Genomic DNA, 72089 nt, shown 5'->3' with positions numbered 1-72089 from the left:
CCCAGAATGCATTTGGGATTTGTAGTCTTTCTAGTTGCGTATTATTCATAGTCTTATATTTCAGCATTTTTACGACAAACTGTGACTTTTTTTGCATGGAAATGATTGTTTAAGATTGACAAACATCATATGTGTCATTCGTGGCACAATTCAAACGGGATCAAAAGATAACTTTTCTCTCTCCATTGACTTCAATGTATAATTTTCCGCTTCCGGGGTCCCATGGAGGCTCCCGGAAGGGGAGGGACTTCGCCTCTCTATGGACTATGGCCCACACATAATATTTGCGTTTAACTGTATTGTACTTCTTAGTTTCAACACTAGATGGAGCTACTGTCTTTAACAAGGCAGCGTCCCTACAAAGCAAGCAATCAAAGAAAAAATTTGCTCAGGGTCACCAGAAATGGCGGAACCAAAAAGACGCAAGATCGCAAGTGAGTGCAGAAAATTTCAGACTCGGTGGAAAAATGAATATTTTTTCATAGAAACCAAGGGGAAGTGTGTGTGTTTGATTTGCAATGAAACGGTTGCCGTTATGAAAGAGTACAATGTACGACGACATTACGAGACGAAACATCAGACCTTCACGTCCTACACTGGCGCCGAGCGGGAAGAGAAGGTGAAGCAAATGACAGCTAGCCTGCTAACCCAGCAACAGTTTTTTTTCCGTGCAAACAAAGCTCAAGAAAATGCTACAATAGCCAGTTATGAAGTAGCTCAACTCATTGCCCTACATGGGAAATCTTTCTCAGACGGTGACTTCATCAAACAGTGCCTCACTAAAGTCGTGGGAATAATGTGCCCGGAGAAAATGCAGGATTTTAACAACGTTAGCATGTCTAGAAATACGGTTGTGCGGCGAATTGAAGACTTGTCGGCTAACTTAAAGCAGCAAGTGTCAGATAAAGCTTGTGCTTGTGATTTTTACTCGATTGCATGTGATGAGAGTACAGATGCCACGGACACTGCACAGCTGTTAATCTTTTTGCGGGGAGTTGATGATAATTTTTGCATTACGGAGGAACTGCTTGATCTTCGGAGTCTAAAGGGGACAACAACTGGTAAGGACATTTTTGAAGCTGTGTCAGATGCAATTGACTCGATTGGACTTAAATGGGACAAGCTGTGTGGACTAACAACGGATGGGGCTCCAGCAATGACAGGCGAGCGCAAAGGAATGGCATCTATGGTATGCGCCAAGGTGCGAGAGAGCGGAGGGGAGGCTGTCAAAATGCACTGCATCATCCACCAAGAAGCCCTCTGTGCCAAGTCAGTCCAGCTTGGCGATGTGATGAACACAGTTGTGAAAACTGTCAATATAATTCGGGCACGAGGGCTCTACCACAGAGAATTTCAAGCGTTCCTCTCTGATGTCGATGCTGAATACGGGGACCTACTCTACCATTCTGATGTGCGCTGGCTTAGCCGTGGCTCTGTGCTGCAGCGGTTTTATTCCCTGAGATCAAATATCGACACGTTTTTGAAAGAAAAGGGCAGACCTCTGCATGAGCTCAGTGACCCTTTATGGTTGGCAGACCTGGCTTTTTTAGTTGATCTCACTGATCATCTCAACACCCTGAACAAGAGACTACAAGGCAAAGAGCAGCTGGTATCACAGCTGTATGCGCACATGAAAGCATTCCGTGCGAAGCTCCGTCTCTTCGAGTCACAACTGCGCAACTTCAATGTAGCGCACTTCCCCACGCTGACCGAAATCAAATGCGCGTTTCCAGATGCCCTCTCTGCTAAAATGGGAGAATATGTGTCTGTGATCACATCTCTCATTACAGAGTTCAGTCGGCGCTTTCAAGATTTTTCTGTCATTGAGAAGAAAATCACACTGTTTGCGGCTCCGTTTTCAATGGATGCAGAAGAAGTGGAAGAGAGTCTGCAATTAGAACTGATTGAAATGCAGTGTGATGATTCTCTGAAGAATCAACATCAGCTTCTCTCCCTACCTGACTTCTACCGGAGCTTGGAAAAGGCCAAGTTTCCTCTGATGAGACGCCACGCAAAACGAATGATGAGTCTGTTTGGCTCAACATACATCTGTGAGCAGACATTTTCTCTGTTAACGCTGAACAAAAGCAGATTGAGAACCAGAATGACCGACAGCCATCTCTGTGACGTCCTTCGCATCTCAACCACCAAACTTACTCCTGACCTGCCAGCTATCCTTCAGACCAAAGCGCAGCATCACTGCTCCCACTGAGTGCAACATTCTTCCCATTACTGGTGAGTTAAAAATATACACACAGTTTTCATGTGTTAATAAGCCCAAATACTTAATAAATTCAGTCAATTAAAGTTGAATTTTTTAACAAACATTAGTTGATGTGTTAACAAGCCCAATTATTTATTTATTTGTAAAAAACAAAATTAAAATCTACTAATGGAGAGCTGTGATGGAGGCTTTTTTTCTTCAAACATGTTCAATTATCAAACGTAATTTATCTGCATTTGATTGATTTTACCAATATTAGTGCATTAGAAGTGAGGCAGTATACTTCACGTCTAGTGAGTGGCCCAGTCCTTCGTATATTTTTCTGTATGTGGCCCTCAGGAAAAAAAGTTTGGACACCCCTGCTTTAGATAGAATGTTTTTTCTTCCTCTTTGCATAATTTGCATTCACAATCCTTTGCCAGTAGGTGTTTCCACAGTCCTTGCGGTTTTCCAATTGTTCAACTAATTGGGATCTACTGTAAGCTATTTGTATTTGCATTTTAGCACATTACTTCCTGCAGTGATTCAGAAAGTATTGTGTTTGGGCTTTTTATTGTCAAAGGGAGACCACTACTCAGAACCAGACATAATTTCATAGAGAAAAGCAAGTCTTATAGGGAGCCAATTTAAATGCTAATGTCGTCTTTATTTTACATCCATTACAAATTTGTGCAATCAACTACTTCATTATGATAAGTTGTCTACAGCCACTGTAAATGCAATCAAATGTATATTTCTAAGTTCTTACAACTTAAAACATCTTTACGTACAAATGACTGTATATTGAATATATTTCTGTACCCAGTGTTGAACAGGACCCAAACCTTTGAGAGATGAAAAAGGACACATCTGCTTTAATCAACTGCCAAGTAGTCAAGTCTGCATTTGTGTCTGTTCATTTGTGAACAACAAGTCCTCCAACTAATACGACCAAATAGGTCGATTGTTTTCCTCGTTTTCCGACCCATTAATACGACCCAGAGCAGCGTTTTCAATCAACGGGTGCGTCAGCCTGTATACCTTTACGACCCACGGGCGCGTTTTAAATCAACGGGAGGCGGCGTAATGACGTACAACGTCCTCGACAACTTCTGTTAACAACCATCGTTTTTCAGACACGTACACTCTTCAAAAATCACGGCTGTCTGTCGTAGAACAAAACGTGATCCGTCTCTTAAATTTGTGTCGACCACAGACCTTATTTCGAGCTATTTTCCCAAATCCTATGGAGAAATCTCATTGGTTCTGACGCGAGGGAACCGGAAGTGGTCAAATGCTAACTTACCGGGGTTTTGGACTCGTCACTGCATCAGACAACATCCATTTATTTCCCAGACAAGCTAATAAACGTGAGTAGTCAGATATCAAAAGTATATTCATTTTGGGATATGTATTATGTTGTTTTATTTTGTCGTCTAGTACAGTGACTAAGATTACTATGTTTACCTAGGAATAATGATAGCAAAGCTAAATTAGCCAAAAGTAGAATCAGCTAACGTTAACGTGAGCATGGAAGTTATGTGATCCATCGGTTCATGCGGTTGATCCAAATGTTATCAAACGTCACATTCTTTATAACTATATTAAATACTATTTATCTATTAAGTGAAGAGTGACCAGGGGTGTAATACTGCCGGAACACCGCTCCGGCACCTAAAACGGGGATGGTTGTTAGCATCTGGTGCTAGCTAGCTATGATAATGGATAGGCTAAGAGGCTAATGTACCTAATGTAATGTTTACACAGTTAACTTTAGTCTAAGTTATCTCAGTGGGTCTGAAACAGTTTGGTCACCATATATGGAAACACATATTTCCAAGGCACACTTTTATATTATTGTAATGTTCCACAATAGGAGTCGGAAATTCAAGTTCTTAGGTTCAATAGCTCCTTTGGTAGTATACAAATACAGGTTCATAGGTCACAGGTTGCAGGTCGCAGGTTCAACGTCACACAGCACCCTAAAAAAAATCGAATGAATCTAAAACATCGATGAAATCATTACAATTCATACTATTGGACATACAACAAATGCATAAAAAAACAAAACAGTAAATAGTTAAATATGCACAAAGATACATTTTAAAAAAGTATTATTCTTATCATTTTTTTTATTATTGAAATGTATACAGTTAAGTTTCATATGGGTGTTGACAGATGTATCCATAGATTTAGTTAATTTTGCCCTCAAGTGCACAAGATTGATGCATTTAACTTCACGGGGGCCTCCGGACCCCCCTAGAGGACATGAGGTCCACCCCCACTTAAAACATATTCACATGGATAGGATACTAAATACATGTGCACACTTTTTATATAGTAACCTTTGTACCTCAGCAGGAGGGAGTTAGTTTATAAAGGTCCTTCACTGATCACTTAACTATCACGCAGCTGTGTGCAGCATTTACTGTAAGAATCACACATTTATTCAATAATGCAGACTTAATAAATGACCATTCTTTGTTGATTCTGGCTGGAGTGTTAATTGACAGTAGTTACATAAGCTTCAAAACAAGCCACAACTGCGCGTGCACACGTGCAGAACTTATAGAATTAGCAATACACCCCTGGTAATGATGATTTTAGTATTATTTTCTGTGATGATGGAGCATCAACTTTTGGATCAACCAGATATTGACAGATTAGGGTTGTTCATAACAGTCACTTTAAACATGTGACTGACTCTGTATAACATTGTTTTCCTTACTCTTGTGATTTTTGTTCATCCTATCTAAAACATAAAAAAACATGAGTTCATTGTTTTAACAAGATTTTTCACGATATAATAAAATACATGAATCCTGTAAACATTTGTAGTATAGTATTCTTATTTTTGGTATTCCCTGACATTATCTGTGTTTCTGTTACAGACGCCTACTCAAAAAGTGTGCCAGACATGCAGGCAAAGCATAGGAGTAGCAAGTAAAAAATGCAAACAATGTGGTGCCATCCAACCCGACAAAGAGAAACTCTCCAAGCAAAAAGAAAAGGTTGCACAGGAGTGGAAGGCCACGCAAAAGAAAAACCACAGTGTCAACAAAGTGTATGACTCGACACATTTACTGGTAAGCTTTTTTCTCTTGCAGATGTCAGTTATCATAAAAAAGTGTGTAAATAATCCCTGATCTTAATCTTTTTATACAAATTGTTAAATTACTGAATTGATTTATACTTTCCAACAGTCGCCCTCATTTACTTTTTAAAAATAATCCTAATTTCTGAAGTAAGTTTATGTGAGAAGTACAGACTAGTGCACGATTACTGCACTTCATGTAATGTGTTAAGCAAAATTGTTGTCACCGTTGTATTTAAAGCTGTAAAGGCATAACACATTTTTTCGAACTGATGTTAGATAGTGTTTGTACTTGCAAGCACCCAGTTTTAGTAAAAAATTATTTCTTAACCAGAAGTAACATAGTTCAGGCCAGTGGTAATTCCTAGAATCAGAGCTTCAATGTACAGGTTTTTCTAATTATATCTTACAAAAAAACCTGCATTTTGGTGTTTTATATTTTATTTTGGAACTTCATAGTATAGAAAACACATAATTATGTGACTATGGTTTCCAAAAGTAAAATAAATGAAATATCATATACATTTTTGAATAAATGGTAAAACCAAGAATGTCAGTGAATCAAAACCAGCCCATATTAATATAGTGCTTGAAAGACAATCAAGACCTGGAAAGAGTTAGTATTAATAAAGAGGCCCTTAAAAGCACTTTCATTAAGCTTACCAGAGTCTCTGACTTTGAGCCGTGTTCGAACAGTCCTTTAAAAATTCCCCTGTAACACCAGCTTTACATCTGAAGTGCTGTTACCTGCATGTGCCATCCGACCTCTGCAGCTCATCCAGAATGCAGCGGCTCGTCTGGTCTTCAACCTTCCCAAATTCTCCCACACCACACCGCTCCTCCGCTCCCTTCACTGGCTTCCAGTAACTGCTAGAATCCACTTCAAGACACTGGTACTTGCGTACCATGCTGTGAATGGATCTGGCCCTTCCTACATCCAGGACATGGTTAAACCGTACACCCCAGCACGTGCACTCCGCTCTGCATCAGCCAAACAGCTCGCTGCACCCCCACTGCGAGGGGGACCCAAGTTCCCGTCAGCAAAAACACGTGAGTTTGCTATCCTGGCTCCAAAATGGTGGAATGAGCTCCCCATTGAAATCAGGACAGCAGATAGCTTACACATCTTCCGACGCAAACTGAAAACTCATCTCTTTAGACTCCACTTCGAGCGATAGAATTACTAACAAAGCACTTATATACTAATAAAGGGCTGGCTTTCTAAATGCCAGTTGAGTAGCACTTGAAATGTTTGGCTCTATGAAACCTGATGTACTTATATGATTCTGTTTTCTTAAAGGTTGTATCTTCCTGGTCGAATGCACTTATTGTAAGTCGCTTTGGATAAAAGCGTCAGCTAAATGCAATGTAATGTAATGTAATGTTAATGCGGAACTTTGAACCTGAAATGATATAGGTTATAGCTTGCTGACATGTTTCAAAGCTAAATGTAGCTTATTCAGATATCTGAATGTGAGAGTTAAATGGACAAATATTAGGCATGCCAGAAACTGACCATGATCAAAATCGGACAGCCCTGGCGAATATTAATTGATTATTCGCCGCCGAATTGAAACTAAGCCAGGAAAAAAAAGAAATACATAAATAATAATAAAAATATATATAAATAAAATCGAATTTTAAAAATAATTTTCGATTATGGAGACTGTAACGAATATTCGAAAAATAGAATAATCGCTGGCATCCCTAACCCATATAAAAATAACTATGCCCATGTAAAAAAAACTCAAAGTGAACCCGAGCTCGATAAACTTCTTTTTTTTTTTACAGTTCTTTTTTAGGGGCTCCCCTAAAAGGGGTCTAAAATCACACCTGGTTAATTGTGGGGTGCCTTCCTCAATGTGCACACGTATAACATCAGTGCATTTTTCACTTAGGCAAAATAAATGGAGTTATAATGGCTTTAGGTGTGTGAAAATGTTTAGAACTGTTGTGTACATAATATTTCTTGTTTTTTTGTGTCCATTGTGTTCCAGCTCCACAAATGGAAAATGTTAGATCGGCGTCCCATCCTCCTTCTTGCCAAGAGAGGCACAAATGGTTTTTGCCGATTGCATCTGTCCATGGCAAATCGAGACAGAAGATGGTAACAATGCACTTGTTACCATAAAGAGGATTTACGAAAGCCTTATTAATGGTAAAGTATACAAATCTGCATGCTATATTTCAGCAATTTATCTGTTAACATTTTTTGTAAATTAGTTGCCCAGTTATCTGGTTTTAAATGTAAAAAAATGTGAATCACTGTTTACCAAGTAGTACAAATATGTCGTTATGTCTTGTTTTGTCAGTTAAAGGGCCCATGTCATGCTTTTCTGGTTATTACCCGTCCCCTTCTGTGTTATGAAGCTTTTCCTGCATGTAAACGGTCTGCAGAGTCACAAACCCTCAAAGTACACCCTGTAGCGAGTAAAACTCTAACACAGAAAATACCTGTCTATGCTGCTCTTTTTCAAAAAAAAATCTTCCTGAGTATAGTGACGTAACGGGCATAGTGACGTACCGGCTCACACACACTCACTCAGCCTTATCTTTTCTCAGCCGAGGCTCCGTGGATCTCCTCACGCACACACGCACTCACACTCACAGCCTGGATGTGAGTGTGTGTGTGTGTGTGTGCGCTCAGGCTGAGTTCCTCGCTGTCTCGCAGACCCCACACAGCAACCAGGAAACAACACCAGTAATCCAGCTCACACTGTCTGCTCCTCGAGCCTCAAAGGGCGGAGCAGCGAGCCCCCCAACGTCCCGCCAACACGGCACCCAGACCCCACGCAGCATTCTCATCTGTTTGTCCTTAGTGGTGTCATTTCCTGGTTGCTAACAAACGCCATTGTAACACAGAATCACTGATGTTCCGCTGTTTCATTTTTAGCTGTAATTACTCAGATTATAAATGTATATGGCGGATTATACTTGGTCATTTACTCACCATGCGTCTACTTTTTTTTCTTCTCAATAGTGACTTTGGCAGTTGAACCTGAGGGCCCTTGTACCACACAGGCAGAAATGGCCGCAGACCCAGGATCAGACTTGTCTGTACCTCTTACCACCGAGACTGACACTGAGTTCACTCTCTTCCTCACTCCTGTGTCCTCCGGCCTGACTCCTGCTCTCTCCTCCGGGCTGACTCCTGCTCTCTCCTCCGGCCTGACTCCTGCTCTCTCCTCCGGGCTGACTCCTGCTCTCTCCTCCGGGCTGACTCCTGCTCTCTCCTCCGGCCTGACTCCTGCTCTCTCCTCCGGCCTGACTCCTGCTCTCTCCTCCGGGCTGACTCCTGCTCTCTCCTCCGGCCTGACTCCTGCTCTATCCTCCGGGCTGACTCCTGCTCTCTCCTCCGGCCTGACTCCTGTTCTCTCCTCCGGCCTGACTCATGCTCTCTCCTCCGGGCTGACTCCTGCTCTCTCCTCCGGCCTGACTCCTGCTCTCTCCTCCGGCCTGACTCCTGCTCTCTCCTCCGGCCTGACTCTTGCTCTCTCCTCCGGGCTGACTCCTGCTCTCTCCTCCGGCCTGACTCCTGCTCTCTCCTCCGGGCTGACTCCTGCTCTCTCCTCCGGGCTGACTCCTGCTCTCTCCTCCGGCCTGACTCCTGCTCTCTCCTCCGGGCTGACTCCTGCTCTCTCCTCCGGGCTGACTCCTGCTCTCTCCTCCGGGCTGACTCGTGCTCTCTCCTCCGGCCTGACTCCTGCTCTCTCCTCCGGCCTGACTCCTGCTCTCTCCTCCGGGCTGACTCCTGCTCTCTCCTCCGGGCTGACTCCTGCTCTCTCCTCCGGCCTGACTCCTGCTCTCTCCTCAGTGTCTTCCTCACAGAAAAGAAGACCAACGAGGAATAAAGTGGCAATTAATGGTATGTGCGGGTTAATTAGTAATTATCTTATTTACATCGACTGAAACTGTGTTTGATTTTGCACATTGAATTAGTTAAAGAGAGAGAAAACAATCATCGGTACAATTAGAATACACCACCTTTTGTTTTGTTTAAGACTTTGCAGTATCAAAAGTCTCAGTGCCATTTTGAACAGTTTAATTGAGCACAATGTGATGTTAGGCAATGTTTAGGAGGTTATTGCTGAACTTCAACTTATTACCATCTTTTAATTCCTTGCAGAATGTCCCATTCATCAAGGGTCAGACACTTTCCCCTACAAAAAACTACTGAGGGAACGAATCAGGGAGGTTTGTTTAGAAAATATTTTTAAATAAATAAACAATGACAATAATGTTTCCGTGGAACCAAGTCTTATCTTATTGGATTTTCGTATACTTTGTTTAAAAGGAGTGTTTCAGTCTTAAGCATGACTGCTAATGTAAATATTGAAATTACAGTAACAATAATTTATTATTAATTTAAGGTTGAGGTACTTGTGTAATGCTTCATGTCGCATTAATGCATCATGTCCAGCCATTTATTTGTATATTACATTTTTTCTTGAAATCCTTTGTAGGTGAATTCCTATTCTTGGCAGTACAAATATTTTTTTAAATAATAATAGTATTCCAAAATATTAAACTGATGGGGAAAATGCTATTGACTATGTTACAGTCCTTCATATGTTTGAGTTAATCGTACCTACTATTATTTCAAATTATCATTTGATTTCACTGGACTTTTTGTATTTACATGTATGACATTTGAAAAAAATGAAGTTTACCTAAAATCTGTGTTTCTTTACTCAGGGCCATACCGAGGTGTTGGTGCAGTGGCAGTCTTGCTCTGGATGGTATGTATCTAATCTGAAGTTTCCTTCAGTGTAGCTGATGGGTCTGGCAGAACAGGGGCCACAAAGTAGTCTTACCAACCAACTTCATCAACCCTGAGATCACTAACTTAAACATTTTGGGTTCCTCAGCAGTAAATTGAATTTAGTTGATCACATGGGGGTGGGGAGCCATGTCATCAATGGCTCTATCAGACGTTTGCGCCATAAAGTAAGACATCCAAGTTCTCTGCCCTTCGTCATTCAGACATCGCGCCCTAGAAACGTTGTCTGATTGTAACACATAAGCAGGGAAGTAGCCTACATTGAAATAGAAATTAAAATATACAATAGAGTTTATCATTGATCAATATCACTAAAGGTTAAATGATTGATATGTGAGGCTGGATGGTATTTGATCTCTTTTGTAATTACTGACTTGTTACATTTGTTCTTAACAATTATACTATAAGTATAGTTAGTAGTAATAAGTAGTATTATTTCTGTGTGCAGTCTTGCAGGCAGTTGTCTAAGTTTAGTGCTGTATGTTTGGGCATTGATAAGACAGCAAATTCAAAGAATTGGTCAAATGAAACATTGACTTTGAAATAAAAAATGTACCTTGTATTATATATGATGTACGTGTTATATATAAATATATACATTATACTGCACTTTCATCATGATATTTTTGAGTGACTTAGTATATCTTCTCATTTGAAATAGCATTGTCAACATACTGTAGAACTACATATTCCAAAAAGTAATACTTTTTGCTGTGTCAGTATTGTCATACTGATATTCTGTACAAACTGTGAAGTCCATTGAGACAAATGTAACATTTGTGATATTGGGCTATATAAATAAACATTGATTGATTGATTGATTGACTGTTTCTGTTTTACAGTGGGGCGAAGTGGAAAAATTCCTGGGAGCCAAAGGAAAACTTTTCCAGTTAAATATGGCTGACTTTTTTTTCTTCTATTTTGGAGTAATAAAATACATATAAAAAAAACATCTATGTAAGTGTTGTGCCTATTTGTGTTCTTATGTTATCAGTGAGCTGAAGCCAAGACAAATACAAATATGTTTTAAGTGTATCCATACAAACTCATTCTCTAAAACTGTCATGATTGGTCTGTTGTGAATGACACCCATGAGGAAAAAGGTCCTATACATTATATCACATCGGCAGGGCTGTGATGTGATGAGGCCCTCGCGAGCGTCGACGGGGGGGTGGTGTGTAAACCCTGGACACACCAAGCCGATTACAGCTAGTGGAGCCTCGCAGCAGAAACTGTGGCGCGCTCAATTGCGCCGCATTTGCGCATCAGATGAGGCTCCCTCCACAAGATGAGGGCGAGAGGCAGACGCAGTCTGTGTGATCGGCGTGTATGGAGGGGCGGGCCTGCACATCGGCATATCACAGACTGGTGCATACATTGTACAGGCGGCAATTTGAAATGGAACGCAGCCCACACACGGCAGACAAACCCAAACACTTTTGGAACACGCCACCTCCAGACACATTAACATGCACTCCCCTAACTTTCCCCTAATCTGACATTGTATTTCATTCCATAACATATAAATATACTGTTCACCCATGTGAAACACACACACTGAAACCAAAATAATTTACAAACATGTGAAAATCTTTCATATGCGATGGAAACTTCTGAAGCAATGGAAACAGGAGTCAGAGAGACACGAGGAGAGCAGGAACTTTGATGGCAAACTGATGGTTTATTCACAAGACATGTTGTGTGCCACGAATTGACACAAAAGATGCCAAACCAATTCTGAAGATCTCTACCCCAGACCCATATTTAGCTAGTTCTGAGAGAAGAATCAACATTGTGCATAACAAGATAAAACCAACACCTCTATCAGCTGACGCCAATAGGCAGGAACAGGCAGACAAAACACTGAGAGCACAGTAGCCAAGGCTACAGGTGCCTGTGCTCAGTCAGGACAAGACCTGGGGGGTATACCACGAAACTGGTTCAACCTAACCTGGATATGTTTGAGTTAGCCGGTTGGCCTAATCCAAAACATACGCCCTCTCGCTAAACGGCACTACGACACGGGTTATCAAGTGGATCGCTCAAGCCAGCCGTGCCTATCTAGTTAGGTGCGCGTTCACATAAAAGGGGTAGTATTTGGAGCATTCGACCAATCACAAACATGGAGAAGCGTACTGACAGCGCAGCGCGTATACTTCCTGAATGAAAAGTCAACTATATAATTAGACAAATATGAAGACTTTAAACATCCATGACTCAAACACTTTATCCAGGATAAAAGCCACATAGCTGCACCTGCAAGGTGAACACAGCTGGTAAAAGAAAAAGTGTTTGAATGCGTACATTAACAGGTTTATGATATGCCCCGTCTAAGACACGATCTGACTTTAATTACATTTGACTCGAGTGTTTCGTAATGTGTTGCTTAAAATAATACTTCTGCATACAGTATGTGACACTGTAAGTGTTGCACGGCCAGATACGGCTCAGCTGACTCAGATAAGGAGATATATGATACATTATGATGTGATGCCGCGGACTGTACTGTGACTTTGATCCAGTTACTTATGTTGAGGCAGATATTTAATTAAGCTTTCTTAACGCTAATGTTATAATAGTCAGATTGCTCTGAAGATGGGAGGTGATATTCTATTAATGTTCACATTCACACGTGAACACGTTTGGTTCTATGCAAACTCAGTAATATCCATTGTGATACAGTTATAAGGCCTTCACAAGAGACTGTCAGTGGAGATTAAAGGGGATCAGGAGCTCACGTCTTCTCAGAGTCCTTGGTATCTGGCTTGATGATTGTCTCACATTTCTAAACTTCATGTCAATAACCTGCTTAAAAAGCTGAGGGTTAGGCTAGGTTTCTTCTACAGGAACAAGTCCTGTTTCTCTGCTTGAGGCCAGGAAAAGGCTAGTCACTGTGACCTTTTGACCTGTGCTGGACTATGGTGATTTGATCTATATGAATGCACCTGCCAATTGCCTGGTCAAGTTAGATGCTGCGTATCACAGTGCACTGAGATTTGTGACAAACTGTAAAGCATTAACCCATCACTGTACCCTGTATGCAAGGGCTGGTTTGCTTTCACTAACTGTACGGAGGCTCAGTCACTGGTACATTTTTATATACAAAGCCATGTTAGGGAAACTTCCATCTTATATCTGCTCCCTGATCTCACGGAAAATTGTAAGTGGCTACTGCCTGAGATCGAATGCTGTGGTTTTATTAAATGTGCCAACTGCTAGGACTGTCTTAGGGAAGACAGCTTTTATATGCGCAGCTCCTCTGTCTTGGAATAGTCTGCAAATTAAATGGAAACTGAGCAATCTGGTGCCACTAAATGTTTTTAAAGCTCGGTTGGATGCTACTCAATCGGAAGCTATTGGTACCTGTTTATGTGGATAGTTATGTAAATGGTGCTGTATGATGTCCTTTTGTTGTTCTGTTTATGTTTTTATGTTTCGTGTGGAACCTACTTGAGCAGGTCTCCCTTGAAAAAGAAATCAATGATCTCAATGGGATACACCTGTATAAATAAAGGTTTGAAATTAAATGAAATGAGAGTCATCATCATCATGTTCTCTCTGCTGCTGCTGCTGCTGCTGGCAGCTGGAAGTGAGTCAACACTTATTATACTGCTGTTTAACAGGATAATCTGTCATATAACTTTTTTTTGTATTTGTACAGGTGTGAAGTGTGAACAGTTGACACAGCCAGCTTCTGTGACTGTGCAGCCAGGTCAACGTCTGACCATCACCTGTCAGGTCTCTTATTCTGTTAGTTAATAATAATAATAAAATTCAATAACATGCTTTAACCACTAGGTGCCCGTTTATCAGCTGTGCGCCGTTATGGTGTAAATACTGCCTATCTACCAATTGGATCCAATATAAAAGTCAGCCGAATTACTGTTGATATTGCAAGGAGACATATTTTGTGAAAATAAATCTAAGATGTTGTTAAATGGCTGATATATTTGTGATCCACGTCACGTTTTCAGTTTTGGCGGCAGTTCTTCCTGTTTGTATAGAAGTCTTCTCATCAGGGCTCTATAGATAGATAACTACGGCAGATATGTAATATGTAATGCAGCCGAACCATGTATTACAATGCCGTTATGTGATTAGCTCCAAAGAGAAAAGCAAGCAAACTCGGAATAAAGTATTATTTTATTTTTTTTAAATGTTTTCGGATTTCACATCGCATAAACACCATTTCCCAACGTGCATTGCGGCTAAACCATGAATCACCGAGCTGAGGATCTTGGTTATGGCTAGAAAGGATCCGTCTTGTGTAAAACTCTCGCGAGAGTTCGGCTGAATGTCACGTGGCTGAATGTTTACGTTTGGCAGGCAGCCTTTCAGTTAGGATCGTTAACATCAGTTGGCCACAGCAAATGATGGTGAGAAGCTAAACTATCTATTAATTATGTCAATGACAGGGAGTGTGATCGTTGAAAAGCGGTCTTGCTGGTGTTCAAAGAAGAATGACAACACTGTAGATCACCAACACTATGGTTTATTTTTTATTCACAGGCAAGTCAACGTTGTCGCAGTAAAAGTCCCAAGATAGCTCCTGGTGCAATAAAATGTTCCCTTGCAGTGTTTTACTATTATGTCTGATGTTTCTCTATTAATATTGCTGCTGCATTAATGTGTATGTTGCATCATGTTACTGCTGTAGATGTGTTTCCGAGCCGCTCCGATTACAACGAGAGTTACAACGAGAACGTGACGTTATATTTACAATAGAAGGATCCTTTCTAGCCATAACCGAGGATCTTGCCTACGTCTGTTTCCGGTATTGTTTTTGACGGATGTATTTTGTTATACACACATTCCTTCACATTTAATTTAAAATGTACATTAAAATATTTCATGAGGCTTTCTAAAATGTTTTAAAATATAACTACGGTTCGAGTTGAAGAGTTTATAAATTAACATGAACCGAAGCTGTTGCCTGGTAACGCAATCGTGCAACGTCACGTCCGTTAATTCCACATCCACACACATCGATTTAATAAATGAATATAGCCTTTGTATCTGCTAAAAGAGGTGCCGACCAGCTGGGGCAACAGAAAATTAGCGAAATTGAGTGTGACTATTACAAATGAAATCATTATTATATTAATATTGATAATAATAACAACCGACCGTCGGGGTAGCATTTGCTTGGCATTTCCGGGTATATCTCCACTGGTTGGGCCACGTTAACAATACTGTGTAAATGTCACGTTTGAAGGGACGAAATCGTGACAGCTTCACGTCTCCCATCATGGTAAATCGTCACATGTTCACGTCTTGCCGTGATACCGGGTTGTGCTGACCATGTCCATGCCTTTATGACAACAGTGTACCAATCTTCTGATGGCTACTTCCAGCAGGATAACTCACCGTGTCACAAAGCTCAAATATTCTCCAACTGGTTTCTTGAACATGACAATGAATTTTACTCAAATGTCACAGTCCACAGTCATCAGATCCAAATCCTACAGTGCACCATTGGGATATGGTGAACGAGAGATTTGCGTCATGGATGTGCAGCCGACAAATCTGCAGAAACTGTGTGATGCGATCAGGTCAATATTGAGTGAAATCTCTGAGGAATGCTTCCAGTACCTTGTTTAATCTATGCCATGAAGACTTAACGCAGTTCTGAAAGCAGATGGGGGTCCAACCCATCCTAGCAAGGTGTACCTAATTAAGTGGCTCGTGAGTGTATTACTTAGCTCAATTTGTATTGTTAGTGTGTGTCTGTAGGAGTAAAGTCTAGACACATTCTTTGGATGTAAGCATTGGCTAATTAAACAGATCATGATTAAATGACATGATGATAATAAGGGTGATCACCAAAACCTTATACCAGGGGTGGGGAACCTCTGGTCCTCGAGGTAACTCGGATCTGAAGGTGACTGATAACTGCTAATGGCATTTACTTGGATACCAGACATAGTAAATGCAAAGCAGGATCATATAAAAAAAAAGGTAATAAACAAGCCATTCAATCGTAATACTCGTTTTAATACGTTGACATGCATACAACACAATAGACTTGTTAAGTCCTGTTCGTTGTCCTGTTTGTTGTCCTTATCACCGTCCTGTTAGTTTTCCTCATCACCGTCCTCATCACCGTCTTGTTCGTTGTCCTCATCACCGTCCTCATCACCGTCTTGTTCGTTGTCCTCATCACCGTCCTCATCACCGTCCTGTTCGTCGTCCTCATTACCGTCTTCAATGTCTTCCTCCATCATGAGAAAAGACGAGTCCGAGCCAATACAGCTGTAGGTGCTGGTGACTCTGCTCAGTTTCTGCTCCAGAAGATATTGATGGTGTAAAATACAGCAGTGCAGTCCCCTGTATCCCTCTTCTGTTATATCGCTTGGAGAAACTAAAATAAAAAGACAAAATGACAGTCTATGTAAGGCAACTTTTAATTAGCATTGATGTTGGTTCCATATAAGCAATTTGAATGTTTAACTCCGAGGCTGTATATTAGCTAAAAAGATTTGTGATTCAGAAAAAATGCAATCATTACAGATGCTATTCAGTGATAGACATTTGACACTGGGAGGGGGGCAGTGGCAAATATTATAAATCGGTATTTGTGGAACATACTTTGGTTCCTGATGTCGTCTTTTGTCTGATGAAGGAGGCGGTCCAGTTTGTCCAGTGCCTGCCTCAGATTTTGACAATGCTGGGTCATCTCCTTCACAATGATGACTTTCTCCTCTTCCATACGCCTGACCAGCATAACCTGGTCAAAAAGTCGCCTCTTTGTGCGCAGGTTCACCACTATAATGGAAAAAACACAAAATATAAAAACCACAATGGTAAGGCTAATAAAACAAATAATATCAGTTTGTATTCAATCTTTTTTAATTAAATTGACCAAAACCTTAAAATCTGGTAAAAAAAAAATTCAACCTCGCCGCTTGCTGAATTTTTTCAATTCTGTCTATGTTGGCAGAATTACATTCAGTATGTCTTGAGATTCAACATTAGTATGCAGTTCAGGGTGGTCAGGAAGGGTTTTACTGTTTCCATAGATATGCCTGTCCCAGTGAGACTAGACTATTAAGACTTGATAGGGCAACATCATACAGACCTTTCAATATAATTATTTTAAAATGATTTGTTGTGATCATGATGATTTGTGACACCTATGTTGATAGCTCTGTGTTACATTGGTGATTGTATTCTAGTACTTCAACTGAATTTATGGAATATCTAGGGCAAACAAAAACAAGTTGTTTCTTACCATCTCCTTGCGCCTCCCAGGGCAGAATGACATCCTCAGACAGACCGCATGCTGCTTCTGTGTCAATTTTCTCTGAACAGGCATCAATGGTGTTGTACTGCAGTATCCTCTCTCTGAGTTTCTTCTTGAGCTCTGTCAGTCTTCTCCGTTTGCGTTGCCTTGTTTGGTTGCTGTCTGTAAAGTAAAACAAAATACAAATAAACTAATATTAATAATACAAACAACAACAACAAGAAACAAATATTGTTTCTAGATAACGTAATAATAAATACCATTTTGTCGATAGAGGTCGTGTTTCTTTCTTCGGAGGGAATAAATAATTTCATCTATTTCTCTCTGGAGCTCCTCTTGGCTACTCTGGGCTCCATGTTTCTCTTGAAAACAGAAACAACAAGGTGTAATCATAAAACATGAAGCCAAATGTTTGGAAATATGGAACCAAATCTATACCACAGTGATCATATAACATACCAGTGGCTGCCCATTGCTTGACCTCCAACACCCACTGCTCCGTGTCCTCCAGGGAGATGTTCAGCTCTTGCTTGAGACTCTCAAGATTGTCCACTTCAGTTTGTGCTCTCTGTGTAGTCTGGTTAGAATGTTTCAAAGGAAAAAGTGAATATGCGTTCCAGTTGGTTGAGAAGGTTGTTTTTTACTGAATTCCTTTATGCACATTAACTGACCAGACAACAACATGAAATGCTAAACAACTTCTCTTCAAGGTTGGCAAGTATCACCTTAGTGTCCCTTTTTTTTCAAGATCAAGCAGGATTAACATTATTATTATTATTATTATTATCCAGAAATTCAGATGAATCAACCTATAGTGCTTTATTAAAAACAAACATAACAGAGACTCTCTTGGCAGAACAGTGTGCCATGGCAGCACCATCATAATGAAATGATTGCAGAATACATTCAATTCAACAACATGTAGCTAAGGATGGTGTTAAATTACTACAACAACAAACTCGGATAGTCTTAATATACATTTTGAAATGCAGCATGGACGTCTTACTTTGACAAATCTCTTTGAGAGTGTCTTGTGGAGATTCTCCACCTTCCTGTGGTTCCATTGCATAGCCAGCACGGTTATCATATCTGCTCTAGCTGTAAACACAAAAACATGAAAATTCATATGAGCTTTACAATGTGGCACTACTTAAAACTATTTGTTTTCCTCTACCAACCTGATTTGGTCATGTATTTTGTTGTCAGAGCTGCCCTTGAGAGGAAGCTGTTAACCTGTTCCACTTCCTCGCCGACAGTATTTCCAGCACCTTCCTGGCTTCTGCCACCCCACTTCACCTGCTCAGAATCATAAACAATGAGATCTAGCTATTTAGTTCAATATTATAATTTCTTGTACTGTACATCTTTAGTTATCATCAGTGTCAGGAGCAATTTCAGAAAGTTAAAATGTTCTGATATTGAATTATGCTTTGAACTACAATGTCACAACTGCAGTTATTTGAAGCTCTATTCATTCATTATTTCTACAGTGCGGATATATTTACTAAAATAAACATAATGGGTTTTGGAAGCCTATCCTTGTGACAGTCTGTTTTGTAACAATTTTGTCAACATTTGTAACTATTACAATTATTCCACAGGCTTGAATAGAATATACTACATGATATTCTTATGTGCACTACAATTTCTAAAACATTTGAATCTAGTGACACAAATGTTTAATTTGCATACTGTCCCTCGCATTTGCCTGTGTGGGCCTTGGCGTGCATTACAGAGAGAAAAGGTTTCATCTCTGTAAGTGGTTGGAGCTCAGGCAACTTTGCTGCCATCTTCTCCAAATAAGGCCAGTACCTGTAATGACAAAATCAATTAGCTCTTCCAGTTGCATGATGGCATAATAGTAAAAAGATAAACCAGGTCCTTAAAATTACCAGTACAATCCTTGTAACCAACATCAGCATTTATCCAAATGAATGTTTTTTTTGCTTTACATCTACTGGATGTGCAAGAATTAAATAGATAACACGTTTCCCACAAACACTTCCAATTTTGCAATAGTTATAACTACCTGCAGGCAACATCCATACAAAAGAATGTTGCATTCGCAACTTCAGCCAGCTCCTTCTGCAGGAACATTGGGTAGGCATATATTTCACCACGGTAGTGATTTAGGCCTTGTAGTAAGATGCCATGTCTGCACACAGCTATTTGCAGTCCTTCCTCATCCACCTTGGCCCTGGACTTGTGTGAGGTTTCTCTGCAAGCTGTGAATGTTGCCGGTCCACAAACATCACGACCACTTTTCTGAAATAGACACAATCTGTTACATTTAACCCTGTGCTAAGATAAATAAATAAAGGGTTAGGGGATTGAATAGATTCTTACAATCGTCATCTGGCTCCTGATTTTGTCGACAAAGGCAGACACTTTACTATCCTGGGCAATGAACAGTCCATCAAATAGAGACGGTTCATCTGTCCTGCGAAATTCGAGAAAGACATTGTAAGCAACATTATCATACATACATAAGTTTGATTGTGTCCTCTATTTAATGTGGCCAATTTGCTTTTGCCATAACATTTTCATAAATGTGGAAAAGGTCTTTGTGAATTTGATCTGTAATTCTGTGTAAAGTCTTTTGCCACCATTATTTAACATTAGTGAAAAGTTTACTGACTTCTTGTAAAAAGGTAAAAATAAAAGTACATCCTTTATATTGATGGGCATGGAATAGGGCAGAGGAAGGCATAGAAAAAGGTTCCTGGGCAATTTAATACATTTTTCATGAAGCGATTATATCCAAAACTGGTTCTTAGCTCCAACATATCCAACTAACGTCAACCATTTAACATTTTAAAGTTGAGTTAACTTTACAGGCGTCATATATAATAATGTTTATGAATTGGATTTATATAATTATGTGTAATTTCACACCAACCATTGTTTTCTGATGGTCTACAAACTTTGGAAAAAGAAATTGCAGAGTTGGGGAAAGTTAGACATTTCAGCAAAGACATTCAGCTTAGTCAATAAAACAACAACTAAAATGAGAATATGATTTCACTGACCCTCTGGACTTCTTGAAGCGATAATGCTTTCTATTGCCATCTACAGCAATAGCCAGCATGTCAGGTGTGCATGCTGGGCATTTAAAGGGCTCCACCAGGCATAGATCTTCTTGTCTGTAATTACAGAAGGCAAACTCCCGAAAGACTCTGTGGAAGATATCGCTACAGATTCTGCCTGTCTGGAAAAAAGAATGGTATTCATTTGGTTAATTAAAAGTTTGGTATTCAAAAATCTTGAAAACCACATTTTATTCTTACCCTTCCTGTGGAAAACGATCGATGTTCAAGCATTTTTATAAATACTTGCTGGGATAATGCTGGGCTGGCCAATTTCATTTGCTCGAATGATGTGAACACATCAAACTTAAAAATAATTTTGCAGCTGTCGGTTGCTGGCCAGTATTTGTATCCCAGGAAGTCACCTATGCTCGGGGACCATTTGGCGGAACAAATTGGACAGCACACAGAAGGCAGACGAACGTTGTATGGACCTGAGAAAAAATATAAATGTGCAATTTGACAGCTATCTATGCAATGTAGGACAAAAGTATAATAGTAATCCTGTATTTCTGCTTGATCGTCTTCTGGTGGCAACAAACCATTGATAGTCACCAACACGGTCTGCTTTCCTGGGATGATGGTGAAATCTTGGCTTGGACCACAGAAGCAGATTTGGGATGGCGGAGGAATTGGAAGCAGACACACTGCAGCAAAGACAATTTCAGAGATTCATATGCATGTTAGGACATGTTAGGAAATGTAGTCAATACAAATTGAGACATTTTAACTGTTAAAGCAAACTTCCGACATGGTGAAAATGATGCCGCTGTTTTAAGTGAGGATAAAAAGGGCAACAACAAACAAAGGATGAACTGACATACAGGGAGGGAGAAAAACAAAACAAAAGACAAGAAAACGAGAGGGGTGAAAGAGAGTAGGAAGAGGAATATGGCTCTGAAAAGAACCGTTGATTTTTTTATGATAATAGGCTACTTCATATAATTGAATTGATAGATGACCTGAAAAAAACCAAACAGATGAACTCAGATTAGCTGTGCTACCATGTATTTTAATTGTTGCTTCATAACTAAGCATTCGCCAAAATAAAACTACAGGCACCAAAATCAATCAAGTCCCAGGTAAATCAGTAATTACAGGGAAATATATTTCTCTTTTTAACTAGATGTGATGCTTTCACAAAACTTAAGTTGAATTAGCGAATGTTTAAAGTAGTAAAACAACTATGACCTGATGATATTCAAGTGTTGAACTTACCCTAACTATCATTAATGCAACATGTTAGGTGACATTTCGAAGAAAGAAAAAGTGTGTGCATTATAAAAAGCGCCATGTAAATGTCAACTATTATTATTATTATTATTATTAAAGTGCCATTTCCTTTCGCATTGTTTACGTTCATATCATGTCCTGGTCTAGTTAGCTGAATATACATACTTTTGCCATTGTTATGTGTTATGTCACGTGCTACCAAGGGTTTTGTTTTTAGGCAAGATTTTAGCTCCTTTTGTGCGAAGGAGAAAACTCTCCCTACAACTTGTTGTAGACGAACCTTCTTATATTGCAATACATATCCGTTAGCGCATATAAGCTAAGCGCTAAGCGCTAACCTTTACAGCCATGCTATTGCTAACAACATGCATTCGCCTATACTGCCTATGCCACGGGCCAGCCCTAAAACGTAAAACTGAAATATCGTGGTTAAACATGATTAGTAGAAAAACGACAGGATTAATTAAAAGCGTAAACAAATCAAATGAAATACAGAAATCAGATTTACCACTTGTAAAGCTCTGACGCTCTTTAACAATCCTTCTTCTTCTTCATCTTCTTGGCTCGTCGCACTTTTATTGATGCGCAAGGTTAAAGTTCACGGGATTACGATCGTGACAAAACGTGACAAAAGGTTGTAATAAACTGCTGCTAGAAATGAATAATGGGAAAGCTACGTGGCTATGGGTCGTAATATCGTGATCAACACTGCTTAAACAATCGACCTATTTGGTCGTTTTTTGTAGGAGGACAGGCTGTTTGTGAAACGTGGAATTCGGTTTCTTTTTAATGACCTAGGTGGATTTTGGCTTTTTTTCTCTTGCCAAGATACTTTTAGACACACTTTGAGGTATGCAAAACCTTAAAACTAGAACACTGATGGCTGGCTTACGCTGCAAACTTCATCACCTTTTAACAAGAGAGTAAGTATATAAAACGTTATTTTGTATATTTTACACATCAGCAGAAACAGAGAGAGAGATGGCAGGCACCTTTACAGACACTTTGTTTTAGAGAGAACCCATCCCCCCTCTGTCTAGTGATAAGATGGCAGGAAGGGGGGAGGAGGGGGCAGGGCCAGGCTCACACACACACACACACACACACACACACACACACACACACACACACACACACACACACACACACACACACACACACACACACACACACACACACACACACACACACACACACACACACACACCAAAAGGCCTGACAGCCATAGGACGAGGTAAGGGTGACAGTAAGGGAGTGTGTGACTAACTTTTGACGAGGAAGGTGTTTTCTTTGTTCTGATCAGCCCCAATCTGCATACTCTGTCTGAATACATTGAGAGTTACTTTTGACTCTAACAGTGTTCCACTGGAGTCATAGCTCTCTGAACTTATTTCTTAGCAGCAATTCGGTTTCTTTTTAATGGCCAAGGCGAATCTTGGCTTTTTTTCTCTTGCCAAGACACTTTTAGACACACTTTGAGGTATGCAAAGCCTTAAAATCTAGAACACTGATGGCTGGCTTACGCTGCAAACTTCATCGCCTTTTAACAAGAGAGTAAGTATATAAAACGTTATTTTGTATATTTTACACATTAGCAGAAACAGAGAGAGATGGCATTGAAAATATGTACATACACATTACAAACATGTAGATAGTAGACAAAAACTAAAAAGAATTTCCCAGCATTTCTGTGTTCTGATCAGCTCTGAATCCGCATATTTTGGTCTGGATATATTGACACCCCCGAGTCTCCTCTCAACCCCCTCCTACCTGCTTTTTCTATACTTTTACAGCCTCAGCCAACTGCAGGACCTTGGGTGTTAAGAGACAGGAGTCTTCATCTCCATGTGAAGACATCCGTGACTGATTCACACACACACACACACACACACACACACATCAATCTGGTGCACTTTGAGAGCAAAATGAAGAGATCTATGGATACATCTCTCAACACCCATATGAAACAGAACTGTAAGCAGATTTTTCTATGGATATTTTTCAAATCACTCCCCTTTTAAACGTTATTCTTGTTTTACTGTCATATAGGCTAGTATTTCATTTTTAGTGAGTGAGTTACTCCGATGAGTACCAGGAGACAGCGGTTGGTACTCTGGTACAGTTGTGGTGAAAGCATCTGACGTACTTGAACCGAAATGTCTACATGCATAGCAGAAGATGGCATCTTTTTTACATGAATATTCCAATCTCTGTTTTGAAACCATGAGCTGCATGGCGGTAAGTTGTTACAGGCGTCTCGCTGATTAAACCCATATCGAGGCGTCTCTTGGCCATTTTTTCTTTTTGGAAAGATGACTTGATGATTGGAAATGACTGGCTTTTTATATGCACAGGGTTCTTTTTTTTTTTTATCTCACTCCACCCCCTCGGTCTTCTGACAACACATAATTGGGGCGGAACCTTCTGTCACTTTTATGCATATTAATGTGATGGAAGCGGCATTTTGTTTTAAAAGACTTGGGGGCGGGCCCACCTGTCACTTTTTATGCATACTAATGTGATTGAAACATTTTTTATGATACACCATAAGGCGCAACAGTGGGGGCTTTTCACACCTGTGAATACACATCAACCCCCTCCTATCGTGGGATATCACACCTACTTGAGATCTCACACCTCGATCAAAGGGGAGGCGGGACTTAGCTCATTTGCATAATGGGGGGAGGTGTGACCTGTCACTTTTTTATGCATACTAATGTGATGGAAGCGGGATGAATAATACTACTTAGGCAGGGTTGGGAGGGTTACTTTGTAAATGTAATCAGTCACTGAATACTGAATACATGCTCCAAAGTAATCAGAATACAGTTACAGTTACGTGTCTTAAAAAAGTAACATATTCAGATTACTTTTGGAATACTTTATTTTTCCATAATAGATGGGTATGTTTTGGTGAACAAGAGACACGTATTTTACTGTTTTAATGGCTTATCAAGAACTCAAACACAACATCTTGGTGTCATTCTGGACAGCTCCCTCTCATCTGCACCCCACATAAAAAACATCACCCAGACTGCATTCTTTGTACTGTCTTAAAACCTTTCCTTGGAATATGTTATGAATTGTAAGGTGTCCTTGGGTGCTTTGAATTATCATTATTATTATTATTATTATCTGAAACGATGTAATAACTTTTAAAACTTTTTCCAGTCACTTGCCCCATGCATTCAGCAGCAGCAGGCCATTTATTTGATCCCGTTATGAAATGTCATCATTTCGACAATAAATAAATGCTACATAAACGTTATCTTGCACATTTTATCTAACCATCTCCGTTTCTAACTATCAATATATTTTAAAAGAGATCTCTCCCTTTCATCTACGTGCGGGGGCGGGGCCTCACAGACACGCTGCATCTCTCTCTCGCTCACAGACATGCTGCAGCGCTGTTCAGTGTGCACACAGTTCTGCCGGTAATGATTATTACATTTTGTGAGGGAACTTTTCCACCAATAATTCCAATAAGTATTCCAAAATGTATTCACTTCAGGTTTACGACAGTGACTGTAATCAGATTACTCGTTTTTCAAATGTAACGCCAGCTGTATTCTGATTACGTAACGCCGTTATGTATTCCGTTACAACCCAACCCTGCTTCTAAGCTACTGTCCCGCAGCTCCTGCCTCTCTGTTGGACTCTGTTGCAGCGGGGCTACTGCTGTGGTGCGGAGCTAATTAACCAGACTCTTCACAACAAAGGATCACTTCTTCTTCAAGGCAGGGAAGGTTTCGCAGTACGCAGTCTACTGTCCCGCAGCTGCTGCCTATCTGTTGGACTCCGGTACTGCACCTTACTCACGAGACGTTATAAAAAAATAATGGGCAGTAACCACTCCACCAACGCCACAGTCACACCCGTCTTGCGGGCCGGATGAGAATGTCTGGCGGGCCAGATGTGGCCCGCGGGCCGCCAGTTGGTGGTCACTGCAGTAGGCTATATGTGACAATGTAACTAAGTGTTGCACGGCCAGATATGGCTCGAGAAGCTGACTCAGATAAGGAAATATTATGATTATTATATGATCAGTGTGATATGAATGATAAGTGCGACACGTCGGCGTCTTCTCTGCATACAGCAGTTTAAACTGTATTTCCTTTCTCCTGTAATATGACTTGATAGATTTAAATTCCGCACACTGAGCTCTGATCGGTCAGCAGGCGGTGCTTTCACTGAGTTGATCTCTTTTCTATAGACGCCGGAGGCGGGCAGCATCAAGTAAAAAAAAGTTATTTAGCCTTCCCAAACCTGAGCCTCACGCGCCGCCTCTGCCTACGCTCCCAAAAGGTGAGGGACCTGAAAGGACAGCTAAATGCACAGCAGTCCATTTTCACCAGGCCCAACAACAAGAGCAAGGCTGCTACCATAGCATCTTATCGTGTCAGTCACGTTCTTGCGAAACACATGAAGTCTTTCAAAGACGGCAAAGTTGTGAAAGAAGCATTCCTGGAGGCTGCCGACGCGCTTTTGGGGACAGTAAAAATAACAGTAGCATTTCAACAGGTTTTTGATATAATAAAAACTCAAGATAGATACCGTTATTAATCAGCTGTAAGTTTTAGTTTGTTTGAACTTATTCATTATAATTATTGGACAAAATGGTATAAGAATTCAAACTTAAATTGATTATAGACTATTATCAATTCAGGTTAAGAAACTAGTGTTGCTTGCATCCTATTTTAAAAAGGCATTTCTTTTTATTCTCTACTAAAGAGATGCAACAAATAAAAGGGTTTGATTCTAATAATTGTATCTTTTTTATTGCACTTTGGCAGCAGATTCCTGTGTAGCTTCAGATCAGAGTTGTCTTATTAGTAAGCCTCATTTATACTTTTGTAGCAACACTGTTTTTATATAATGGCAAAGAAAGGGTTCAGAGTCTTTTCTTTTTTTCCTGTGTCATATGTGGCAGCACTGTTCAATGTTTCTTGAAACAACCCTGTCTCCTAAAAATTACGTTCCCACAGAACTAAACTGCATTCTCAATTACGTTTAGCTAGAAACGTATTTTCTCCCACGTTACGTTCGTAACATAATAGTTTTAACATGCCAAAAAGCTGCTGTGTCGTTTATTGCACCTCAAACATTAAAACAAATCCAGAGTTACGTGTTTCTGTACTTCCTCTAAGAAGAAAGGACAGTAACAGTAGATCTCTGTGGCTTCAGGCTTGATCGCCGTTCAAATGATAGCGTTGGTTTCCCCAAAAGTGGGCGGGGCTCTAAAGTGACGTAGAATTTACTCTCATCTATTATTCAAAACCATTCTATGTATTCTAACGTAAATTACATGCCAGTGTTTTATCTTTTTATTTATTTGTTTTCGTTTTAAATCGTATAATGTCTGACTTTTTTTGTCTGTGAGGAAAAGAAATGGGTCTCAGAGCCTCAAAATACTGAAATCTGTATTTTTGAAAATCTTTTTTTCCATCTAATTTGTTATTATTTTCTAAATAACACACTGTTATTTACTCAACAATAACACACAATTATCCTTGTTTTTATTTATTCTATAATCTTGGGCTTTTTAGCCGTAAATAAAGTCACCGGAAACACCACAAACCCACTGAACAGATTACCCAAGATCCTCAGCTTGAAGCTCGTTGATTGGATGTTTTAGCCGCAATGCATGTTGGGATATGGTGTTAATGTGATATGTTAACCGAAAACATTTAAAAAAAATTATAATAATACTTTATTCCGAGTGTTCTTCCTTTTCTCTTTGGAAGTCATCACATTACGGCATTGTAATACGGTTCGGCTGCATTACATATTACACATCTGCCGTAGTTCTTTATTTAGAGCCCTGATGAGAAGACTTCTGGACAAACTTGAAGAACTACCGCCAAAACTGAATGTGACGTGGATCATAAATATATCAACAATTAAACAACATCTTGCATTTATTTTCACAAAATACGTCTCCTTGCAGTATCAATAGTAATTCGACTGACTTTTATATTTGATCCAATTGGTAGATAGGTTATATTTACACCATAACGGTGCACAGCTGATAAAAAAGGACTTGTAGTTTTTAAAAATATTACTGATTTTCTTTGAATATAAGAATGTAAATACTGAGTTGAGAGTATAGCCAGGGGATTTGGGTGATGGGAGACACATCTATGGAATCACAACTTCAATAGCTTACCATTAAATGACGGCCTTTCTGTCTGTGATGTTTTACAAATCAGATAGTAATGTGTAGAAGTAAAACATGAGGAATAGTATAACAATATCGTGTAAAATTATGTAAAAACAAGAATAAAACTACACATCTTCAGATGTTATACATACATAAGTGTCCTACACTAATAATACAAAGTTATTATTAGTATGCTGTGTGTACCTTGTGTGCACCACCTAGTGGTTAAAGCACGTTATTGAATTATTTTTGTTGAATAATGTTATTTTTGTTGAATAATGTTATTTTATGAAAAAAATATTAAGAGTACATACTTTCATAGGGGGAAAGTAGAAGGTTAATGATAGAAATATAGAATATAAAAAATCAAGAAGATACTGTAAGTGATCTCTACAATAAAACAGTTTAGTGCTGGATGTAGCCTACAAAGATATTAATAGGAGGATGTGCAAAACAGACAAACTAATTCACCTTTATTAACACATTAAAGAATACTTTAGGTTAAGGTCTTCTTTCAAATAAGAAAAAAGCTTTGGGGGTATCTATCTACAGATAAATATTAAGCCTGACAAAGTACTTAACGTCTAATATATTGCTTTCCTGCAATGTTAACTATGTTGAAGCACTTATTTTAACCGATATTATACACATACATTATACTCTTATGTATGTAGATAGTATAATAAATGTGCAGAATTTGACAGTTTAATGGTGGAGGTACACACATATTGATAGATGTCTTGTAATGCACTGTTGAGGAACCTGTGTCCCAAGTTTTTCATTCATTGCATAACTACACCGTAGTTGTGTATATGATATGTCAATAAACCTTAGATAATCTTGAAATCTTGAAATGTTTTGCAAAATAGCAATTATATACAGTTTTTAATTAACTATTAGTAGAGAATAACGACTAATTAATATACTTTATAGAGATCTGCAGATAAATGTTTAGTCTTCTCAAGCACCAACTATCAAATATCTCTCCTGATTGTTGGCACTTCACAATCACCTTTCCCTCAATTTTCCTTAGGTGTAACTAAAGTCTGATTTCAGGGTTGTTTATATTTCACATCATTAATCAGAATCTGCAAAGTAACTAAATTAAATAAGTTTAAATAAGTAAAAATACCAGGTTAACCTCTGAATTGTAGTCGAGTAGAATTACAAAGTAACAATTAGCTGTCATGTGGGTATATATTAATTCTGCCCAGGGACGTGCACAGACATTTCGAGGGGCTATTGCTCTAAACTGGAAAAAGGGCCTCCCCCTGAAAAAAACCATAAGACCTTTTGAAAATGTTAACTTGTTTTTAATGTAAAAGAAACCAAACGATTATTACATCAACTAAATTGAACAGTAATTCACATCTCATAACAAAATAAGCTAAGGCGACTACTTGCATTCGGTAACTTGATTTTAAAAAATGAAAACCAGGGTAATGTTTTGTGGTCCATATCTCATTAAAATATCTAATGTTAGTAACTATTACAGACAAAATGGGGACAATTCAGTTCTAATGTAGTTTGACCATTGTAGTTTCTTCTAACTAATTACCTTAAATAAACTCAATAATTAATGAAACCAATTCAATACGCGTTATTGTTATTCTTATCGTTCTTTATGAGCGCAGTAACGGTAAGGTATCTAATTACGTATTTATTTAGTATTCCATAACTTAGTAACAGAGATGGTCAAACTAAAGTAGAGACTTTGAATACAACACCGGCGTACTGGTTGGATGGCGGTATACCGCTCCTACAGGTGTGATGGGTTTTATATTGTCAATGACTCCTGGTGGTTGTCCCAGCGGAAGTAGGTCAGCGAATGCTGTCCTGCCCTGTGGCACAGCATCAATAGTATCAAGTTCTCTTCTGGAAATCTCTGCTCGGCCGACAGAAACTACAGCAGAGGGAACTGAATGAGTAGGAGTGGGATTACTAATACGAGGACCCACAACCGAGGACCCGACACTTGAGTGTCAGTACCAAGTGAAGGAGCATGGGTGTGAGAGGCACTAATAAGAGGTGTTTGACCTGGAGTGGTGCAACCATAAGACGTCTGAAAACTAGCACCAGCACTGACAAAGGGCCTATGGGCAGCAAGGAGGCTGGCGCGCTTCAGCCTTTGAATTTCTGCCTTCCATTTTTCATCACGCCGTTGTAAACAGTCCACCAGTTTCTCTTCAAAGTTGACATCACATGATGCTCCAGTGCTTCAACATTTTTATCCACTAAGCCTCTGATGCTATCTTCTCGGTTTAGCGCACTATTAACTGAATCTCTAAAATCAGCCTCAAGGGATTTAACTCTCTCTACAACTGTTCCTAAGTCTGTGGAGAACGATGCAAGAGCAGGATATGCATGGTAAGATGTACTATCCCAATCACCTATACTTTCCTCCTGCTCTGCATCAGATATATAAAGAGAACCGATCAAAGAGGTAATATCAGTAATAGATTTTTCTTCTTGTTATCCATGCATCTCCTCTGTTTTCATGGTGTTGCCCACTGGTCTAATGCCCTATATTACTTTCTTCAGGCTCATTCTCTTCTAAGTGTGCTCCCGTATTCTGTTGTACATTTTCTTCAGAAGCCATTGCCTGACTATGGTTATTTTTACAAAAGTATAGAACAAGTTTTTCTTATCCAATCAATACAATTCAACACATAGCTTGTAGTGTCTCAGTAAACAAAAACAATTACCGCAGCGCCTATCTAAATTGGTAGTTTTAAAATCTAAATAATAACAGATTTTTAAATCACATGTCATTAGCCGTAGGCCTACTGGCCACCATCTGTAAGAGTCAACCATCAAAAATAGATGTGTTAAATAAATGCACAAGGGGTTCTTGATAGGAAATAATATTATAAAGGCAAAATAGAACTGATAAATGGAAAATCTACTCTTTCCACAAAATAGTCCCCACGGAAGTGTATTTAGCTTACTACTTTCTACATCCACACATTCACAACCATAAACAAAGACAGGTTTTATACGTTATTCAATTATATTGACAGTTTTCCTGCCAAGCAAAACACAAACAAAACTCAACAAAAAGTCTGCTCGGCGATAAACCGAAATTGTCTTTACTGCCTAATGCAGGCCACTATAGGCCTAGTTCATTGAAAAAAAAAGCTGTTGCTCCTGCGCCCGTCGGCAGCAAAAAACGGAAATGTCTGTAGGCCTATTTAGGCTATAATCCACAAAAAAGGAAAACACGATGATCGGCGTGGCACAAAAGATCAATCAATCTCGGAGAGAATCTCTCTCTCTCGATCTGTGCGCGTCCTCTCCACGGAGACGTGCTTCCAGGTTGGTCGATGCAATATCCACATACGGTTACTTTCAGTTACTCCCCCCGTTGTATTTTAACATATATACATGCTGAGGAAACTTAAATGTCCCGCTGAATACCCGGGTTGCGGTCGGATAGTTTAAAAATCAGCTCCTAAATTCTAACCCTATCTCCTATTCCTTGACCTCTGAGTGAAACATCACGGGGTTAAGGGATAGTGGATAGGAGAATTCAAAAGGACTTAGGAGTAGAGACTGCAGTACTTTAGAGAATCCGAATGCACTTTCACTATCTAACGTGTTTATGATGCGCCAGCGGACGTCATTGTGTGCGTCTGCTGCTGTGGTGAAACTATGGAAACTACAGTGTTCTATACAACGGACTACATGGATGTTTTATAAGAACGAGGGACCACTGTAAACTCATCTAGAGACTCTGCACCGTGCTCTGATGCTGTTGTTTTATGCTTTATGAACGTGGACAACAGAGAAACATATTCTTCATGACCAAAGTTGGAATTGAAATAAAAAAGGAAAGTGAAATGTATGCTCGTCACCCTCTCCCTCCGGTCCACATTAATACAAATAATCCCAATACGTATGATTATATGAAAATATCTTAAAATAAATACAAATGTATTTATTATAAACGTTAGTCCTTAACATCTGTCACTGTGTATATCACCATTCAAACATCTTTTAAAAGTTGAACAAACCCCACACAGCTCAGTGAAATGTTGACTTTATTTGACAATTTCAGTAAAAACTAATGTTCATATTTCTCTTTTCGATTATAATACTGATGAACGTTCAAAACAAAGCACTTTGGCAAGTTACCACATACGTTTTAAAATGCTTAATAAGCACCGTAACTTTTATGATATAACTTCTCTGTCATAATCGTTTGTTTCCGTGAACGGCCGACTGTTGTGTGACGGCAAATGCTGCGGCTGCAAGGCATTGTGGGGCAGCATTTTTTCCTCTCCTTTCGTCAAGGGAGGTCCAGTGGTTTCTAAGCTAAAGGAGGTTATAAAGGAAGTTTTAAACCTCCTTTCCTGTCATTCTCTAGAATTTGAACGGCACTTATCATGGCTGCCACTGAGGGACTTCCGGGTCATTTCACTCCGTTAGGAAGGTTCCTAAGCCTCATCCCAATACCCCTCCTCGACTCCTCTCTTCCCCTCCTCCGGGACTTGACCCGGAAATCGATCAAGACACGCCATTTTGAAGGACATCCCAATAGCTGAAATGCACACGGAGGAGTCGAGGAGGGGTGAGGGAGGAGGGGTGAGGGAGGAGACGAAAGGGAGGATACATGCGAGCAGAGTACGCGGAAGTGTTTTCACTACCCGCGTATAAAAGCCCCACCCCCACCTTCACAGCTGGTCCATTTCAACAGAGGAAAACCAACAGCTGGAAGATGAGTGGAAAAGCGTCTCATAAATGTATAAGTGCTCACAGCTCCGTGGGAATTATTCAGTTAAGCCCGATGAGAGGGGATACAGCTGTGCACATGTCATCATTAACAGACGTCGTTTAAGAGTGACGTTTGAGTGAACGAGGACATCCCAATTAATACCTGAGGACTCCTCTGTCCTCGCGTCACCTCCTCGTGTCTCTTGCTCGCATCTTACGGAGGCGGAGCTAATATGCAAGGAAGGGACGCGAGTGAGGGAAAGGAGGAGTCGAGGAGGTGTATTGGGATGAGGCTCTAAGCTAAATGGACTATTCGACTTCAGCCCCGCATTCGCCACACGCACACTTCCTCCTCCCGTGAGAACCAACCCCTGGTGACAGGCCCACTAAAGAGGTTTCTCAATACTCAAATTTCCCCTCCTCGACTCCTATCCTCAACTCCTATCCTCGAGACTTGGTGCCGCCCACAGGAGATGCGAGCGGAGGACTGAGGAGGGGAACCGAGGAGAGAGGAGGAGAAGCAGCAGGCGGCTAGAGAAATGAGAACTCCTCTCCTCTGAGCGGTCATTTTAAAAAGACGTCCATTAATGATGACAGAAGGCACAGCAGCACTCAGCTGTCTGATGGACGGATGTGTTCATTATGACTTATATATTTACTTTTAATTAATTCACAGTGCGGTATATAATGAGACAATAACAGGCTACAGATGCGGACATATACACACATATATTTATATAAATATATGCAATTTCAGAATCAAACAAGTATGAGAGCACTCTCATAATAACGTAACACAATCAGAGACTGGATATATCCCCCCCTCTCTCTGGTCGCTGAAATGGGGAATTGAAATTACGGGCCAAAAGTTGTACAAGTATTAAAAGTAAGCATAGGACACCAAACCAACTGAGACCCGTCTGTCCGCCGCATCTACGAACAGTAGCCTACCACCAGTGCTTGAATTGGGCCGGTACTCACCGGTACGCAGTACCGGCACTTCTGATTTTTACCCATGTGGTACCGGCACTTCTGTACTCAGCCGCCGGCAATATACGTATATATTGTAAACGCAACGCAGCACAGGGTGACTGGCTGTCTACATGACGTGGCCTGCCGACATTGCCACTTTCATACAGATCATACTAATGCCCTCGATTGGTCTCTGTGTGTCATTCAAGCTCGGGAGGGTGTGTGTTGGTGTATGTGTGGCGCGAGCGAGCGAGAAAGCGCGCGCACCGGTTACGTGTATTGTTGTTAGCATCTGGTGCTAGCTAGCTGCGCTAACGGATATAAGGAGCTGTTTCAACAACAAGGTGGAGGGAGAGTCCTTTGCTGTCAGACTGAGAGGCTGATAACTACAGCTCTGGTGAGGTAAATGACTCTCTGAGTCTTTAGATAGTTAACTTAGTTTAAGTTATCTCAGTGGGTCTCAAATGGTTCGGTCACCATTTATGTAAACACATATTTCCATTTGAGGGGGTAGTGATTAGTAAAATATGCATGAATAATACAAACAAAATGTTAACTAGGTGAAAAAAGGTAAGATAAACTTGTTGAGAGCTAAAACTAGTCTTTGCTGTTGCCTCAAAGAGGAGCAGGGGGGAGAGGAGGGAGACAGGAGAGGCCGATTCAGGAGCCCAGACACACTCACAACTATAAATGAACCAAAAACAAATAAATAAACAAGTTTCAATGTTTTTTCATATTGGATATTGTATGTTATTGGTTATGGCCATGTACTTATGATTTTATGATTATTTAAATGTATACATTTTTGTTTCATATGGGTGTAGTCTCTTTATTTCCCCCTCAAAATGCACCAGATTGATGCATTTAAGTCCAACATTTAAAAAAAATCTTACCGGGGGAGCATGCCCCCGGACCCCCCTATAGGATTTGAGGACCGGCCCCACTGTTCCCAAATAGATTTGCAATTTCTTTTTAAATAGTAACCCATCTCCATATGTTTCTTTTTGGGTAGTAGATTTAAGCTAGAGGGCTATCACTTTGTGCAGCAGCGCTATTGACAAATAAATCCAGCAAAATGGCACAAAAAACTGGTAGTGGCCTCAGGGACAAGGAGTCATTTAACCAGCCAGTAGGAGTCAAGCTTTACTTTCTTTTATATCCATAAAGAAAAAGTAAATCTGTTTACAGTTGTTTCATTATGGATGTTGAGAGGTATCCATATATCTCTTCATTTTGCTCTCAAAGTGCACCAGATTGATGCATCTAACTTCAATATTAAAAAAAGAAAATTCCCGGGGGAGCATGCCCCCGGACCCCCCTAGACTAGAGGGTGTCAGGTCCACTCCCCGCTTATAAAAATAGCACTTTACCACTGCACCCCCTCTAATCTCAGATGCACTCTGAGTCATTTTGTTTAAGTACAGTGAGCCTTTCTAAAATATACAGTAAAGAGACAAACCCACCAGCATTATAGGATATACTATGACTTTGTGCCAAATACTTGTTGCTGATTTAGAGTACTGGCACCTTTTTTATTCCAATTCAAGCACTGCCTACCACACACACCTACACACTGTACCACACACACCTACAGCTCCTAAAGCATAATCTTTGTGTATTTTATTATGTGAAGCACTAAATGGTCTTAGAAAAATATCGACTCTTTAGATATCTACTAAACTACAGCATACAAATACAGAAAGTAATGTAGGCCTGTTATACCGAGTGATATATATATATTACACACTGCTCTGTTTTCTGCACGGACCTCACAGCTGTTCTCACTGTAAACATCGCGTCGCCGTTCAAGCAGTTACTAAAATAATATCCAGGGGATGCATGCAGAGTTGTCACTGGCTGAGATAAGTCCGGCCGTGCGTAACGCCCCCGTTCCCGGAAATGCATTTTTTGGAGCCAAGGCAGAACGTTTAAAAGTTAGTGCTGAGCTTCAGTCTGCAATGCTCAAAACAACAGATAAAGCCAGAAATCTAGGTGTAGTCATGGACTCTGACCTGAGTTTCAACAGTCAAAATAAAACAGTTACTAAATCAGCTTACTATCACCTAAAGAATATATCTAGGATTAAAAGACTGATGTCACAGCAGGATTTGGAAAAACTTGTCCATGCTTTTATCTTCAGTAGACTTGACTACTGTAATGGTGTCTTCACAGGTCTCACTAAAAAATCCATTAGAAAGCTGCAGCTGATTCAGAACGCTGCTGCTCGAGTCCTCACTAACACTAAGAAAGTGGATCACATCACTCCTGTTCTGAAGTCTTTACACTGGCTTCCTGTGTGTCAAAGAATAGATTTCAAAATACTGCTGCTGGTTTATAAAGCTTTGAATGGTTTAGGCCCAAAATACATTTCTGACCTCCTGCTAAATTATGAACCATCCAGATCTTTCAGGTCTTCAGGGAAAAGGCCAGCTTTCTGTCCCCAGAGTCAGAACTAAACATGGAGAAGCAGCGTTCAGTTGTTATGCTCCAAACATCTGGAACAAACTCCCAGAAACCTGCAGGTCCGCTGCAACTCTTACTACTTTTAAATCCAGGCTGAAGACTTTTCTTTTTGTCGCTGCTTTTAATTGAACTATTCACATCTTAAACTGCACTGTAACTTTTATCCATGTCTTTTTTCTTTTAATGTTTCTTTTATTATCTTTTCTTTTTAATGACTGATTTTAAATGCCATTTCTTAATGTCTTTCATTTTTTGTAAAGCACTTTGAATTGCCTTGTGTTGAAAGGTGCTATATAAATAAACTTGCCTTGCCTTGCCTTGTGTAAAACTTGCGAGAGTTTGCAAGTCACGTGGCTGAATGTTTACGTTTGGCAGGCAGCCTTTCAGTTACGATCAGATACGATCTAACATCAGTTGGCCACAGCAAATGATGGTGAGAAGCTAAACTATCTATTAATTATGTCAATTACAGGGAGTGTGATTGTTGAAATAGGGTGTTAGCCAGTGTGCGAAATACGGGGGGGTCCGGGGGAGCTCGACCCCCCCGTTTAACACCTGAGCCCCCCTGAAAGCCTCAACAGCAACATTTAGGGGGGGTCTGAAATTATAATATGTATTTGTCACTTGCAATGGTCACTAAAATGTTTTTAAGCCTACTATGTCCATTATTCATAATTCAAAACATTTATTCACAAATAACTTCTATTTTGGCTGTCAAAAACAGAGCCAGCCGCGGGACACGGGTACGCTGCGTGACGCGGACACAAATTATGCAAATTAGCCATGCGCGGCAAAGAGGAGAGAAAGACGTTACATTAGAGCAGAGGTTCTCAATTGTTTTTCAGCCAAGGACCCCTTACAAGATAGAGAATACACCAAGGACCCCCTCATTCCGATTTGTGATTTTGGGCTATATAAATAAAAATTGACTTGACTTGACATGTATGTCCCTTGGAATAATCTGACGTAGCCTATTTTTTACACTTCTATAGTCTTAGTTATGTGAAAGAACAACACAAGAGCAATGTATTAGAAATATATTAGATATGTATTAAAAATATTTGCACCATCTCAACACAGAATACCCATAAAACAATCAATCAATCAGCTGCAAGTAACACTGTACCTAAACAAAATATCAAAGGGAAATCAAGAGAAAAGTGATCATTTGAAGTGCATTTCAACACACACACACACACACACACACACACACACACACACACACACACACACACACACACACACACACACACACACACACACACACCAAGTGTTTCACTCTTAGTTAAAATTAAATGATTTATAAAAGTCTAATAACAAAATAAATGCAGGCTATAAACAATTGAACACATGCCTGCATTGCAACATATATCAAGTAAATTGCAAAACAACTGCAACTGCATTGCTACAATCCCAAACCACTACTTGTAATAGCAGCCAGCTCTGGACACTATTGGAGTGATGCAAAGCAGTCCATGAAGCTGATTGCTTTTCTCTGCAAGTGAAGACACACACACACACACACACACACACACACACACACACACACACACACACACACACACACACACACACACACACACACACACACACACACACACACACACACACACACACACACACACACACACACACACACACACACACGGGTTAAAGTGGGCGGGAACGATCCAGAACAGCGTTCCGGCACCTTCGATTAATAAGTAAATAAATCTGATTGCCAGTTTCATACATAATAATGTCAAGCGAGTTCACAGGGCTGCCAACTCTCACACAATTGAGATTTTTCACACGCTCTCAGCCACAAATCCATTTTCTCAAGCAGTGAAAAACAAATTCATAACTGATAATGTCATGGTGCGAAAAGAGGACACTACTGCACATTGCGCAACAGCAGCACCAGGCAGCAGACCATCTGAATAGCGAGAAATATACACAAATGTATTATATTGTAACTTATTCCCATGCATGTTGCTCAAAGTAATCTCAGTCAGTCTCACTTCTGCGGCTCTCCCTCTCCTCTCGCGCCAGTGCGATGAGCCGCGCAGAGCCGGACACATCAATGGACTCATCCAATTGAACCGCGAATTTAGACCCTCTCAGTCTTTCCAGCAGTTGTGATTTGATATCAGCAGACATGTCCTAAATTCGTCGTCTGCTCTTTAGCAGAAACAGACGTAGCATTAACCATCCGTTGTTGTTGCTGGCTGTAATCCTCGCCCTTCCTCTAAAAAAAAGCCCGGTCTTTTTTTACATAATCTGGATGCTTGGTCTCGAGGTGCCTCTTCAATTTGGCAGGCTTCATCGCCTCATTGGCAAGACACCGCAGGCATATCAGACATTTCGGTTTCCCTTCCACTTCAATAAATCCATATTGGAGATACTCCTCATCGTATTTCCTTACTTTTGTTTTTCATTTACTTCATTTGTAGCCGTAACCGGTCGTTTTAAAAATCAGTCCATCTTCGTAGTATGCTAGCCGTGTTATATCTCTATGATGCTAGCAGTGGCGCTCTCTGACTGACGTACCAGTTATTGTTGTTTCCATGGTAACGGGTGACGCGCTTGATTTTTAAATGTATAGATTCGTTAGATTAGAACGTAATCTATGAACTATTTTAGATTAAAAAAAATAAAATATTATTTGTTGAACTATGAAGCCCTTTGTAAAAAAAATTATAATGAAAAAAAAATGATATCATGATAATTTAAATGAATGAATCTGAAAACTTTTCACGGACCCCCTGGCAGAGTGCCACGGACCCCCGGGGGGTCGCGGACCCCACTTTGAGAACCACTGCATTAGAGGACTCAAATGTCTAAGAGAAAGCTAAACCAAAGTGTTTCACTCGCGCACTTTGGGTTCACATCCAAAAAAGTGACACCACGAGATGACCAAGAGCCACCCAGAGATGATGCTGATGACGCAGCAGCTAGCACAGCACTCGCTACCAGAACCGTTAGCGAGTCGGGGGCTCCTGTCCCGCCCAGTCACTCCCCAGAAGGAGGTGAAGTTGAGGCAGAGCGCTCAGAAGACGCAGCAGTTGCGGAGGTAGCTGCTACTGCTGCTAGTGACTTTCCGCCGGGTGGTTGGACAATGAAGCAGGTGGGCGAATGGAAAGACCGCAACCCTTGGCTTGACATTAAGGCTGGAAAGTTAGGATGCTTAGTGTGTAGGAAAGCAAAAACGTTGCTACTCTCAGAAAAGGGACCGGGTTTACACCTCTCGGAAGAATGGATCAATGGTGATGTTACTAGCCCTGATGCAAAACAGCTACGAAAGAAGATATACAAACACAGGGACAGCCAGGCCCACACAAGGTCAGTGGAAATAGTACAGATGAAAGACAAAGAAACCCTCCCAAACTGTTTCATTGATGTACAGTCCGATTTACTCAAGAAAACAACAGTCTCGTTTAGAACAGCTTACACCGTAGCAAAGGAAAGGCTATCTTATAAAAAGCTCAACCCCCTCATGACAATGCAGGAGCTGAATGGAGCCGAAGTTGGGAATATCCACAAATCTGACCATGCATGCGCAGAAATAATAAGTCACATTGCAAAGGAAATGCGCCGCAAGTTCGTCTCTAATGTGAAAGAAATGGATTCAAAGGTATCAATCACAATTGATGAAAGTACCGTTCACGGTCGTCCCTATCTAATCATTTATGTAAGATGTGATGTCAGTGGTAAGGGGGATGTAGATAATGTTTTCCTGGATATAGTGGAACTCACAGATGGGGTCGATGCTGAATCAATTTATAACTCGATGATGGCGAGTCTATATAAAGCTGGAATGGATGATGACTTTTTGAAGATGTACCTAATAAGCATAGCCACCGATGGGGCTGCAGTGCTCACAGGAAAAGCCAGTGGGCTTGTCGTCAGACTCAAAAACAATTTTCCGAACGTGCAGTCTGTACACTGCCTGGCGCACAGACTAGAACTGTCAGTCAAAGATGCTCTTACAGATGTGGGTGGCACTAATCACTTTGAGATATTTATTTCACATTTATAATCACTCTACAATCAGTCAACCAGGAATTCCAGATTGCTGAAAGAAGCAGCGGCCGAGCTCAACATGGAAATACTGAAAATAGGTCAAATGTTTACCATCAGATGGGTTGCCAGCAGCTTTAAAACAGTAAAAGCTGTATGGAAAGATTTCCCCGCACTAGCACTCCATTTTAAAACATCCAGTGAGAACGCATCACGTAATGATCTTGAGAGGCAAAAATACAAGGGACTTCTCAAGCACCTAACCAACTCAGGATTCGTGGAAGATTTGGCTGTCATGAAAGACATCCTGCGTGAACTCCAGAGCCTGTCTCTCAAGCTGCAGAGAAGAGAAATGACACTTGTGGACTCAAGTGTCCACATCAAACAAACCATCAATGTTTTGACCGCCATGAAGACGACCGGGGGGAGATCAACGAAGAAGGCTGAACAGGGCGTCTCATCGGGCTTTTTTAAGGACGTAGAGCTGACAGAAGGCAGGGGGGAAATAAACAAGCCTCGTTTTTATGAATCGGTGGTTGCTACTCTAACCAAGGGCTTACCGGAGTCAAGCTTGGTCCAGACGCTCAAAGCTCTTGATAAGCTCGGAGAACCAGCCGGGGACGCCGTGGGGGCAGTTTAGAGACTGGAAATTGCAGGGCACTCCACCGGGCAAAACACTGGAACGGCTATGCATAGCAAGTCGCACTTACCTCCCCACGTCTGCTGAGTGCGAGAGAGGCTTTTCCGCCGTGAATAACACCGACAACCAGAGCCGCAACAGGTTGCGCGAGGAGAGCCTGTCTTCGCTTCTGTTTGTGGACCTAAACGGACCCCCTTTGGACAAATTCGACCCAGTGCCGTTCGTGAAAAGCTGGATTAAAGCAGGACATCGTCTCTCTTCTTCTTGGAAACCAGGAAGGCAACGAGAAGAAGTCGAGCCAAGGCATCTTTGGTCTATTCTCACTTAAGGTAAAAGACTATTTTTTCGATCTTTGCTGTGCATGAGATGAGCGTGTGCGTATGTCCTGTGTGGATTCCGGGGTTAAGAAGAAAAGCATAATTAGCCTTGGCGTTCAAGTTGGTGTGTGTGTGTGTGTGTGTGTGTGTGTGTGTGTGTGTGTGTGTGTGTGTGTGTGTGTGTGTGTGTGGGTGGGTGTGTGCAGGCCTGCCCCTCCCTACACGCAGATCACGCAGACTGTGTGTGTGTGTGTGTGTGTGTGTGTGTGTGTGTGTGTGTGTGTGTGTGTGTGTGTGTGTGTGTGTGTGTGTGTGTGTGTGTGTGTGTGTGTGTGTGTGTGTGTGTGTGTGTGTGTGTGTGTGTGTGTGCGTCTGAGACCAGCTCTGCTCCCATTTCCTCGCATAGAATCGAAAACAGATGGTTCTTTAACGGTCGCGTATTCATTCATATGAACATTAGAATATATAATTATTTGACAGCGCCCCGGTTGAGAAACGCTGCTACTACTGATTGTCTTGGATTGCATCCATGAAATATTGTATAGGCCTACTGCATATTGAGAAATCTTCGACCGGTATATTGCGCAATAAACGGGAGATGGGGACCCCCCGATTATTGACGGGTATTTCGCACACTGGTGTTAGCGGTCTTGCTGTTCAAAGAAGAATGAAAACACTGTAGATCACCAACACTATGGTTTATTTTTTATTCACAGGCAAGTCAACGTTGTCACAGTAAAAGTCCCAAGATAGCTCCTGGTGCAATAAAATGTTCCCTTTCAGTGTTTCATTATTATGTCTGATGTTTCTCTATTAATATTGATGCTGCATTAATGTGTATGTTGCATGTTACTGCTATAGATGTGTTTCTGAGCCGCTCCGATTACAACGAGAGTTACAACGAGAACGTGACGTCATATTTACACAAGACGGATCCTTTCTAGCCATAACCGCGGAGGAGCCGTGGAGGACCCATCAGTGTCTCCTCGGTTATAGCTCCTCCAGAGCCTCCTCGATGCTCGATGCTCGGTCCTCGAAATGCATTTAGAGAAATGAGATGTCCTTCAAAATGGCGCGCTGAAATTCATTTCCGGGTCACTACCGGAGGACCGAGGAGTCGAGGAGTCGAGGAGTCGAGGAGGGGAAATTTGAGTATTGAGAAACCTCTTAAGAAGCCTCTGCGCGCCGCGACAGGTGAATATGCAGATGGGGCTGGTGCGTTCACACCTGCCTTGTATAGTCTGGTTGAATCGAACCCTGGTGCGTTTAGCCGCTTGGTGCGGTTCATTTGGGTTGTTGTGAACACAGTCCAAGACCTCTTAAGTGAACTAAACAACCGGACTCTGGTCCGCTAAAAATAGGTGGTCTCGGCATAGCCGTGGGAACATTTTTCAAATGGGGGGTGCTGTGGGGATGACACCAGGGCTGGTTCTGACCAATGTGCTGCCCTATAGGCAAGATTTTAGCTGGCAATGAAAAACCTCTACTAAAGACCAATACACTACAAAAAGAGAAACATATTGACATGGTGGAAAGCTTATATAACAAGGCTTCAAATGTATTTAGTATTATAACATGTTTTAATTGGGGGGGTGGACTTCACATCCTCTAGGGGGGTCCGGGATGCCCCCCCTTTTTAACATTTTAAAGTAAAATGCTTCAATCTGGTGCACTTTGAGCGCCCAATTAGAGACTGATCTAGCGGATACTACTCTAAAACACCCATATGAAAAAGATCGGTTTGCATTTTATTAATCAAATAAGTATGTGAACATTTCCAATAACCTACCATAGCCAATAACAAATAAATGTAACTTATTTTATTTGTGTTGTTCATTCATATCTTATTTTATCAGTTAACATTTATTTATTTATGCATATTTTTAAATCTCTCCAGTTTTAAACGATATTTTTGGTTTAATGTCCTATAGTATACATTGGAATGATGTCAAACCTGTTTTTATTTATCCTAATAATTATAAAGGTGTGCCTTGGAAATATTTGTTTACATAAACTGTGATCAAAACGTTTGAGACTCACTGAGATAACTTAGACTAAAGTGAACTATCTAAACACTCAGAGTCCTTTACCTCACTGAGCCTCTCCCTCCACATTATTGTAGAAACAGCTTCTTATATCCGTTAGCGCAGCAGAAGCTAACAACAATCCCCGCCGGTACCGCGGTATCCCCTCTCTCTATCTCTCTCACTTTGGCTGTGAGCTGCGGGCGCCTGCTAAGCCAACATCCTCCACTTTTATCACTACAGCGCCCATCGTACAGGGCAAATGGAAAATGTAACCGGGGTGAAAAGGGTGTTATCTTTACTTAATTAGGAATGTTGTTACATCAAGGCTGAAAATTCTTTTTTTTGGTATTATATCTTGTGGAAGTGCAGATCCCCTGTCCTCCACCAGGGGGTGCTGCAGCACCCTCAGCACCCCTACTTCCCACGGCCATGGGTCTCGGAGCGCTTGCTTGCAAACTCTGGAGCGGTTCATTGGTGGTATGAACGCAGTCCGCACCAAAACATAGGAAGCGCAGTATTTAAGTGTCACAAGAACGCAGATATCTTCAAAAATCTTTAGCGAAAGAGTCTTTCAAGACATCCGCGGTTGTTTAGTTAAAGAGTAAAGCAGAATTAAGTGTTGAACAGTGTCGTGTAAAGTAAAAATTCTCCGTCAGCTACATAAAAGTAAGAACACCTGTCGTCGGTGAAACGCCCCTCCTTACTGCAGAACGTCTCTCATGAACAAGAACATGCCGATCTAGATCCCTCCGCTTCGCGTTGAGCTCCTGATCAGCCTGTCGGTGTTATTTTCCCCATAATGACCGCGCCGCTGCACATTAGCCCGCTTATTACATGGCCACATTCTCAACAAAGTAACGACATGACTCCCAATATTAATTGAAATGCTTTTGTGGATTTAGAAAATGATTTTATTGATTTGAAAAATAGTTGTAAGTATTGATTTAAATTGACATGCATCCGCTAAGAAAAATAGTCCGTTGTTACTGTTTGAACTAACGTAGCAACGGCAGGAACTGCTTCGATAGCGTTTTTGAGGAGCTTTTTGATTACAGATTTGAAAACATCGTTGCTTGCTTTAAAAGTAGCACAATTCATTCTGTCAAACCTTGGGAAGTATCTAGATATATGAAGGTAGATATGGTGCAAAATGCGAGAGCGTGTAAAACCTGATGTGAGCACTTGCAGAAAAAAAATCTGAGCTTGTGTGCATACATTTACACTTGTATAAAATATCCACGTAACTGTGAACCAAATGTACACTCGTATAAAATATCCACGTAACTGAACCAAATTTGAAGTCACAGAAGAAAAAAAAGAGTTTTTTAGCTTGTAGAAAAAAAATGAATTTAGTGATGAAATGTTCACTTGCAGAAAAATACATATTTTTAAAATATATTTTCCATTACAACTGCAACTTGGTTATTACAACCTCTCAAATCAGTCATTACAACTTGACGAATCTGCTCTGTGGCAGTATAAATCGACGAATCTGCGGTCTTGACTTTTGCTACACTTCTTGCGATAAATGTGTCGCAAAAGTAATTTTCACCTATAGATCACCTGTAGATGTGGGGGGAGGGAGGGGGGTTGGAGCGAAGGGGCGGAGCTATCAGAACGACGAGGCTTGACTGCGGGGCTAACGGTTGTGTCGCTACCAGTCCGTTGACATGGCGCGTCAATCAACGGTACGTTTTGCCCATTACTTGCCCAGTATTACTTTGAATATTATTATTGTGATTGAGGATTAAATCTTTGAAGACCACCGTTTTATATCGTGCAGTTTAGCGGCAAAATAACGTCAGTTAGCCAGCTAACGCTAGCTTTGTTGAGTTTATGCTAGCTAAAAAAGTAGTGGTTGTAGTCTACAGCAGTAATTAATGTATTGTAGCCTAACGGTTGATAACCGTTAATGAAAAGAAAACCAATTGAACTGTACTAAAATAATGAGACGTTTTATAATTGTCTTGGGCTCCTGCTGTGTTTTTAAAGCCTTTGTAAATTATCCATGCTATTTTCTATTTAGAAAGAAGACTTCAGAATCTTAAAATCCCTTGACGTTTGTATGCAATTATTCTAAATTCAACTCTGGAATCAAGCAAATATTAATAAGTTTGCATGACATTAGTTATTTATATTTTGCCATCACTTAATTATACGTTTAATACATTTAAGTCAAGCTAAGGTACATGTGATGGTAGCTAGTTTATGCTCTTACCGGCGAGGCCTCCTCCAAACAGCATAATAACCAGACTGTACCATTAAAACTAAGTACCAGTTCTAGATCCTTGACTTTAGACAAACAATTCAAGAGACAACATGTATTTAAAGACCAATCTTTATTTGAAGGTGCCTCTTAACCTGATATATTAGTTATACAGTAATAGTATTGACAATCTAAAAAAACTGAGCAACTCAACTGTCAACTTTATATTTCTTATTGTCTAAAGCATTTATTATTTGCTTATTATTTTTTCCCCTCATATTCAGTGTGGACGGATTGAGACAGCGTGGTATCAATAGAGAGGCGAAGTCCCTCCCCTTCCGGGAGCCTCCATGGGACCCCGGAAGCGGAAAATTATACATTGAAGTCAATGGAGAGAGAAAAGTTATCTTTTGATCCCGTTTGAATTGTACCACGAATGACACATATGATGTTTGTCAATCTTAAACAATCATTTCCATGTAAAAAAAGTCACAGTTTGTCGTAAAACTGTTGAAATATAAGACTATGAAAAATACACAACTAGAAAGACTACAAATCCCAAATGCATTCTGGGTCGCGTAAGTGATGTCATAGGCGATAATGCTCCAAGACTGGTTGCGACTCGCAAAGCAAAGAAAAAGAAGAAGAAGACTGATTTATTCCTTCCAATAAATATAAGAGATTGCTCCAATAAATTCACTTTTACAAGATGCCTGTGTGCTTTGTACCAGGTTGTAATGAAAAAGTGATCATACCACTTGCTCGTTCTATCGCTTCCCGTCTTATGAAAGGACCAGGAGTCGTTGGAACAAACATATCAGGTAATATACATGTTTTGCATGGAACATAGTCAAGTTAGCTAACTAGCTAGTAGCGAGCATGTTAGTTAGCATTACATTACATTACTTAGCCTTGTCATTTGTATTAGCCTTAACATGAAGTAAACCAAAATGTTAAACAGTAAGAGTAGTCATGATGGTAGGTATTTTCTGAAACATTTGAAGAGTAGCCTATCGCCCCCTCCACCAGGTGCTAAGGGGGCGGGAGGTAGGCTAACGCCACATTACCATATTTTCTACTTAATGCTATCTGCACAAATGGTTAACATTGAACATTAAAAGATCAGGCAGTTCAGGGAGAGTCGAAGGAAGGAAGGCAGGCAGCTTTGCATGACATTCTTCTGGATATGTTTCATTGTGATGATAGTGAGAGTGAGTCAATCTGTTTGTTGGAAAGACAGTAGTTGAGTGATTACTGAGAGAAAATTATTAAAAGAGATAATTATTCAGTGTTGTTACTTTAAAGTGTTGTTACTGACCTTTTTCTCTTTTATTTTCTTTACCTCACCTGTAACTGCTGAGACCCTGAGGAACATGCACACTGGACTGACCTGCTCTTGCAACCTGATTTCCACTGTACGTAATAGTATTTGGTTATGGTATATTATTTATATACATCAAAGGCACAATGCACCCCCCAGAGACACACATGTATTGAGTGTGATATTTTGCATTGGTCATGTGAAATCATCTTTACATACTAGAAAACTGTAGGAGCGGCAACTTGTTTTGAAATTGAATTTTTAGTATCCGATAATAAAGTTGATCTGTTTTCTTTATTCTTCTCTCTTCCCAGCTCCATCCATCACCGTTCTCTGTTCCTGCAGGTCCTGCTTGCTAATCAATATTCATATTTTTTTACACAATTACAAATAAAGTCAATGTATTGTATGACACGAAGTTGTGCTTCATTCTGAGTCAATAATAAATTCATTCTGCCTTCAACTGCAAAATTATTGTGGATTGCACCGACATCCATGTAGCTGCCCCCCAGTAAGATGAACCAAGCAAAGCTGACATACTCAACATACAGCTGTGCTCTTAAGTTTACATGACGAATTTGTGAAATATTGGTAATAACAGGTTTAAATAATTATTAGTAATTAATTATATAATTGTCTCATTGTAAACGAGCAGACAGGGAGCCAGACGAGAAAAGCAGAATATGCAGCTGCCATTTTCCACATGGAAAAGAGAAAGGGCCAAGTGTATTTGAGTGGACAAAAGAGAAATCCCAAATACGAAAAATAAAATTATACAATTTACAGATATGTATACAAATATATATATATCTTATATACACCATGTATAATGATGGTGTATGACAGCGCTATTCAACTACACATTCAGTTGGGCCAGATTTTATAACTACAAAATTCAGCTGGGCCAGACATTCAGCGGCCTGTAAAAAGCGGGTAGTGACACATTTTAAACCAACACATATTACTGCGATGAAAAACATGCAATTTTTATTCATTGTTCATCTAACAAAGCTACGTCAAAAAGTGCATAAAAACACAACAAATTAGCATTAATTTAACAGAATCTGAAAAAAAAGTGCACAGTTGTAGCATTACAGTTGTTTGCTTTAGAAGTCAAATATTCAGGTTATTTTTGTTTAACCAGGCACATCACAAAGTGCATTTACTGAATACAATAATAGCAGTCTTAATAAATGTCCTCACATACAAAAAAAACAGCTAAAGAGCTCCAATGCAACACAAAGAGGTAGTATAGCAATACAATTTTTTAACTTTTCAAGTAACAACAAAAAAAACATACGTTTTGGTCACATTTGACCCAGACACATTACAAAGTGCATTTAAATGAATACAGAAAGAACTGTCAAACCCTTCAGTGCACAAACCCATAATAAGGGATACGGGTAACTATATGAATGAATACTACACTACACGTCTACTATAGTAAACTACTCTAGGTGCTTACTATCACCTCATTTGTGATTTGTCATCGCTGACTTTCTAAATGGGAGAAGGGACATTTTTTTGTTTTGAACAAGAGCAGTGATTTTTGGCTCATAGGATGTCAATGCAATCCTAAGACATTGGTGAAGAGTGGTGTCAGTCAGGGAGCAGCGAGTGCTACTTTTGATTGAGTTCATGTGTGAAAAGCTTGATTCACATGTGTATGTTGATTCAAACATACTGAGCACACAGATCGCTACTTTCTGAACGTTAGGGAACTGCTGTTTTTTGACATCACTCCAAAACTTCGCTGGCCCGTTAGTGCGCTGCATGTCAATAAGCTCCAGTGTATATTTCCCCTTGTCGATGCAGGGGACCACTTCCTTTGCTCCGGTTGATACGTCCCCCTCTATTGCAACAGTGAAGGGGTCTCTGGCAAAGCCCATCATCACGTCTGTGGGCAGAGCAAGTCCATCCAATCGACCGGTAAAGTTCTCTTTCAACCTCGCAATGAAATCTGTCATCACATCCGTGATTTGTGCTGGAGATGTGATGTGTTTGGGGAGCGTCGGAAAATGCAGCATCCGACCCTTGCTCAAGTCGGTAGCGAAAAGGTCCAGCTTGACTTGGATCTGCTCCACAAGATCAATTACCGTTTTGTCTCTGTTTATGCTTCAGAGTTGAGAGAGACATGTTTTAGAGTTGCTATCATAGGACCACCGTTACTAGCACCACTAGATGCACTTTCAAAAAACGTGCTGCGTTGTGGTTTGGTGGTTTCTATGCAACGCGGAGTGTTGCGTTCATGGTCTGTACTATTGTAGGAATTTGGCTACGGGAGGCTGGGCCACTCGGGAGTTGGTTCTGGGCCGCATCCGGCCCGCGGGCCGCCAGTTGAATAGGCCTGGTGTATGATGTAGAAGGAAGTGTGGTAGATAACAAGTAAATATAGAGTTACATACAGATCCATGTTACAGCAAAAGATGGAATAACTAAGAAGCATGCAGTATAATAATAATTACACGCAACAATTAAATAACTGCTCAGCATCTTCACCACAATCCCAATCTGCTGTGTCCTGTTTTCCTCCCCTCTGCATAACACCCCATCACACATATGAAACACAACGCAGAGTCCGAGGGTGTTAAGAGTATGTTTATTTAAATGTCCTCCTCTCTACTGGCCAACACAAGGAGCATATGCTGGGTGTAGAATTGTTCCAGGAGGAGGATATTTCCATGCCATGCAGGGTCTTTGGGGATGGGGATGATGATCGCCTCCTTCGTGGTCCACAGTAGCAGAGACTCCGGTCTGTGATGTGCAGCTGTTATATAATACAATACATTTTTGAAAAACAGTTGATCAACAAAAAAGGATTTGGTCAGGATCTAGAGTCAGTGTGTACTTTATTAATTAATCAATGCTCTCTACATTAGGAAAACACATACCAGTGTACCAGAGGGAGTCACACACAGCTGTGCCTAGATAACCAAACAAATTGACAACAGGGATGCAAACTCATCAGGTATGAAAAAGGTGACAAGGATCCGAGCCCCCCGACCCCACAGAATATCGGCTTTAAAATTAGGAATAACAGAGGATTTTAGCAGTCAGAACAACTAAAGCAGCAGTGTTAATAATAACAGAAATGCCATAGAGTCACATCTAATAGAAATATATAAAAAGCATTTATTTTAATTGTGTAGCAGTCAGTTTATAATTTTGGCAGCACTGTTTAGGATTTTGAAAATGTATTTTCATGCCTCTGTGCAAGGCTTAGTCTTTCTATCTTTATAGCCACATGGTGTAAAGTAACTAAGTTCATAAACTCAACAAGTACTATACTTGGGCACAATTTTGAGATACTTGTACTTTATTTAAGTATTTCAATGTTTTGCTACTTTGTTCTTCTACTCCACTACAGTTCAGAGGTACATGGTGTACTTATACTCCCCTACATGTATTTAATCCCCTTAGTTACTTTACAGATGTGGATGAATGATGTGAAATATAATCAAGTGTTAAATCAGACTTTAGTTCCACCTGGAGTAAATCGTCAAGCTACCCTGCAGTATACAAAGTCATTCAAACTAGCTGCACCTTTACCAGCTTTGATAAAACTTTAATGATCAATCATTATAAAACATATCATATTATTCTGAAATGGACCAATCTGCAAAATGACTACTTTTACTGTCGCTACTTTCACTATATTTTGATAATAATACTTTTCTACTTTTACTTGAGGAACATTTGGAATGCAGGACTTTTACTGTAACAGAGTATTCCTACTCTCATGTACTTCTACTTTTACTCAAGTACAAGATCTGAGTACTTCTACTTTTACTCAAGTAGCCTACACGATCTGAGTAGGCTACTTCTACTTTTACTCAAGTACAAGAACTGAGTACTTCTACTTTTAATCAAGTACAAGATATATACTTATACCACCTCTGTTTATAGCCTATGAAAAAAACGATTAGAAAACGAAGGCTAAAGCTAACGTTAGCAGATAGTGACAATGTATGCTAGTTAGCTAGCTCAACGATAATATTGCGACGGGGAAAAAAGACTTTTCAGTGCAAATCACGCTCTGCCGCTCCGACAGGGAGCTCTGCTCTGAACACCTGAACGGCCCGTTCTAACAGCTTTTCACCAGCGGTCCAGTCTGTGCCACAGTGACTCCGGACGCACAGTTAATATTAACGAACGCACCGTAGGTAATGTAGCTGCTGAAGCTAGACCATCATCGCCGAGCAGCAGAGGCTTATTATACATCATGAGCAGAGCCGACAGGCAGGAAGACTCGAGCACACAGCTCGCACTTCATTATAATATATAAAAAAAGCTCGCGGCCGCACATTAATCCGGGTCCCAGACCCCCTCCCATACCCAAAATATTTTTATTGCAGATCTACATGAATCACACAAACGACCTATTTTGGATTCAAAACGGAGAATTTCGCCGAAAGGTGACAAGTTTGCATCCCTGGACAAGATAACCAAAATCCTTGAATCTACACACAGCAAATAAACTCAAATGACACAACAAGATGTAAAAAGGAGATCACACATATAGTCGATATAAAACTGTCCGCTTCAATCTGAAGAGCAACTAAAACAAAACACGGGAGTGTATCTTGTTCTTGTGAACACTAATGTTATCCACAGCATACACAGACACCACGAAGTTCTTAAGGAGAAAACTAGTTGCTAAAACAAAACACGTTAGTGTACCTTGTTAGCTAATGTTAGCTAGCTGACATTAACCTTAAACATTGCACTCATATTACTCACTGAAACCTTGTAAAGCCGGTCCCGCATGCTGGCCCTTACAGAACCGCTCCTTTTCGTGTATGTACAGCTCTCAACAGGCCCAGACTTGTAGTGATTTTCACCTCGTTTTATACTTTTTCGCCTCATTCTGAAAGAAACAGGTGAAATTTGCTAACGTGACAGCCATCTTTGTGATGGTGATGCGTATTGTGCGAGACCAGAGACCTGTAGTTCACTAAGCGGTTTCACACAAAAAAAATTGTAACTTCACAGTTTTACGACACATTTTTATTTTTTTGACTTGCAAAATGTTCTTTTAATTTGGCAAACATCATATGTGTCATTCGTGGCACAATTCAAACGGGATCGAAAGATGACTTTTCTCTCTCCATTGACGTCAATGTATAATTTTCCGCTTCCGGGGTCCCATGGGTCTGAAGTAGATGGGCGGGACTTCGCCTCTCTATAGAGCTGCAGAGACTTCAGGGCAGGGACGTCGGAACTATTTTCTGGGGGGGGGGGTGCGGGATTTTTGCTGGGAGGGTCGGGGGGGAAACTCACACTATCAATGATTAACGAACTCGACACGTAGGCCTAATAGCCTAGGCCTATACATAACAGATATAGGCTACATAAACACACGCAGCATCTTAATTGTTACGAAAATGTATGAAACAAAATGAATTAATGAATTAATCAAGCCTTTATTAAGGAACATACTGTAGCCTAATAGGCGATAACATAGGCCTACAGCATTCAGAAAATCAACAGAATAATACAGCCTTTACGAACATAGGCCTAATGGAACATTCAGAAAAATAACGGTTTACTTTGCGCTCGTAAGGGCTTTTAAACTGTTCCAAAAGTAGACCTTCTCTCCGTTGTTCTGCTGATAAATTCTTTAAGCAGGGTCGAGACATCGCATTCATCGAGAAGGTCGCTATGCGCATTCATAATGGCCAAATGAGTGAGTCTCTCCTGCTTAATAGTATTGCGCAGCCACGTTTTCAACCTGCGCAACGCCGAGAACGAGCGCTCGGATGCCGCGACAGAAATGGGCAGAGCCAGACAGAGCTTTATGAGCCTCTCCGCTTCCGACAGCATGGAGCGGGATTGGGGCTGCAAGGTGTGCAGAATGGCCAATACATCCTGAATGGTTTTCACTTCTCGCCCCCTACACACGTCGCTCAGGATGTCCAGCTCAAGGCTTAGCTGCTCTCTTGAAAAGGAAGTCAGTTCCAGGGAACCCACATCCACTCGTTTCCCTTGGGCCGCCTGTAGAACTGCCTGCTCTCGCCCTGCAGCTACGCGGAGTCCTTCCTGGTCAAAGCGCCGCTCCACCTCTGTGCGCACCAAGTCCAGGGCCTCAAACAATTCCCTCTTCCACAGGCTTGGATATTCTTTAATAGTTAAATATAACAGTTAAACAACAACCAACAAATAGTTTCCATATGGGCTGCCTATTTAAGCTGGGTGGGTCAACCTTACATTTTCAATTTAAATTCAAATTCTGAATATGGTTTGTTATGAAAGTAGGCCTATACGTTATTTAGTCAGTTGATACCGTTGTAATGAATTATTAATTGCAGGCTAATTTCGCAAATAAGCGTACATGGATGTAGTACATTATTATGAACTATGATATCGTTTTCTATGGATAGATCAAATCTGTCCACAAATGCTGGAGAGCACGCTCTGTGTGGGTATTTGTTGCATTCTTTCAACATTACAGACCGATGAGCTTTATGATTAATTTTAAAATACTGTTGGCATTATTTATTTATTTATTTAGGCCTATTTATTTACCCTCGTTCTCCAACTCCCGTTCCTCCTCCTCCGCTGTATGGCGAAAACGCGCTGGGGTCTTGCTGGTGCGCACTGGATGAGGAGGCTTCAAGTTGTAGCGCTCTGTGTATTGTTTGGTCTTGGCCACAAGGTCAGCGAAGGTGTCATCTTGTCTGAGTGTGTTCAGTCGCTGGCAAAGAAGTTTGGCAGCTTCCATTGATCCAAGGGCTGTGACTTTGGTGCCTTGCAGTGACCGAGCCACGGATTCACATGGCGTAAACATGGTAACGCAGGCAAACAAACCAAAGACTGTGCGCGTAGTGGTGCCCTTTTTGAGCAATCCTGCCACTTTGGCACGCGTCTCCCCCTTGACAATCCTGTCACTCTCCAAGGTCCTAAATGTCTGCAGCATCTCCCCATAGCATGCCAGCAACCGTGACAGTGCCACAACTCTGACGCACCACCGAGTTGGGCACAGGGCAAGCTGGTTGATCACTTCTCCACATCCAAAAAGAGACTGGTATAACGTTTTTCTCTTTGCTGAATCATTAATCACAACTGTGACTTCCCGAACAAAGTTCAGTGTATCGGCAACAAGGCGCACTTCTTTTGCCACTTCTTGCAACACTAAATCCAGAGAGTGAATTGCGCAGTGGACAAACAAGGAGTCAGGACATGTTTCCTTTAATCTTGCCTGCACTCCCTTGAACCTCCCTGACATGTTGCTGGCTCCATCAAAACAGTAGCCTTTCAGCTTCTCCAGCGGCAGATTTAGCCGAACAAGGACATCTTTAATGCACAGAAAAAGCATCTCGGCGGTTGTGTCTGGAGCGTTGTAAAAGCCCAGAAAGAAATTCTGGACTTCAAGATTGTCATCTGCAAATTGTATACTGCATGAGAACTGTTCTTTTCCACTGACGTCGGTGGTCCCATCAGCAGTTAAGCCGAAAAAAGGACTTTCGGATGCTTTGGCTCCGATTTTCCTCTGGATGTCATGGGCAAACAGCTCCAGAACTTCATTCTGGATGCTGCCCGACATCCAATTGTCCCTCCTCTTCATCCAGTTTTGCAGGTCAGGATCAGCGCGTACCCTCTCGACCACTAGCTGCCACAACACCCCATCCCGATTTGCAGCTCCTCTCAGAGGGAGTCCCTGGCGCCCCAGGAATCTCACGCTGCTGAAAACGAGCTCCAGCATTTTCCGGGCTGTTATTTGTTCTTTAGCAGCAGCCTCAGACAAAAGCGCATTAATTGGCGTAGTTTTCAATGCAGCCAATCTTTGAGTCGCATCTAAATGAATGCGTGTTTTCTCGTGGTCTCTGATTTTCTCCTTTGCTTTTCTCCAGTTTGAAAAGCCCGTATCTTTCAAAAACGGACTGTCAGCTTGTTCTGACCCGACCAACTTGCGCTTGACAGCTGACCTGCACACACCACACACAATGCCATCACTGACCGCGATGTATTCCAGCCACGGCCACTCTCTGAACCAGGCGGCCTTGCAGGAACGAGTGAAGTTCTCACCCAACTTCTTGGCAGGAAAATTGTAATCCTGTGGTGGTTTGCATGATATTGCCTCTTCTTGGCTAGCACCGGGTGCTGGTGGTGGCGCTGGGGAGGGAGGACGAGGCCGAGGGCCGCCGGGCCCTTCGGCTGCCTGCTGCTGCTGTCGGGTTGCTGGCACACAGCCTCTAGGTGTCTCTCTCGGACGTTTAGCTGGGTCGGGCGGATTTGTAAAAAAATCTGAAATTCGTTTTTGAGACATAGGCTAGTTCTAGCTGGCGTAGTTGAACTCAAATCATGTAGCCTATGCATATGCTAAAAACAAATGAGAGCCGCGAACACAGCAAACATAAAAAAAATTCCCGCTACTTTTTTTTTTTTTTGTTTACACATAGGCCAACGTCACAGTGAGCTGTCAGATGCAGTCTGCATAGCAACAGCTATGCCATGCCAGCCAGGCTGCTGTATTGAGCCAGGCAGGGTGCATATCACATCAAAAGATCTGTATTAAGAAATACATGTAAGTCAGACAAATTGAGTTTAAATTCAGAATCTTTATTTTTATTTTTTTAACGTAGGCTAATCCTGTGATTCCTGAGGCTGACGGGAGGGGGTGCTGCCGCACCCCTAGTTCCGACGTCTATGCTTCAGGGAGAAACCTCTGTGTGATGGACGTCCTGTCTGTTGGTTTGGAGAGGTGAAAACGGGGGGGGGGGGGGGTTGAGGAGCTTGACGCTCGGGAACTATCAGCCGGAGGGCGGGGGGAGCCTCGCTGCGGGGAAGCAGTGTGTGGACCTGTCAACGAAACATACACATTTACCACATTTAAATAATTGGTTTAAACTGCATAATAATAAGGACAATCGTCCGTTCTGTGATTCTCCAGAACACACGTTATGATATTAGGGTCATGCAGAGTGAGATGAGATCGCTGTCCCTTTAAGAGAGAGAGAGAGAGAGGGGTGTGGCTTGTGCACGTGTGTATGTTTCTGGAAGTGAAACGAGGCAACAGAAAAACAGAGGTCTGTGATGTATTTTGTGAAATTGAACCTGAAGCTTGTTGCTGCTACCCTCCTCGACTACGGTCTGGGAGCCGACAGGAAAGTTCAACACACAGATGGCCAGTCCGCCCCTTTGTAGCATATTATTTCGATGAGCAGATCGCCACTGGGCTTTCAACTAAAGACACAGCCATGCAAAAACTGCGGCATTTGTACAGCTCCTTATGGGTACTGCAATTAGTGAAGTGCTTTCCTCTGTGGTGAAACGATCAGCACTGCACCAGGGAGGAAAGCGGCAGAAAGTCAGCGGGGCTGCGTTGCGTGCATGGCTTCCTTCTGCAGGTAGACGCGCTCTGGCAGCGGTCTCGTTCAGGATCCGAAAATACAATTTAAATATTATTGCACACTTATTCCACTTATTCCTAGTGTGCCACTGGTTACGGTGCCGCGTGCCAATGCTGGCACGCGTGCCAGGGGTTGCCGACCCCTGCTTTACACCTTCTGTCCATATGTGCTTTTTATTTAAAACATTTTTGATTAACTTTTGGTTCACATTTCAATAAATTGTATTTGCATTTGCACTCCTTTTGTCCATTATTCTTACTGAAAATAGATTACACATTCACATCTGACTGAAGATTGGCCCCATTTATTTGTGACGTTGCAAACTATGCGGTACATGGCACAAGTGTTGTGAAGCTCATAAAGTGAGGCAAATAGAAATAATCAGCTGATGGAGTGTAGATGTGGAAATAGATGCATCCCATCTGACTATGTTTTTCGCCACACTTTATAAGCCTGACTATAACCACCCCTTCTCTGAGGTGCAGGCAGCGTCACAAACAAATGATGGTGCTGATAGACTACAAAGATATAGGAGGCTGAGGGTGCCACTCAGGCATCCCCCGTCTCTTAGCCAATCACAGAGCTGCACAGGAGGCTGGTCTAGGTACGGGCCTGTGGTTGGGGGAGAGGACGGGGGAGGGTAGGGAGGTTGTGACGTAGACACTGGTATATATAGGTGTGTGTGTGGGAGTTATAGAGTGTGTAAGGTGGAAACCCCAAGCTGTACCTGTACCTGTACCTGTATTCCTCTAAGCTAATAAGAGTTATTAAAGCCTAATAACTTGCAGCCAGTTTCCGACTCCATCTGTGAACGTTACAATATTATTGCAGAACAAGTGTGTTATTTATGAAAGCGGTGTGTTTTTGTGTTTAGGGGCTGTAGATATAATTATTTTGTAATTGTAATCAGATTATGAATGAACAGTATGAAATTCATCAACATTGAAATATATTTTATTATCAAAATAATATTTAACTGTTACAAAACTGTAGAAGCTTGCTCTGTTGTCTCACTGAAAGAATAACTTTTACCACGTTTTTACAGACAATATTGAGAGATAAATAGTAGCAGTTCTCCCTATGTGTTAAATATCTTTGCCTTCAATACATTAAATTAGAAAGCTGACAAAATCACATTGCTTGTTAACATCTAAATGTAACTTTTTGCATGGAAAAAACCCTCAACTTCACTGATGTGTAGGTGATCTAGTATTGTTTAATGGAATGTATATCAGTGTATTAAAGTCAATACTTCATTTATGTAAACCAATATCTTTCTTGATTCTTTGTACAGTATGAAAAAATAGTATTTGTACTAGGCTTGGGCGGTATCATTTTGTTCATACCGTCATACCTTGCTGACATCATACCGTGGTATACGGTATATGACGGTATGACTTGGGTCCACTTGAGTGAGGTGGCGTTCGAACGGCGGCAAATAGATGTTTCGAACGGTATATTATATGTTCGGTGTAAAATGCAGCCCGAGCCGGTAGACGCTCGCAAAGTGCCGCGACGTGCGCGCAAGTGCAAAACAAGGGCTGCATAGGCATACATGACACATTGTGCAAATGGCACATTTTGAGATCGGATACAGGACGCGTTTGTAGATGTCCGACGTTGTTTCCATTGTGAGCTAAGTTAACAATATATCATCATACATAAAGAATACAAAAAAAAGATATTGGATATGCCATATCGTATATGGTAGGCTAATGCACAGTGTACATAATATAGGTCTTAAATCATCCCTGTTGTAATAAATTCGTTTCATTTTTTTTTTTTCCCGTTGTAATAAATGTGTCAAATTATTCGATCAATAAAACACAGTTGCAACTTCTATATGTTTCAGATAACTTTATTTACACACATGCACACACATGTTCAAATGTTCTCAACGGAGAATGAAAATTACTTGCCTATAAATAAGGGCAAAATAGTACAAATGGCACTTTTGGCTGAACAAGCAAGATAGAAAAATAGGGCCCGCCTAATTATACAAATAAAAAGGCTGAATAACTTAAACTTAGGCCCTAATTAAAAATGAAATCCCCTTAGCCTATAAATAGGGCGGTTTGTAGCCTAATATGAAAACAATAAATCAATGGCATAAATGTTCTCAACGGAGAATGAAAATAAGGGGAATAAACTAGGCTACAACTGGAAATAATTTAGGCTATAAGGACAGCTTAACTTGGCCCGTCGGCCGCCGCCTGATAAAAAGGCTGAATAACTTCAACAAAAAATGTAAGCCTACAAGCAGGCATATGGTTTGTAGCCGAATATGAAAAGGCAAATCAATTTCACATTAGACGCATCTATCTCGCGGACCTCAATCTAGGTTCTTTGCTAAAAAGACAAGCTTATTAACTTTGTCTGGCATTATTTGTGCGCGTTGTGGTGTCACCGTGTTCCCTGCGGTGCTGAAAATACGCTCAGACGCTGCACTTGACGCACATATGCAGAGGTATTTGCAGGCCACCATGGACAGCAACGGTAAACGTGTCTCATTTACTTTCCACCACTGAAGCGGGTTTTCCCCCGTATCGATTGCGTCCTCCTTTGTGTAGACAACCAACTCTGCGTGTGCTGAGCTCTGAGAGCGGGAAAGAAGGACTGCCCTCCCCTGCCCTCTGCTGGCGCGTGCTGTGCATTACAACCAATATCGTCCCTGTCAAAACTCCGTGTCAGTGTAATAGAATGAAACGCATCTGTGATTTGGCGCACAGTCTGTGACGTCACGGTATTGAAAATCATACCGACGGGATTTCGAAATACCCTGGTATACCGTAATACCGTCATACCGCCCAACCCTACTTTGTACCTGTGCTGAAGTTCACTGCTGTGAGGCAGGGGCGCCGGAAGCAGGGGGGCCAAGGGGCCATTGGCCCCCCCACTTTTATGGATCAATTCAAAAATATACGTGTATTTGTGTAAAAAAATATTTTTCCGGGGTTCGAGTTTTTTGTTTGATTTTAAATAAGCAAAGTCTTGGCTTTCAGAATATGAAACTTTTATTTCCAAAAACAAACGATAAATACAGTTTTGAAGCTTGTAAAGGGAAGAAGACAGGCACCTCGCTCTCACTCGGCTCCCCCTCAGCGCAGCAGCAGCAGCAGCTCCCCTCCCCCTCCCTCTCACTGAAATTATTCATGTAAACCGTATAGTAATCTAGATAACACGGCAGGGTCCGTGACAGTTTCATCTGATTTCAAATAAACAAAGTCTTGGCTTTCAGAATATTAAACTTGTTTCGGCAAATCCAGATGATAAATACAACTTTGAAAGCTTGTAACGGCATAATTACAAGAGGAGAACGGAGTAATTTAACGTCACAGGGCATAACAACAGCCGGTGTTTCTCGTCTGTGTGTTTAACACAGACACACTTGCAAGTTTACCCCAGACAAGTAATCCAAACGAAAATATTTTCCCTCCATAGCTACTCTGGTCATTTGCCCCGCTAATAATCAATCAGATCGATGGATTCCAGAGAACAGGAAACTTTGAACGTCTTTTTCTCAAAATTATGACTCGGTGGCAATCATTATATAATGTGACATTTTGCTTAATATTTGGAGTACAACAACAATCCTGATATCATTAGAAAGCTAGGAATCTCCTCTTTCCAACAGTGTATACAACTCAAAATGTGTCTTTGGGTCAATGCGAGCAGTTCAAATATTGCACTAGGTAAAATAAAGCAGGCAAACATAACAGGAAGAATATGTACATTTTAATCCAATCAAAGAGGACTTTGTCACACCATTCAAATGTATCAAGTAGCCTACATTACAACCAATAAAAAAGCTGAGATTTGTTTATTTGTTACGTTGTTCTGTGTGTGGCAGCCGTTAACCTAGAAAGATAAACTTAGCTCGCAAACATGTCAGAAGAACCAGCGCATAAGAAAATGAAATACAGTCAAACTAAACTTAAATTCAACCACTTCAATGTCACATCCCTGACATCCACCACAACTCCGGAGCCTGGACCTTCAACTATAGAACCAGCGCAGCCAGATAAACCCAAAAGCAGCAGCTCTGCGGCCGCAGAGACTGTCAAAACCGCAGGGCTCGTTGAACCGAAACAGGCTGGTTCCGACTGCGTGGAGGCTTGTTGTCGCGACATCGAGACGGGTAAAGCTGCACAGCTCATTGTTGATAAAAAGGAGACCGCTAGATCGTTTGGACAAAGAGAAAGGTACTTTAATGCAGAATGGTACAAAAACCGAGAGTGGCTAATTCTTTGTAAAACCACTAAACGGGCCTTCTGTGAAATTTGCAGATTTGCTGCTGTCAAACGGCTGGTAACTTTCTCAAAATGTGGAGATGACAGTTTTGTAAATACCGGATGTAATAACTGGAAAAAGTGCCCAAGCCTCCTGGATAGCCACGAAAAGTCCAATGTTCACAGAGAGTGTGTTCAAAAAAAGTGTGCTTTCTTCAGTCAAACACCAGTCAACATCCAGCTTGTCCAACAGGAGCGTATTGAGCAGGAAAAAAGAAGAGATGGGATGATGGAGCAGCTGCGCTGTCTGCAGTTTCTAACCCGACAGGGCCTAGCAATCAGGGGGCATGAGGATAAGGAGAGCAATTTCAAAAGGCTAGTAGAACTCGTAGCTGATAAAAACCCCACTCTGAGAAGCTTCATGCTCACCGGGAAATATGCATCACACGAGACAATCAATGAACTCATAAACCAAATGTATCGGGAATCTCTCACCACTTTATTAACAGAAATTAAAAACAATGCAGAACATTATGCAGTTATTGTGGATGAAACTCGCGATTGCTCCGGGCATGAACAATTGTCTCTGACTGTACGATGGGTATCAGCTGATTATGTTGTCCATGAAGACTTCATAGGAATGTATGACTGTCCTAAGACTGACGCATTATCAATAACGCTTACTATTAAGGACATGTTACTGAGATGCGGCCTGGACATTGGCGACATGAGAGGGCAAACCTACGATGGCGCATCTGTTCTACAGGGACAAATGTCAGGTGTGGCCAAACGTTTTAAAGACATCAATCCCAAAGCAATCTCAATGCATTGCACTAATCACAGCTTAAACCTCATACTCCAGGAAGCTGCTTCAAAGTGCAACATGGTACGTGGTGCCTTCAGTTTAGTTCACGACATACATGAGGTCATCAACAACTCACCAAAACGACTTGCCATCTTTAATACCATTAGGGATGCTGCAGCTGCTGCCTCTCCTACTGTCAGTGGCCTCACACCGCTCTGCCCCACTCGCTGGACAGCCAGAGGCAGTGCAATAAAATCCCTGCTTGCGAATTATGAAGCCGTCTACGACACGTTGGATGAAATAATCCGAATGGGGGGGAACACAGAAGCAAGCAAGAAGGCACCAGGGCTGCAGGCATTGATGACTCAATTTAGTGTGTTCTTCGGATTGAAAGTGTGTCTTACACTGTTTTCTTCTGCGGAAGAGGTGGCTCGGGTGCTCCAGTCCAAAGACCTCTCAGCAGAGACAGTTAAGTCAGCAGTGCAGATGCTCCAGACACACTACACAAACCTGAGGTCCACAGAGGCATTCCACAGCATCTTTGAAGAGGCCCAAAGAACGAACATGAGCGACCTGGTCCAGGCCCCGGCTCTTCCTCCAAGGCGGCGCGCTCCACGCCGTTATGATGATGGGGATGCGTCTCATCAGTGGGAAAATCCAGAGGACTACTTCAGGAGCCAGTTTTTTGAGGTAGTTGACCTGCTCACTTCTGAGCTGACTCGCAGGTTTAACCAACCCACTCTGCAGCTGCTGATGAGTATGGAGCAGGTACTCCTCACAGCAGTAAACAGTCCCCCTGGTTTCGGCAGCATCAACATCCCCCAAAATCTGGTCGACATGTACACAGGTGATATTGACATGGAACGGCTGTCCACCCAGTTGTCACTGTTTCCAGCAGTTTTGCAGGCACACAACAGTAGTTCCGCCGCTGAAAGACCCATCATGCAGGTGACAAAGGTGTCCACAATCACCGACATGCTGGCGGCACAGGGACGAGGCACGCAATCCCTCTTCAGTGAAGTGGATAAACTTCTACGGCTGTATTTGACTGTGCCAATGTCAAATGCAACAGCTGAGCGGAGCTTCTCCAGCCTCCATCGGTTGAAGACGTTCCTCCGTTCAACAATGTCCGAGCGCCGCTTAAATCACCTTCTCTTCCTCCACATCCACAAAGATTTGACCGACGGCCTGGACCTCAAAAAAGTGCTCCGGAGCTTCTGCTTTGCCAGTGAGCGAAGGGAGGTTTACTTCGGCAAAATCTAGGAAGATTGTGTAGATTTAGCCACGTGGAAATGTTCTTTAGCTTTAGCCTAATGTCGGACATTTGTTTGAAGGGTGCTCCGCCTCCACCCTCACCTGTGATTGGACATTTGAGTCATGTGATTTTGATTACATGACATCACAGCTTGTGTTAGGTGTTATTAACCAATAGTTTCATTGGAAGACCTATTTTATTATACAGTTAATATTACGCCCCAACCAGGCCAGTTCGAGTGGCTCTTCGTCCTTTTCGTAACTGTATTACAACTATTGTTCATCGGTTGAATAAATAATTTATGTCAATTTCTTGAATTTCTTTAAATAAGTTTCATGAATTGCATTACCTCCTGTAGCCAGAGAGGCGGAGTGATTACCACTCCGCCCTGGCGGAGGCACTGGCGGACTGATTACCACTGTAGATTTAGCATTTCTTTCACATACACACACACACACTTTTTGGCCCCCCCACTTCTGAAATGAATCCGGCACCGCTGCTGTGAGGAGTCCAGTTCTGTCTCTCACTCTTTGGTCCAGCCTGTCTGCATCACCTGGACACCTTAAACAAACAGATATATATATATATATATATATATATATATGTAAAATACCATGTGTACAAACAATATAATTGATTATCTTCTTTTGAACATGTTGGATTGTGTATTGTCCGAGTCAGGGTCCTTTTTATTTTACTGTAACTTTGGAAGTTGTGTTACCAATGCTTACTGTTTATTTGATATCCATTTGGTAATGCAATTAATAAAAACAAGGTTTGGGTTTGTTCTTCAGATATGACTGACGTTAACGAGTAAGCTCAATAATGAACTCCAGCTCAACCAACCATATTGTAATATCTAAGTAATCATCTTGAAATATGACATTAATAATTGTAATATACACACATCTTATTGTGAGGTTGATTTCACATACACTACTTCGACGTTAGCTAAATAGAAAATAGCATGGATAATTTAAAAGGGCTTTAAAAACACCACCGTTAGTGCCAAAGCAGTAAGCTATATATGAATTACTGCTGTAGACTACAACCACTACTTGTTTAGCTAGCATAAACTCAACAAAGCTAGCGTTAGCTGGCTAACTGACGTTATTTTGCCGCTAAACTGCACAATATAAAACGGTGGTCTTCAAAGCGGATTTAATCCTCAATCACAATAATAATATTCAAAGTAATACTGGGCAAGTAATGGGCAAAACGTACCGTTGATTGACTCGCCATGTCAGCGGACTGGTAGCGACACAACCGTTAGCCCCGCAGTCAAGCCTCGTCGTTCTGATAGCTCCGCCCCTTCACTCCAACCCCCTCCCTCCCCCCACATCTACAGGTGATCTATAGGTGAAAATTACTTTTGCGACACATTTATCGCAAGAAGTGTAGCAAAAGTCAAGACCGCAGATTCGTCGATTTATACTGCCACAGAGCAGATTCGTCAAGTTGTAATGACTGATTTGAGAGGTTTTAATAACCAAGTTGCAGTTGTAATGGAAAATATATTTTCAAAATATGTATTTTTCTGCAAGTGAACATTTCATCACTAAATTCATTTTTTTTCTACAAGCTACAAAACTCTTTTTTTTCTTCTGTGACTTCAAATTTGGTTCACAGTTACGTGGACGTTTTATACAAGTGTAAATGTATGCACACAAGCTCAGATTTTTTTTCTGCAAGTGCTCACATCAGGTTTTACACGCTCTCGCATTTTGCACCATATCTACCTTCATATAGATATCCCTACCCTAATGCCAAAGTAACTGGCAACTGAATATGTGTCGCCGTCTGATGTCTATGTCTGGACCGCTGCGTAAAAAAGAGGGTTTCTGCCCGTGACTTCTCCGCTGTTTTTTAACGGACGTTGTCTGATTATATAATCATATGCGCGGGCCGCTAGTGTCTGTTGATCTCCAGATTAACAGCAGCATGAGAATAACCTGCCGAAAGTGCCGATGCTCCATGGCGGAGGCTCCGCTAGAAATTGCCGGGATTTGCATTTTTACCCCCTTAATGTCTGACCAATGGTTGAACAGCATTTCCGAGCACATGTCCGTTTGAGTTTTGCCCGTGTGAACCTGGTGTGAACGCAAACCCAACCTTCTGAAAAATGAAACAATGTAACAAACTGTGGTCTGGTGCGCACCAGAGAGCGGACTATTAGGTGTGAATGCGCCCTGACCCACACCCTCAAACCGTACATAACAGTGGACAATAACAACTGCAGTTGCGAGGATAATATACATGTATTATAGTTCATTTCACTTCATGATAAACAGCATGCCTTAAACCTTTTCCCCTGCCACTAGAAGAAACACCTTAAATCAATTTATTCCTGGAAAAACAGGGATTGGCCAAAATTAATTTTGACAGTCTTTTCTGATAAATGGAGCAGTGATTTGTAAATATTGCCTCTGGACCGAGCTCTTTTACACATCATGTCCTAGAAATAAACCCAAAGTATATAAGATCATGCTTAATTAGCACATTTAAATATTGCATACCAAAAACGTTGTTAAATTAAAATGAATTGTCTCACAATGACATCTCTTATTTAACATTTGTATTTATTTGACTAATTATGTCTCATCTTCTACAATTTCAATGCACGTGTCCTGCCTCAGGAGGGCGTGAGAGAGAGGGATATGTTGGACTGAGAATATGAGAACGGTTTTTCTGATACATTTGATGAATGACATTTGTATTCCTGATTACCTGCAGGCCCGTGTGATATGAGGAACCAACACAGACGCTTTGATTTGAATCAATCATTTTTAAATACTTGACATTAACATTGTGTGTATACATCTTTGTGCAGCAAAGAAAATTCTCTTTTTACTTTAATACACACAGTTAAGCTGCTCACAGTCTAACACACACACACACACACACACACACACACACACACACACACACCCCCACACACCCACACACACACACACACACACACACACACACACACACACACACACACACACACACACACACACACACACACACACACACACACACACACACACACACACACCTATAAATTCACCTACTGAATTAAAAACAGAACAAATTAACCAAAGAAAGTGAAAACCATGGGGAGAAGTAACAGTAATCTGATTACAACTTTTTTTATATAACTTTAAATTACTGTTTTTCTGTAGTCTGACAACGTAATCCGTTACTCCCCATGCCTGGAATGGAAATCCAAATTTCACATTTAGGTGCTTTTAAAATAAAAAAAAGTACTTCATATCAGTCATCAAAGCTATCTTTATATAATGTCCTAATTGCAAAAAAACCGTTCAGAAAAAAATTGAAATGTGTCTTAGGTGTCATTGCCTGTTCATCAGTTTTCTTAATTCTATTCACCTGAGAATTGTTTGGAATTAAAAAATACCCCATTTAAATAAATCAGCATGTTTTTTTGGACTGAAGTGCAAACGCTTTGATATATAAAACGTTACCAGGAGAATAAAAGACTCTCACAGTTCCTGACCAAAAATGTTTTTACAGTATATGAAATTATAAGAGAGTATTTACTAAAGTTTGATGATGAGCGTTCTTGTTTTTTGAGGGAAGACTGAGCAATCTGTAGGCCTACTATAAAGCAATTTTTATACAAATTACAATTATCAGGTTAAAAGATAATGACACATTGGTCCATCACTTAAATTCAGAATGGACCAATGTGGTCAATTACATGGAATGGAAGGATAACTGAATTAAGTAAAAAATTAAGTTCATATCTTTGACAACAGATGTGAAAAAAGGGTGAGTTATAGAACACAAAACATGAAGACCCTGTGGTAACACGTGACAATGACTGTATTACTTTGATTTATCCGTTATGTAATTGCTATATCCTGTTATTGTTATTAGTTATCAGTTTTTTCTCTTTTTTTCTATTTTACTAATGTGTATTTATGTATGCCCTGATTCCATATCATTTCCCGTAATGCATTAAACAAAAGAAGAAAAGGCCTTTTAAAGTTCCGGTGCGTCCCATCAGAGGGCGCTGCTGCCCACATTATCCGGGCTTCATTCAGAGTCCCAGTGCACTCACTATTTAAAATACAATCACATGTTAAAAGCAGTTTTTAAACCTCTCACTTCACTTTAATTGTGTTTTTAAAGTTAAAGATTGTAAATCTGACACAACAAAATTAATATATGTTTTAGGGTCAAGGTGTGAAATTCTAATTAAGTAAAAATAATAATACCATTGTATTGCTCTTTTTATTTTTTACATGTCCTGTTATTTAGTGAGTATGTAAGTGCATATTTTGAATGTGTGACGGTTGTGATGGTTGTTTAAAGGCCAGACGGGCTCATGGGATGTGAGTGGTGACTCTTCACATCCACTGCCTGCAACAAGCGTCTTTTTGTCCAAACATCTGCTTATCTCCCCTGTCACTGCTCTGTCAATTCCCCTTCGTGTGGAGGTTACACACAGATAAGATTATCTCTACGCTGTTTATTAACCTATTTCCCTTCCATAGCAGGACAAAGAGCTGCGGTGTGTAACGGCCATCAGCAGGCCAACAAGACGTTATTAAAGTCACAATGAAAAGCATAAATCAGATCATAGTCCTCTGGCCTGCTCTGAACAACAGGTTCACTTTTAATTTACTATTACAAATCGAATTAATGTGTCTCTTCTCTTTTCATTATTTGTCGATTGTTATTAGTTAGGCTATTTTAAGTATCTAGCGTTCATTTTGTATGCCATGTAACCAAATAATTTCTTAAAAAGCAAATAAAGAAATAAAAAAATAATATTTTTTCTTTATATATTCTAGAATATATTGCAAAGGCGCATGTAGTGTTCTTTGTTTTGTTGTTTTTGTCGTTATTCGTTAAGCATTATTTTGGTTGTTGTTGATATGATTTCACCAATAGGCCTATATTGCCATTTATTTTTGATTTGAATTATAAATAATGCAGTGTCAGTCAATCGAATAAATAAATGATCTTTATGGGTTTAACATTTTCTTCCAATAATTATCCATCAAGATTATTTTTGTCTCTCTATTCGTCTAGTGCGCGCCACGGTCTGTTCCTCTAACGGATCTGAGTTTAAGAGTTTAAACTTTAAATTGCTTGTGAATTTAGGAGACATAAATTGGAATCATTATGTTAAATCTCGATTATGGTCTGGCGATAACGGGCTGTTTGGCTGCAGAGGAGCCGCAGAAAGTGCCAATCGTTCCCTCATTGATCTCACATGGGTCAGCCGCAGCTGCTTTAACTCACTCACATTTACTCAAACGAAGGGATGTCAGATCTGAAACGAAATGACAAGGGTGCATTTTTTTCAAAAGCTTCTCCTATGATTATTTTAGAAAGACTTTAAAACAAGGTAATACAACCAATGTATAGCCCATGATCAGGGGCAATGCACGGATATGAATTAGAAATAGAGGGCCATTTGCAGAATTAGAAAACGTGTGTACTGCATCCCTTGAAGAAATACTGTCAGAATTGTGAATCACCTCGCGTTGAAAACCTTTTAAAACCCACAATATTTCCCCGGTGAGCAAGGTGCATTTGCTGAAGCCTTTCAGATGCTAACACAGGCCATATTTCACTCTTACTACCTTCTGCATCTCCATAAAATATTATAGCACTCCCAGTGATGACTGAGCCTCACACACACTGATTATCTCTGTTATAAAACACGGCTGTCCTTTACAAGATGTTATACTTTATAATGATCCACTCTTCTTTTATCTGACTGCTGTTTTTTCCTCACTTCGTTCAGGAAAAACATGAAATGACATGAAATAATGGCGATGTTCAACATGGGGTATAAAGTGAGTGAGACCGTAATATTTTACGAAAGCAGATTACAACACGGGTTGGAATAACTCAGTTAATCCCGATCCCAATCTCCAAAGTACCAGGGTCCATCACGGAATGGTGTGCGGCGGGAAACAAAAAAATATAAAACGCGATGATTGTTTGAAACCTCTTACCGCATATCATATCAAACATATCAACAAAAATACATTTTACAATTCTGCAAAAGAAAAATCAATTTGAATGATATTTTTCCCCTGACCTCTTTTTTAAAATAATTAACTTTAGTCTTAGACATTGGGGGTCCGTCCTCGCGCCCGCCAGATGCCGCTTCTACTTTAATATACTCACACTGTCTGCGGTAACAGTTTATAATGTAAATGCATATTCTTTGTCATATGGGAAACAATGATTTCCGCGGTGCGAGGCGCATCATTAACGGCACCGCTAAAGATCTTAATAGAGTGTGGCTGCTGGTGCGTTCACGGTCTCCTCCGACGATTCAAAACGCTTTGGACAACGTTACAGTTGTAGTTTCACCATGAGTTTCACTCAAGGATCAAATTAGTTCTAGCCTATTTATATTAATAGCCTAGTTAATTTTTACATTAATGTATTTCTATTTTCTTCTAGAATAGTCGAAAAAAAATTCAGCTAGGCCTACATCAGGCATGACCTTTTTGAACATAAACTGTCGAATTACAAAACAGCTTCTTTTTTTTTTTTAAAGGTGAACAACTTTAAATAAGCAAAAAGATTATAAAGCATGTGCTTCCGGATAATAACTATTTCGTATGTGTAGCTGCTCTGTCATTTGTCCGCAACATGGATCATCTATAAAAAAATAAATCCAGTCAGTCCCTATAAACCACCGAGTTTGGTCGTTCATATGCAGTTTAACTGGAAGCTAATATTTCCGACAGCACGTCAAGGCATCAACCGTCCAAAGAAGCCGCATGTATAAACAGCGGAGCCTCTGTCTCCTCCAATCAAAGCGCGGTCTCACTCAGCCCCGTCCAATGGGAATAGCGCGCGTGCAGGTGGCTGCACTATTATCAGAGGGTCCCGCTTCACTCCCAGGCCAGAGCGAGTCAATTTATGGAAAGACAAGTCGACCCTTTAATGGTTCCCATCACAACCACTAAAAATATCATCAGACCGGCCGACTTCCGCGAGGACTCCTGTGGCGGACGCATGCAGCTTTCTCTCAGCTGACAACCGACCATAACAAACCGCGGAGAGACATTTCGGGACTTTCACCGAGCTCTTCCCTTCCCAAGAGAGAATAGAAGTTAGCTTTTTTAAGTTTTGCAACATTTCCAGAGTCTGCTTCTTCTTCACCCAGGATACTTTCACAGAAGGCGGTGCAGTGGCCTGGCTCCTGAACCTCTGCGCTTTCATTTACTGTCATTAGCTTTGTTTATTTACTGTTTTCATCCAAACACATTTGGTGGTTCATGTTCACAAATGTTAGCGGTCGGGCAAATGGATGCTAACCGGCAGAGTGCTTTCGTCCTGGGCAGCACCCCGCTGGCGGCGCTGCACAACATGACCGAGATGAAGAACTCCCTGTTCCCGTACGCGCTGCAGCAAAGCCCCGGGGGCTTCAAGGCGCCTCAGTTCTCCTGCCTCAACTCCCAATTTGCCGGGGGGACCCCGCACGGAATAAGCGACATCCTGGGGAGACCCATTAACGCTGCCGGACAGCTGCTCTCCGCGTTCCCGCGGATAAACGGCCTGGCCAGCACCGCCGCCGCCGCCGCAGCAGCCGCGGGGATGTACTTCAGCCCCGCCATGTCGCGGTACCCCAAGCCCCTGGCCGAGCTTCCGGGGAGGGCGCCCATCTTCTGGCCCGGGGTGATGCAGGGCAACCCCTGGAGGGACCCGCGGCTCCATTGTCCATGTAAGTCCTGTCTGAGGGGCTCTCTGTGAGAACACTTTCAGTTTTTGAATTGTATAAATTCAGGGAAAGCCAAAGCAGATGTGCGGTTGTAAAATATGTATAGCTGTGCTTCTCTCTATGTGACAATAGCCTGTATTTAAAGATGTAACTGTCCAGCAAACACACACAAACAAAAATAGCTAGACTACATTGTACAGATTTCATAGCCCCTCTAAATGTATTTAAAAGATTTGTACAGCTGTATAAAAGGAATACATATTATTAGTAGTATTATTATTAGGCATATATCACCATAGCATTGACACTCAATTATAATGTGATTCTTGGCAGGACATTTCAACTTGTAAAATTAAAACTATAAAAGCACCATGGTAAATAATTTGTCAGTACACTCACCATGTAGGCTAGCTCAGAAACACATGACCATTCTAGGGTTATTTAGAGTTGACTTTGAGGAGCATCACATTTAAAACAACATGCGTTATCAATATAAACAGCTGTCTGAGCCCTCACTCTGTATGTAACCATACTTCCTTGTATTTATTTGTGCAGCTCAAGCTATGATGTTGGACAAGGACGGGAAGAAGAAACACTCCAGACCGACCTTCTCAGGGCAGCAGATATTTGCCCTGGAGAAAACTTTCGAGCAGACCAAATACCTGGCCGGACCGGAGAGAGCCCGGCTGGCCTACTCTTTGGGGATGACCGAGAGTCAAGTCAAGGTAAACGCCTGCTCATTCATTATTCAAATAGAAAAAGGTTTCACTTTCCTGCAATCTGAGAATTATGAATTTGGCACAGGCCACGATAATAAACGGTGTGTGATAGAACACATTTATAACCTAATATTATTTCTATTTGTAAATAAGGTTGCTGTTATTATTAGTATTATTTGTTATTTATGTTATGCATACAGGATTATTTACACCTTACACTTTTAATTAGTTTGATTTCTGATGTCTTGTTATTGGACCTGTTGAGCATCGTTTCGCCTCTCCTCTACAGGTTTGGTTTCAGAACAGAAGGACCAAATGGCGGAAGAGACACGCGGCAGAAATGGCCACGGCCAAGAAGAAGCACGACTCTGAGACGGAGAAAATGAAGGAGAGCTCGGATAACGAGGACGACGACGAGTACAACAAACCGCTGGACCCAAACTCAGACGACGAGAAAATCACGAGACTGTTGAAAAAGCACAAGGCCACCAACCTGGCGCTGATCAGCCCCTGCAGCAACAGCTCGGACACCTTGTGATGCCCACAGCTGGGGGGGCACAGTAGGGGAGGGGGCCACAGAGACAAGTCTTTCTGAACCCCATCCCACCTGACACTTCGAACATGCGCCTGATGGGCTCGCATCATGCTCAGACAGAGCGAGAAAATGCGTAAAAAACGCTGTTGCACGCGAAAGACGCGCTCACCAAAACATGTCCAGAGACGCTTTGGCTGCATCCAAACTTACCGACAGTGTAAACACGGAGAGGAAACTCCTGTCCGAACTCAACAAGACTGGTGATTCAGCTGAAAGGACAAAATAATACTGGAAAATGTTTGGCGACGCAAATCAGATTTTTACGCATTCAACTGGAGTTTTAACCACAGGTGTAAATGTAAAGAAACTATTATATACACACAATCCGGATCACTGTTGGCTCATTACTTGTTGACTTTTATGCCTCAAGCTGGTCCTCTTTATGTAATTCATGACACTTGTTACATTATTTCCCGCGCCACCTCTACCCAAGATTAGCAGCTTCTGTCACCTCTACAGCCAAGAGGGCCATCCATTTAGCCTCCAGCGAGAGAGTGGATGTTCCTGTTAATTGGTCTTCACTATATTTTCATCTGAAGGAAAAAGACAGCTTTTTTATTATTCTAAAGCCACACTTTTAGATCATTCAGCCTTAATGCAATTTGGGTTGAAGAAAAAGTTAATGTAGCTTTGAGAGGTGTCTGTACGCTTTTAACAGATTTATTAGCAGCCCACTGTGATCCGGATCCCAGACGCATGTTTCAGATGGCAGGTGTAGACGGGCCTGTGACGCTTCTAAAGCTCAGTTTAACCAGGGTATCCACTGTCCTAAAGGCACGAGGCCGCAGGTTTGACACGAATGAATGATTTGTGCTGCAGCCTAAAGATGAGATGAGATTGTATATATTTTTTACTGAATAAGTTATGTTGTTTCAACCAGTGGAAACGTGGCAGCCGGACGCGTTTACAGATAAACCTGCTGCTTCCTTTGTGTTCCTGCAGTGTATCGGGCCATGGTCCGTTCGGTACCGGCA

At 41.1% G+C, this 72089-nt stretch overlaps 4 protein-coding genes and 1 long non-coding RNA gene across 6 annotated transcripts in view; 2 read left to right on the top strand and 3 right to left on the bottom strand.

The window, feature by feature from the left end:
- LOC307043627 overlaps positions 1-155 on the bottom strand; it is a 1326-nt gene extending 1171 nt beyond the window's left edge. The window contains exon 1 of the long non-coding RNA XR_013809422.1: positions 1-155. This exon is cut by the window's left edge and continues 849 nt beyond it. This is a non-coding gene — a long non-coding RNA (uncharacterized lncRNA).
- A 2989-nt stretch (positions 156-3144) lies between these two features.
- Positions 3145-11309, top strand: LOC307043456 (uncharacterized protein). Of its 2 annotated transcripts, XM_079687908.1 has the most exons (7): positions 3145-3573; positions 5095-5289; positions 7295-7455; positions 8278-9162; positions 9424-9491; positions 9993-10036; positions 10920-11303. In XM_079687908.1, exons 3-7 carry the CDS (start codon positions 7356-7358, stop codon positions 10969-10971), a joined length of 1149 nt encoding a protein of 382 aa, XP_079544034.1. In that variant the 5' UTR covers positions 3145-3573; positions 5095-5289; positions 7295-7355; the 3' UTR covers positions 10972-11303. The 2 variants fall into 2 exon arrangements, with proteins under 2 accessions (XP_079544034.1, XP_079544035.1); XM_079687909.1 differs by lacking the exons at positions 3145-3573; positions 5095-5289 and having other exon boundaries at positions 7316-7455; positions 7860-9162; positions 10920-11309.
- A 4741-nt stretch (positions 11310-16050) lies between these two features.
- LOC307044531 (uncharacterized protein) lies at positions 16051-21049 on the bottom strand. Its single transcript, XM_079689843.1, has 13 exons — positions 20949-21049; positions 20608-20840; positions 20350-20528; positions 19667-19760; positions 19350-19585; positions 19016-19132; positions 18499-18614; positions 18327-18418; positions 17780-17897; positions 17581-17682; positions 17309-17482; positions 16666-16842; positions 16051-16438 (listed from the first exon to the last, which is right to left on the bottom strand). The coding sequence occupies exons 2-13, from the start codon at positions 20683-20685 to the stop codon at positions 16152-16154; spliced, it is 1770 nt and encodes a 589-aa protein (XP_079545969.1). The 5' UTR covers positions 20686-20840; positions 20949-21049; the 3' UTR covers positions 16051-16151.
- A 30976-nt stretch (positions 21050-52025) lies between these two features.
- Positions 52026-54159, bottom strand: LOC307044622 (zinc finger MYM-type protein 1-like; the record flags this gene model as incomplete). Its single annotated transcript, XM_079689933.1, has 2 exons — positions 52026-52576; positions 52983-54159. 2 exons carry the CDS (start codon positions 54157-54159, stop codon positions 52026-52028), a joined length of 1728 nt encoding a protein of 575 aa, XP_079546059.1.
- A 14741-nt stretch (positions 54160-68900) lies between these two features.
- Positions 68901-72089, top strand: part of nkx6.2 (NK6 homeobox 2) — a 3379-nt gene continuing 190 nt past the window's right edge. The window contains exons 1-3 of the mRNA XM_079689145.1: positions 68901-69804; positions 70357-70526; positions 70810-72089. The exon at positions 70810-72089 is cut by the window's right edge and continues 190 nt beyond it. Coding sequence (XP_079545271.1) covers positions 69369-69804; positions 70357-70526; positions 70810-71058 — 855 coding nt within the window. The 5' untranslated portion in view covers positions 68901-69368 and the 3' untranslated portion in view covers positions 71059-72089. The remainder of the gene's footprint in view (positions 69805-70356; positions 70527-70809) is intronic.

The sequence above is a fragment of the Notothenia rossii genome (genome assembly GCF_949606895.1).
Source record: "Notothenia rossii genome assembly, chromosome: 6".
NCBI lineage: Eukaryota > Metazoa > Chordata > Actinopteri > Perciformes > Nototheniidae > Notothenia > Notothenia rossii.
This window is presented reverse-complemented; position numbering and strand designations above follow the sequence as displayed.

Excerpts from the sequence above, each read along its gene's own strand:
- LOC307043456 (XM_079687908.1), top strand. The coding sequence starts at position 7,356 with ATGGTTTTTGCCGATTGCATCTGTCCATGGCAAATCGAGACAGAAGAT. Across the intron at positions 7,456-8,277 it reads TTACGAAAGCCTTATTAATG|TGACTTTGGCAGTTGAACCT; the intron begins GTAAAGTATACA and ends TCTTCTCAATAG. Across the intron at positions 10,037-10,919 it reads TGGCAGTCTTGCTCTGGATG|TGGGGCGAAGTGGAAAAATT; the intron begins GTATGTATCTAA and ends TCTGTTTTACAG.
- LOC307044531 (XM_079689843.1), bottom strand. The coding sequence starts at position 20,685 with ATGAAATTGGCCAGCCCAGCATTATCCCAGCAAGTATTTATAAAAATG. Across the intron at positions 19,761-20,349 it reads CGCTTCAAGAAGTCCAGAGG|GACAGATGAACCGTCTCTAT; the intron begins GTCAGTGAAATC and ends CGAATTTCGCAG. Across the intron at positions 18,419-18,498 it reads AAAATACATGACCAAATCAG|CTAGAGCAGATATGATAACC; the intron begins GTTGGTAGAGGA and ends TTGTGTTTACAG.